The sequence below is a fragment of the Populus nigra genome, chromosome 8 (genome assembly GCF_951802175.1).
Source record: "Populus nigra chromosome 8, ddPopNigr1.1, whole genome shotgun sequence".
NCBI lineage: Eukaryota > Viridiplantae > Streptophyta > Magnoliopsida > Malpighiales > Salicaceae > Populus > Populus nigra.
The window spans coordinates 2,025,280-2,097,368 of NC_084859.1; the positions used below are offsets into that span (position 1 = coordinate 2,025,280).

The 72,089-nt window shown below is 32.3% G+C and overlaps 6 protein-coding genes across 11 annotated transcripts in view; 4 read left to right on the forward strand and 2 right to left on the reverse strand.

Moving 5' to 3' along the window:
* The window catches only part of LOC133700923 (partner of Y14 and mago-like), a 4,830-nt gene extending 4,104 nt beyond the window's left edge, over positions 1-726 (reverse strand). The window contains exons 1-2 of one of the 2 annotated variants that reach the window (XM_062124654.1): positions 349-726; positions 104-220 (exon numbers count right to left, since the gene is read on the reverse strand). In XM_062124654.1, coding sequence (XP_061980638.1) covers positions 104-220; positions 349-498 — 267 coding nt within the window. In that variant the 5' untranslated portion in view covers positions 499-726. The remainder of the gene's footprint in view (positions 1-103; positions 221-348) is intronic. The other variant, XM_062124656.1, reaches the window with a different exon arrangement.
* Positions 727-6,308: 5,582 nt separating this feature from the next.
* Positions 6,309-8,277, forward strand: LOC133701198 (pectinesterase-like). Its single transcript, XM_062125032.1, has 2 exons — positions 6,309-7,296; positions 7,583-8,277. Exons 1-2 carry the CDS (start codon positions 6,309-6,311, stop codon positions 8,275-8,277), a joined length of 1,683 nt encoding a protein of 560 aa, XP_061981016.1.
* A 2,535-nt stretch (positions 8,278-10,812) lies between these two features.
* LOC133702256 (separase) lies at positions 10,813-32,676 on the forward strand. The gene is made up of 27 exons (XM_062126560.1): positions 10,813-11,590; positions 11,766-11,943; positions 12,029-12,133; positions 14,175-14,309; positions 14,414-14,904; positions 15,896-16,001; positions 16,146-16,271; positions 17,428-17,721; positions 17,804-17,920; positions 18,059-18,277; positions 18,432-18,533; positions 18,672-18,818; positions 18,905-19,270; positions 19,368-19,457; positions 21,493-21,756; positions 21,851-21,974; positions 22,079-22,825; positions 24,144-24,375; positions 24,588-24,690; positions 26,648-26,845; positions 27,879-27,934; positions 28,012-28,241; positions 28,328-28,574; positions 29,832-30,240; positions 31,149-31,388; positions 31,545-31,632; positions 31,730-32,676. Exons 1-27 carry the CDS (start codon positions 10,914-10,916, stop codon positions 32,245-32,247), a joined length of 6,609 nt encoding a protein of 2,202 aa, XP_061982544.1. The 5' UTR covers positions 10,813-10,913; the 3' UTR covers positions 32,248-32,676.
* Positions 32,677-42,683: 10,007 nt separating this feature from the next.
* LOC133701615 (uncharacterized) lies at positions 42,684-48,436 on the reverse strand. 4 transcript variants are annotated; one of them, XM_062125589.1, is made up of 3 exons: positions 48,129-48,436; positions 47,742-47,816; positions 42,684-44,111 (listed from the first exon to the last, which is right to left on the reverse strand). In XM_062125589.1, exon 3 carries the CDS (start codon positions 44,097-44,099, stop codon positions 43,017-43,019), a length of 1,083 nt encoding a protein of 360 aa, XP_061981573.1. In that variant the 5' UTR covers positions 44,100-44,111; positions 47,742-47,816; positions 48,129-48,436; the 3' UTR covers positions 42,684-43,016. The 4 variants fall into 4 exon arrangements, with proteins under 4 accessions (XP_061981573.1, XP_061981574.1, XP_061981576.1 ...); XM_062125590.1 differs by lacking the exon at positions 47,742-47,816; XM_062125592.1 differs by lacking the exons at positions 47,742-47,816; positions 48,129-48,436 and adding an exon at positions 44,438-45,217.
* Positions 48,437-54,293: 5,857 nt separating this feature from the next.
* Positions 54,294-58,722, forward strand: LOC133701509 (uncharacterized; the record flags this gene model as incomplete). The annotated part of the gene is made up of 8 exons (XM_062125445.1): positions 54,294-54,401; positions 54,488-54,601; positions 54,773-54,838; positions 54,985-55,193; positions 55,285-55,363; positions 57,051-57,122; positions 57,649-57,732; positions 57,856-58,722. Coding segments are annotated over 8 exons (939 nt in total), but the record flags the coding sequence as incomplete, so codon positions are not given.
* A 5,595-nt stretch (positions 58,723-64,317) lies between these two features.
* Positions 64,318-69,089, forward strand: LOC133702057 (uncharacterized). Of its 2 annotated transcripts, XR_009843649.1 has the most exons (3): positions 64,318-65,222; positions 65,675-65,736; positions 68,597-69,089. XR_009843649.1 is itself a non-coding variant. In XM_062126234.1 (2 exons), exons 1-2 carry the CDS (start codon positions 64,557-64,559, stop codon positions 68,681-68,683), a joined length of 753 nt encoding a protein of 250 aa, XP_061982218.1. In that variant the 5' UTR covers positions 64,323-64,556; the 3' UTR covers positions 68,684-69,089. The 2 variants fall into 2 exon arrangements, 1 of the variants encoding a protein (XP_061982218.1); XM_062126234.1 differs by lacking the exon at positions 65,675-65,736 and having other exon boundaries at positions 64,323-65,222.
* Positions 69,090-72,089: the final 3,000 nt, after the last annotated feature.

A 72,089-nucleotide genomic window follows, 5' to 3' on the forward strand; every position in this document is an offset into this window, starting at 1 on the left:
ATTACAGATTTCTTCGACGGAAACCACATGGGAAGTTGAACGATGCGCAGATACAGAGATTCCTAACTAGTAAATCAAAAATAAACGGTAGCGAGGAACATACCTGAAGCCGCTTATCCTTCTTTCTTTCATTCCTTTTAACAGACTTAGTTTTTGGCTTTGTAGGAGCAGCAGGATCATAACCCGGGGGAACTTCCTGAGTCTGCGTTTCCTTTCTCCACTGCATCACATATTAGAACAAAAGAAACCAGACCCATATCAATCTTTCTTCATCCACATACACACATAGCAGAAAATTTAAGAGAATGGAACCAAACCCATGATTCTCCAGATCAAAGAAGAGCATACCAGGGCCCCTTTGGATTGGTAGACGGCGACTTCGTCTTGGGGGGTATAACCAGCCCGAATCCGAATGGGTTTTCTAAGGGTACCGTCAGGTCGTCTGCTGGGAGTCACAATTCTCTCCCCTTCTTCTGGGGTTTTGCTTAAGTCTGCCATTCTTTTCGATTCTTCTCCTCCTCCTCCTCGTATCTCACGACTACAGTTATTGTTACTGCTTGCCTTTGTTGATATCGCAATCCTCTTTAAAAGAACACTTTACTCTTTTCTTTGTCTTTTATTTTTAATCCTTGTACGTGTAGTAAAACTAGCTGGATTGGGCAGCTCTTTGGGATTGGAGTTGTGTTCGCATTACACTTTTGTTTATCCCTACGAAGTACGAAGTACGAACGATCCCTTGTCAGGCTATGAATCTTTTAGTTAATACTAAACTTGGAAAAGATTTTCAGTTCTTAGTAATTTTTCGAACATGATCATTAAATTTAAAAATATAATTGTTAAAAAAATATTAGAAAAATAATTTTTTTTATTTTTTTTATATTAATCACTATAACATTTTTAACTAAAATTATTATTTTTATTTAAAAATATATTTTATAATTATTAAAATAAGTTAAAAAAAATATCAAAATAATATATTTATATTTTTTGTAATTAAAAGCTAAAAAAATTATATAATTAAATCATGTTCAAAATCTATTTAAATGTTTCAATAAAAAAACTAATTTCAATCAAATTTTAACAAACAATTTATTATTGTTATTATTATTATTTTCAAATCAGATATATAATAATTACAAATTATTTCATTAAAATCCAAATAAAAATATATAATAATATTTGAGAACTATATGCTAGGCTTAGGGCCTAGCCCTCCATTAGCAAGCTAGGCGAGCACTTGGAGGTCAAGCCCGCACACCTAGTCTTATATTAGTTTTTTATCAAGTGAGTAGATGGTATATTATCTATTTTTTAGTTTTTAAAAAATAAATAGTTGTAAGATCCGGTGCTTAAATCTATAATCTCGAACTTGTCAAACTTCATAAAAAATCCAAGTTTTTTTTTAAAAAATAGAATTTAATGATAATTATATAAATACACTTTAAATAAGAGTGGCAATTTGAGCATAATTTGAATAGATATCCACTCGAAGAAACTTTGAAATGAGGTTGGCAATTTAGTCAGTTTTTAATGTTATATGAATCAAGGAATTGTAAAAAAAGGGTATCAAATTTACATCCAACTGACTCCATTCTCTTAGCTAGTTGCAAAGCCTCCTCAACATTTCAAGACTTGGCCATAAAAGCAATGATAGTGGTCGAAGTAATAATGCTTGTAGGGAAGGTACCCTTGCACTTTCATTTTAGATGTATTTAAAAACATCATGTAAATCATGTATTTTTTTAATTTTGAATTTTTTTATTTAAAATAAAATAAAATTATATTTTTAAATTATGTTGATGTACTAATATCAAAAATAATTTTTTAAAAAATAAAATATTTTATTTTAATATATTTCTAAATAAAAAAAATATTTAAAACTTAAAACACAATTTCAAACACCATTTATCAAAGAGCTCATGAACCTTACAAAAGCTCTATGGAGTAAGAGGATGGGAGAGTAGCTTATCACTCAAAAGTTCTATTTGCTAGTAAGATATTATTGTCTTTAAAGTTAAATAAATACTTCTAAACATGTATAACAAAGACAATCACTTAAATGTTATTATTACATATACTTATAATTATATGACTATCGAATATTAATCATTAAAATTCTATTAATCACACTTGAGATTCCATTTCTTTTATTTTTATTAGCTTGTTAAACGGTGATCTAACAAATACTGCTCTTTTATTATTGTGTGTATTTGATAATCAGCGTTTTTTTCTTTTTAAAAATTATTTTATTTTTTATATCAATATATAAAAAATATAAAATTTTATGGTATTAAAAAGAATAACTAATTAAATACTACTAATTACTTTATAGACTCACTTTAAATAAAATAAAAAGACAGTCATAAAGATAAAAGATAAAATAAAATAACTCATTACCTATAAAAAATAATAAAAATATCTCAACCTATTTTTTTTCATATTTATATCTATTTTTTATTTAAAATAAAATAAAAAAATAAATAATAAAATATCCCTAATTACTCTTTTAATATCTAAAACTTTCTAACTAAAACCATAAAATTAAAAACACCTAAAAAGACATTAATCCACATCGCCAAACGTGTGCAATGAGTTGTTTAAAGTTTGGTGGGGTAGTAGACAAAGAGAAGAATAACAAGAGAAAAATATGGGAATATTGTCTCCTTTCCTTCGACAAGAATGAGGAGAAAAAAACATTAAAAACGCAGCATTGGTGGGAATTAATATATGGGATAGTCAGGATTTTAATTAGGGGTTTATTGCAGGTTTAGAAATACCTTCTTTAAAAAAAGAATTCAATAGACACATTACAGCAGCATATTTGAGCTTTTATTCTCAGGATATTTTTAAATTGAAAATAAATTAAAATAATATTTTTTATATTTTTTTAAAAAATTAACATTAACATATCAAAATCATTAAAAAAAATACTTAAAAACATTAATTTTATAATTTTTCAAACAAAAACAATTTGAAAAACAGGTGGAGCCACGTTACCAAATAAACTCTTAATAAATATCCTATTTTATTTTTATTTTTACCATCCAATTTAAATGGTAATTGTAGATATCAAAGTATAATTATCACACACTTTCACTCAGTTCCTTTTATTATCCTTTATTATTCTTTAAATTTACTCAAAACAATAAACATTTATCTATATAAATGGTAAAAGTGGAAGGATGTTTTTAAAACAAACACCCTTGATTAATTTTTCATAATCCTAAAAATCTTATGCAAAAATCATTAAGACATTATTTATGGGACTGGGGATTAGTTTTGGGGCAGATTTACAAATGGAATATTTCCAATTATTTGATATACAGAAATCAATAAAAAAAACAAAAAATCCAAATTACATTCTAAGTTCTTGTTAATTAATACTTGTAATTTCAGATATTATAAGTTTAATAATTTTGTTTTAAAATTAATATTTTTCATCCATTTCATGTTCATTTTCAATTTATTTTGATTTTTTATTTTAAGAATTAAAAAGATTTAAAAAAAGAAGTAGATTGGATGGAGAAATTGATGGGATAAGAAAACATTTTTTGAAACAAAATACTATTAGATTAAAACCTGGTCATGAGACTATTTAATTATTTATAATATTATAAGAATCAATTAATTTATTCTTATAAACTACAAGGATTTAAATTATAATTAACCTCCAATTCCGATGTGGTATCAGCTTATCCCACCAACTTAACTAAAGCACTATCTATGTATGTCTATGCTAATATGATATATATATATATATATATATATATATATATATAATTGCTGATTGTTTTGAATAATTTACGGTGTATCTAGATATAGATATATTATTCACCGTAATAGTATAATTTTTTAAAAAAACAAAAAATCAATCAAGCAATATGATATTTTTCTAAGGGAAATTAGTTATTATAGAATTAATCATGGATAATTTGATCTTCTTATCCTTTAAATGCCTCGTGTAAAAACTATATTATTTTTAAAAAGTAAAGTTTATTAAAAGGTTGATCAGGACAATTTAGTATTTTTATTTTTTATATACAAAATATAAAGACTACATTTACAAGCAAAATTTATTAAAAAGCTAATAGGGAGCATTTAAGTTTTTTTAACATTTTAAAAGCATGGTGTAAAACTATACCACTCTTGAAAGTAATTTTTGTCAAGTTTGCATCCAAGAGTTTTTTTGTATTTTCAAACTAGTTTTTTAGTAATTAACAAGTTGATTAGGGTAACTTGGTTTTTTGACATAATATAAATATTATTTTTAAAAAGTTATTGATGTGTGCATTGTCGTTTTCCATCCAAGCGCTACTTGCTAGGGCGATATTGGAAGCGACTTATCACGATCTTTTTGTTGGTGATGAATGGGCGAGTAATGGTTGAGCTTTAACAGACAATTTTTTCTTCTCCTACCTCTTTTCTCTCTATTTTCTTTGCCAAAATATAAACATATCTTTTCATTTGGTCATAATTTTTTTATTGCTATTTGTTCTTTTATATACTTCTTTCATTGATTTTTTCTTCAATGTCATCCATTTTCATTTGGTTTTATTTAATTTTTATATCAAATTTGATCTCATATTCTTTAAATTGTTTTTTTTGTTTTCTAAGGAGAGGGAAAAAAACATTTTATTGTTTTTATTACTATTTTATTTAGTCCTCATTCTTTTTTATTACTATTTCTTAATATATATATATATATATATATATATATATATATATATCTTTTTTTATTGTTTTTTTTTTCAATTCCATTCCTTAACATTTTATTGATTTATAATTTTTTTGCGTTGTTTTTTAAAGTCTGCTTTCTTTGAAGTAAGTCCTGAACTTATGATCAGAGTCATGAGTTTCAAAAGTTAACATGAGTTGATTTTGGTTTTTTTTTAGGTTTTTTTTTATTTTTATTTTCAATACTTCCTTTAACATTTAATTTATTGAGAATTAGTTTTTATTTTTTTTCATTTTTTTTCTATAAAACTATCTCAATCATACGTCCAAGATTGCAGGGCTTGACTTTGATTTTTTTTTCATTGTTTTTTATAAAAAAAATTAATATCACTCTTCAACACTAAGCTATTTGATAATTGAGTTTTATAGTTTTTCTTTACATTGTTAGTATTTTTTTTTCTAGTTTATTTATTATTATTATTGTAATTTTTATTTATATTATTTAAATTAATCAAGTTTTTTTTATATTTTTTTGAAACACTTTTACCATCTTAACATCCATTTTCTATGTTGAAAATAATTTAGATCGGCCCACAGTACACCTCGGTATCCTATCTACCGAGAACTAAGACATTTTTTTTTCTTTGACTTTCTAATAGAACTAGGATATACAGGAATTTATTAGTATAATTTATTTGATATTATTCTTCCATCCATATTTTTCCCTCTTCTTTTCATCTGCATAAATTATTGCAAGCCAGGTGTTGATCCTAAAAAAAATATAGAAAAAATGTCTGGGAAAATAGTTGTTTTTATTATCTCCCTCATTCTTGTTGTTGGTGTTATCCTCGGGGGTGGTGGCTCTTGTGCAACCCAATCTCAATTAATATGTAAAAATATGTCTTTAAAATCGTTTAAGAAGAAGGAGATGTTGGAGAATGTGCTGTTACCTGTTTTATATTATACTTGAAAATATATTAAAATAATATTATTTTTATTTTTTAAAAATTATTTTTAACATATATATATCAAAATAATTTAAAAATACTAAAAAAATATTAATTTTTAAAAAATATTTTTTTTCAAAAACAATTTTAAAACACAAAAATTGACTGATATGCAAACTACTTTCCTAATATGCCCATTACCATCGGGAAAAAAATACCTTATCCACAAATAATTTGTTGCATTTTGCAAGCTAATAGTGTGTGTACAGTAAGTATGTGTCAAGGCAAGGAGCTCCTAACAATACCCCTCCATTCTATGATTTATCTTTGGAGAGAGCTAGCGAAAATGGCAGCATAATTAACAGATTCTTCTAAAAATATTTGAACTTGCAATCAAAAAGCTTATCCAGCTCATGACCCAACTGAAACTGCGCTCTGCCATTGCCGAATTATCGACATTCCCTGCATGCATGCATGCAGAAAACCTTATTTTAGAAAATGCCATGCACTATAAAATCTTCGCACCGCGCGTCCCTTCTTCACCATCAGCCTGGCCGTACAAACAGAGCAAAGTCTCTGTTTGCATCATCGCAATCCTTCTCTTCCATCCATATTTTTCTTCTTCTTTTTACCTGTAGAAATCAAGAATAGGCGCAAGCCAGGTATTGACACAAAAAATAGAAAAAAATGTTGCGAAAAGTAGTTATTTCTGCTATTTCCCTCTTTCTTATTGTCGGTGCTGTCATTGGGGTGGTGGCTCTAGTGCAACCCCATCAGAAGGGATCCGATGGAGAAAACGAAACAGGAAACATATCTGCATCAATGAAGATCGCTAATCAGCTATGTCAACCGTCAGATTACAAGGAGGCGTGCACCAAGACCCTCAGCTCTGTGAACAGCACCGATCCTAAGGAATTTGTCAAGCATGCTATATTAGCTGCCTCAGATGCTGTGAAGAAATCATTCAACTTCTCCGAGGAATTGATCGTCAAGGCCAGTCAAGATAAGCGCGAGAAAATGGCCTTGGACGATTGCCAGGAGTTGTTGGACTATGCCGTTCAAGAGCTTCAGGCATCAATGTCAATGGTGGGAGATAGTGATTTGCACACCACAAATAACCGAGTTGCAGAGTTACAAAGTTGGTTGAGCGCTGTCCTTGCATATCAAGAAACATGCGTGGACGGGTTCGATGATAAGAGCCCCATCAAGCCTATCATTCAACAAGGTTTCGTTAATGCTAGCCAGCTCACAGATAACGTTCTGGCTATCATCTCTGGCTTGTCAGACTTCCTCAAATCCATGGGCCTCCAGTTTAACATTCCTTCCAACTCTCGTCGCCTTCTTGCCGAGGATGGATTTCCCACCTGGTTCTCTGGGGCTGATCGTAAGCTTTTGGCTGCACAAGACAATGGTAAGGTTAAACCAAATGCGGTTGTGGCTCAGGATGGTAGTGGACAATTCAAGACCATCAGTGCAGCCATTGCTGCATATCCCAATAAACTCAAGGGACGATATATTATCTATGTTAAGGCTGGAACTTATCGCGAGTATGTTACTATTGACAAGAAGAAACCCAATGTGTTCATCTATGGTGATGGACCCAGGAAGACCATCGTCACCGGAAGCAAGAGCTTTGCCAAGGATGGTTTAGGCACATGGAAGACCGCTACTTTTGGTAACAATTAAACTTCTTTTTTTGCCATTAATCTCAAACATATACAAGTATACACGATGGGTTCACGATTAATAATTAGCTTAATCTTGGTTCGGGTGATCAAAGAAGTATAATCCCTTTTCTTGATTTTCTATTTTTTTTTTAATTAAAATCTTCTCAATGCACCATATCGATTTAGAGATATGCCGGCCCTTAAAATTGCGTGAAACCAAAAGAAATTACCAGCTTGGAAAATTCGAAGAAATGCATTGCGACTCATTACCTTAATTAATTTCTGCTTGTGCAGTGGCTGAAGCGGATGGGTTCATTGCCAAGTCGATCGGATTCCAAAACACTGCTGGTCCTGACGGGCACCAGGCCGTGGCACTTCGTGTAAGTTCTGATATGTCAGCATTCCTCAACTGCAGGATGGACGGGTATCAAGACACGTTGTTGTACCAAGCCAAGCGTCAATTCTACCGCAACTGTGTTATTTCTGGCACAGTTGATTTCATCTTCGGTTATGGCGCTGCTGTGATCCAAAACTCCTTGATTGTCGTCCGAAGACCTAATGCTAACCAGCAGAACTCAGTGACTGCAGACGGCAGGAAAGAGAATCATGCCACCACCGGTTTGGTCATCCACAACTGCAGGATTGTCCCTGAGCAGAAGCTAGTTGCTGATAGGTTCAAGATCCCAACATACCTCGGCAGGCCATGGAAGCCATTCTCCAGGACTGTTGTCATGGAATCAGAATTGGCAGATTTTATTCAGCCTGCGGGGTGGATGCCATGGGCCGGAAGCTTACATCTTGACACTTTGTACTATGCAGAGTATGCCAACAGAGGCGCTGGTGCAAATACCAACAAGAGGGTGAACTGGAAAACTTTCCATGTCATTAACAGGAACGAGGCTCTTCGATTCACCGCTGGCCAATTCCTTCAGGGCGCTGCTTGGATTAAAAATGCTGGAGTGCCTGTCTTGCTTGGCCTAAAACGATGAGGAGATTGTGTTTCAGCAGAAGGCTTGCGAGAGGTATAAAGGGCATGATCAAAATGCAACATATACCCAGTTAGATTTTGAGATTGTACAATGAAAAATTGATTCAGTTCGATTGATACATAATATATGTACTAATCGTGATGTGATTGCATTGCTCTCCTTCGTAGACCTCTTAATCTATTTGGGTGGTTTGTGATTGGCTTGTTTTTGTGTTTTAGAGATATTTTTATAAAGAATTGAATTTTTTTTAATTTTTTTTGTTTTAAATTAATATTTTTTTAGTATTTTTAAATTATTTTAATATACTAATATCAAAAATAATTTTTTTAAAAAAAATTATTATTTTAATATATTTTCAAGTAAAATATATTTTAAAAAACAACCACTCAAACATTCTATTTTCTAAACTAAGCTGTTAAACAGAGTTTTTATATAAAATTCTCTAGCAAATACACATATTTTGTGCATGTTATAATCACTTGATTTTTTTTAATAGAAAGTCGATCATTTCAATTTAAAATTATTAAGAGCCATACTTTACCACTTGTAAATTAATACTGGTTTATATGATTTTCAGAGTGTTTTGAGAGTGTTGTAATAGTTATTTTTTAAAGTGTTTTTTACTTAAAAATATATCAAAATAATTTTTTTTTTATTTTTTAAAATATTTTTTATTTTAACATATTAAAATGATAAAAAAACATAAAAATTAATTTTAAATAAAAATAAAATAGAATTTTGCGCAGCCCCTTTGCAATGCAATATGAAATGGTGGCTCAGTGTGAAAAAATTGTGTAGATCAGTTTTTAGAATGCCGGTAAATCATTTTCCTAATCTCTGTTACATTACTGAAAACACTAAGGAGATTGAGTTTTCACGGCGCTAAATTGCATTGTGAACAAACTAACGGAATACTGTGAATTTTAATAGTGATTTTTTTTTAATATTTTGGTTATTAAACTTTTTTTCTCTGTAATTGAATCTTTTTATAGCTAGATTGACGGTTGATTGTTTCTAATATGTTGAGAAATGAAAATATTTAAAATCAGATAACCATGGTGAAAAACACAAGAAAACTATGTGGCATTTCCAAATTTGGCATGCATAGTTAATTTTGATCCTCCTACTTTTCAACTCACACAATTATGGTCCCTTTGATTTTTAAAAATTCAAAACTTTATTTTATTTACTTTCCAATCCTTTTATTTAAGAGATAAGAAAGAGTCATCGCATTTCAGTTGAGAAAAAAAAATATTATTGACACTAATTTTTTGTCATGAGAATAGTTAATATTGATGTTAATAAATTCCATTCAAACAAGTTTCACTGAAATATTATTTGGTTTTCATCTTATTAAGATAGTAGATTTGGACCGAGAAGCCTTTGAATTTAAGTTACTTTTGAAATTTTTTTTATCAATTTTAGATTGTTTGAAGTTATAAATAAATTTATTCAGATTTTTAGTATGATTTTTAGGTACTTTTGAATAAAAATAAGTTAAAAAATAAAATTTTAATTATAAAATACCCTTTACTGATATTCAAGGGACTAAAGGATCACCATTATGTGCGCCTGGAACATGTAAAATCTAGGTAACCAACTATCTAGGTGGTGGCCAAGTGGTAAGAGCTTGGGACCAAGAAGTTTGCTCTCTCTGTGGTCTCAGGTTTGAGCCCTGTGGTTGCTCATATGATGACCACTAGAGGCTTACATGGTCGTTAACTTCAGGGCCCATGAGATTAGTCGAGGTGCGCGCAAGCTGACCCTGACACCCACGTTAAACTTAAAATAAATAAATAAATAAAAATCTAGGTAACCTAGTGGTAAGAGTTTGGAACCAAAGATTTTGCTTCCCTGTGATCTCAGGTTCGACTTCTTTGGTTGCTAATATTGATAGTCACTGAAGGTTTATCTGATCATTAATTTCATGGTACACGCAAACTGGTTCGAATACTCAACGTAAAAAAAAATCTCTTTTAATAGGTAACCTCTTTTATTCTTTTTTTTCTTAAATTGTTCATCAAGTGTTTTTTTTTAACAACCTTCATGCTTTTTTTTTTTAGATGTTTGATCATGTCCTCTTTGTTTTTATATTTCAAAAGTGTTTTTTTAAAAAATTAATTTTTTAATTTTTTAAATTTTAAATTAATATATTTTTGATTTTTTAGATTATTTTATACACATGTTTTTTTTTCAGTCTCTCGCAAATAGTTTTGTTTTCTTTGGTTTGTAGCGTAAACTTTTTAACTCACAAGGAATTTTTTTTCTTGTTGCTACATAGTACATTGACAAATAAAAAAAATCATCTAGCCCGCGAGCTTGCCCTTGATGTTAAGGATATCAAGATACATTTCTGGTAAAATATTGTTTTAAAAAATAATTATTTTGTTAAAGTAAAATGCAATAAAATAAAATAAAATAAATAAAATTTGTTCATAATATATATATATATATATATATATATATATATGATAGTCTCATGAATTTACATCCACCCTCTTATTCGGTGGAGGAGTTCACTCGAGTCCATTTCTTTCTTTATGGATTCAAAAATTTAAAACTGGCTAAACTCCCGCCCTTGAAAACGAACACATCAAAGCACTCTCTCTCGCTCACCCTCTGTCTCGCTCACAGCAATGGCGGCCTCTGTGGAGGAATCTTCTGCTCTAATCTCCAAACTCGAATCTCCATCCATTTCCACACCAATCTATTCTCCGTTCTCGAATTACCTTCTCCCATTCACCGATCTCTCCAAAAAGCCCCTAAATCAAAACCAAACCCTAACCCTAACCCGATCTCTCGCCAAGAAGTTCCTTCCATTCGTAAACCGCTGCCTTTCCATTCTACCCAAACGCCTCTCCGATCTCCTCAACTCACCCTCCTTCAAGCAAGACGATGGCGGAATCCCCGAACTCGTCATCGAAATGTTCGATGCTTACCGGCTCTGTTTGGATTGCTTGGAATCGGTGGCTTCGCAGTTGGCCGGTAAGCCCTACGCGGTGTATAGGCAGAGGTTGAGGCTGGCATGTTGTTTGGATGCTTGGGGATTGTACAGGGAGGGTGAGAATGAAGGGTTTCGGGTTCTGGAGAGGCTTAGGGGTTTGGATTCGGGACCGAAGTCGAAAAATAATAGGAAGAAGAAATTAGGGGAATATTTGCCTGTTTTGCTCGAGGATGGGGATTTGGATTTTGCGAAGATGGTTGTGGAGGTTGCGGTGGCTATTTTGAAGTGCGTGGCGTTAGGGCAGAGTAAGAATGATGGGGATTATAAAAGGGTTATTGGAATGGTACATGAGGTTAAACCCTGGTTCAGGTGTGTTTGAGTTTTTAATTTTCTTAAAGCTTAATTAATCTTGATTGAATTTAACTTATTGTCGATGCTGGTTGAATTAGTGGATGTGCAATTCACCTTTTGTTTGAAGGAAAATGTTGCTGATGTTCATTGGGTCCTTATTGCTGACTAGTATATATCTGAATGAATGTTTTAGGGTGTTAGATGCCAATTCACATGAGAAGTTACATAGGATGCTCGTGACCTACCTACGGAAGTGCACCCAGTTTCTCGCAGGGGAGCTAATGATTTTTGATGGAGGTACTGTGTGTGCTTTCTGTACAGCAACTTTAAATGAGTATGCAGAGTCGTCTATGAAGGATCAAATTTACAAGGTAATCTAGTAATCTATGGTTGATTTATGGCCACACGGATTGCTGGGAGATTTATGTGTTTCTCTAATTGGTTTCTGGTTTGCAGTTTGCTCGTCATACCTGCTCTGTTTTCTTCCTTCAAGTTGATAGATATTCAGTCAAATTTGACATACTGATTTGTGTTTTGGACTCACTTGCCCAAAAATGCAAGGTAATTTGAGCACATATATCATTTACATTACCTAATTGATCAATGGCATTTTGTTTGTTAACTGTTAAGGCGCATGCTACCTTCGAACACTTTTATAGAAGTGTTTGCTATTTAATTTTTATTGTAGCAGAAAGTCCATGAAATTGGCAAACGCCTTGATTTACTCTACTTAGAGAGTTGCATTTTATTAGAGGTGCAGATTGATTCATTATCTGGTCCTAGTTATTGTTTCTACCTTTTGCTCTTTTCATTCAGATTATGCAGTTTTTATGCCAGGATAGAAATGCTCTCTTGCAACTTGTTTAGTTCATTTCATATGAAAGATTTGTTGGGTGGCCTGTTCTGTAGGTTATCTATTTAGAACTTTGTCACAAGATAAATTTAATATTTGTTTTTGTCAAGGATAAGCAGTCATGATAGTACCAATCATTGAATATATGGAATATGAACTTTGAGCTAGGCTATTATTTGACTTTACTTGCTCTTCTCCTTGGTGAATGACGAGTATGACTTGCTATGTATTTCTAATTACTTTTCTTGAAAATAATTCCACAAGATATATTTCTTGTCTTTGTATCTTTGAGTAAATTTGAAATTACTATCCAAATCTGGAATCCTGATAGTTGTTGAAGTTAAAATGTGCATCATAATGAACAATACCTTTTCATTTTATGATAGTTGGAAGTTAGTTTGCAAGTGGATTATTTAGGATATTACTAAGGGTGAAAAGGAGATGTGCTGAGCTGAATACAACGCTGATCAACCTTGGATCGAAAATTTAACTGCTAAACATATATTGTTTTGCCTTGAGCTATTTTTTTAGGTAATCGCTCAAGCTCAGCTTGTCAAGCATTTATCGAGCTTGGCTGCTTAGTCCAGGCAGGAGCTTTAGATCGGATTCCAGTTCATTATTAGTCCTACTAAGTTTGAATTGAATAGCATATTTAAGTCTGCAAATGTAAAAGGAGACTTGTACTTTTTTGCGTGGCATGGATTGACATACACAAAAGTGAATATATTACATCAAGTATCTTAACTCATGATTTTGTGACCGTGCCTTTTAAAAAAGAACACTCAGGACCTTTACCAGAAAATTAGTTTGGGAAAAAAACAATAAGAAATAAAAAAAGGAATTATTAGTAATGAAGATTGACAAAATTAACATTTATCCATTAAAATCTAATTAATCAAGTAAACCTTGCTAAGTCTAAATTAAATGCAATATCTGTCAATGTTTCAAGATCCTAATTAAAAAACATGTATTAGTTGCACCAAGAACTTCCCTCCTCTCCTTCCATTCAATCTGTGTGGAGGAATTTCTTGCTTCATTTGTTAGCTATACCCCTCAATAAATCTGAGAGGAGAGATTTTGTCTTTAAAGAAAACATTTTCCTTTTCCTTGAAAAAACATATTCTTTTAAGAAATAACAAACCATTTTGTTAACTGCATGAAAGCAGTGGCAAGTGATAAACTTAACTTACAATCTTGGGGAGGAGGAAGTGGAAGTGTTGGATCTGCTAAAGAAGAATAAAACACAAAAGTGGAGTTTTAATGCATCAAGGAAAAGAATTGGACTACCACTAGTAATCAATGAACAACGAATCTATAGTGGTTTGAATGTGCTTGTTTATCTGCTGTAGAATATGAAGTCAATGCTGGATATACATCAGGATTAAGGGAACTTGGTTCCATTGCACTGAACACATGCTTCATCAATGGTTAAAGATAAGGGAGGGATTGGCTTTTAGCTTTATACATGCCATGATGAATATGACAAAAAATTCAATTGCTTTTATGCTCATGAACAAAGTGAGTTGATCTACAAATAGCTTGTGATCGGCTCATTTTCTGAATGAGCTTAAAAGTTGCTCAAGATTGGCTTGAAATCTACTCTGTACAAGTAGGACCAAGCCACAAACAGAGTTGAGTTTGAGTTTAACTCAAACTACTCAGTTCAAATTACACTCCTAGATTTTACTTAATTTCTGTATTTAAGCTCTGTCTGGAGTGATGATATTATTTTCAATTTTTTTGTGGCAGGTTGAAGTGGAAATTTGGGGAATAGAATTAGTTGAACTTGTCGCATATTGTGCCAGTAAATGTCATGCTGCAACCACAATTTCTTGTAGTACTTTTGCAGAATGCCTAAATGACTTAGCTGGTGTTTTCTGTCAGGTATTTGATTTAGTTATGGGCTTCCGTCTATTGTACTTTGTGCAGCAATCACATCATTATGTGGATGTACTTGTATATGCTTTGAAATTTAACATGCTTGGCAGGTTATGACACCATTGGAAATGATTATTAGACTTTATGCCATTGGATTGTCCTTCATTGATCAAAATGCTAAGTCCATGATTGGTGATGTTATGCCATCCAAAGGTGCAAAAGATGAGCATGCAGTTGGTATTCTTGATGGAGTTACACTTTGCAATTTAGCACCCGTACTTGGTTCCTTACGAAGCTACTTTTATGATAATTGTGAAGAGAACTATGTGTCATGTGGGATTGACTACGAAGATCTTGCTTCTGATATACATTTAGATTCTCACCATGGAACCTCATTAAATTGCACACAAAAAAGTAGAGAGGTTTATCTACTGGCTTACTTGAATGTACTAAAGTTCCTCTGTAAGCCGCTTTCTGAACATGTAATCTCTCAGAATAAGCAGATAATTTTCAAAAGTGATGTTGCTGCTCTTTCTATGATGCTATGTAGTATTCAAGAAGCATTTCATCAGTTCAGTGACATTGTTTTCTATTTTCACAGGTAATTATATATAATTTTCTGTATCATTTTTTCTATAAATAACAAGAGTAATATTTGCATCCTCTAGCAAGTGAGTTCATCTTTTCCATTTCATTTAGAATCTCACAAAGGGTATTGTGTTTGATTAAATATTTGTTTTTTTTTTTCTTGGAGTAACAGTACTTGTTGCTTGTGTCTGTTGATAATCGGTTTGAAACCAGGAGGACAATGCCTTGTTGGAGGACCCTATCTTGAGTGAAGTAGAAAAAACAGTTGAAGGTGTATTAGAATTGTTTTAACCTCTATAAGATGCACAACTAGCCAATTAAACTTATTTTAGGATTAATTTTTACCAAGGGATATTATGTTTTCTCATTCTATTTCCTTTTTAGTTTATACTACTTAGGTTTTCGTGCTACACGAGTGTTGATTTATTTGAGATAGCTGTGATTTTGAGTATTGAAAAAAAGACTTTTGAGAATGGAGGAATATCAAGCAATCTGTCCTTATAGCGAGTTTCAATCTGTTCCTATACTTCTAGTTGCATTTATTGTATCCATCATGTATAACAAAATGCGCATCAGGACCTTCTTTTAGTGATATCTTTTAAACTTAATAGATGAGGAGCCAGCAAGTTGCTACACATGACTGCCCATTTTCAAATTTTAACATTTCTAGTGCATACTATATGCTGTCTCCCCATGTTCGTTAAAGAAAGGCCTTATTGGAGATCCTGTTAGATGTCAAGGATATTCTAGATGCAATTAGAAGTTAAATTTTAGATTCGAGGCTAGCTTGAAAGTATAATTGGTGGATCAAAGTTAGGTCCTCTGTAATTAATTTCTTTGTTTTTCCCCTTTTCTTTTCTTCTCCTTCGCCTCCCGTTCTCCTTTCCTCTATATCATTTGGTTCCTTTATTATTTAAAACTATCCATGGATGGAACTTTGACTGACATCTTTAGCTACCAATATTATCTAGCATTCTCTGAATAATTCTAATACATGGGTGCAGAAACAAATCTAAGAGGGAGGCAGCTGGTTTTGATGAGAACAAGATGATTCTTACTGTGTCTGTTGCTACTTTCATTCTATCCAGCAGAACAAAACACAAGTTGCAGGTTCTCTCTTTCTTGTAAAATTAAAAAATCCAAAGTGATTGCCATTCACTTAATAATGAACTATTGATCCTATATAATTGAAGGACAATATGTTGCTTTTTCAAAGTTTGATTTTGCTGATGGGTTTCCCCTTTCTTATTACAGAAGAGTGTTCATCTAATTAAGCAGATCATTGCTAGCGAATGGATCCAACCTCAGGGGTTGAAATATATATCTGCTTCCCTATACAGTGTTGGCTTACTTTTGTATAGAAATAAACAAGTGAATGAGGTAATTTCTTATGGATGTGATTTCTAACTTGGAAAACATATTGGCATTAACTTGATATCATATCTGGCTAATAAACAAAAAAAAATTAAATTATAGAAAGCCAATTCCGCTTTCATTTCCTTTTGTTTGCATGATGTTATTGGTCTTTTTGCAAGAATTTTGCTTAAATAATGGTGCCAAATTTGAATTTCATTGAAAATCCAATGATTAAGAAGTGCATTGAGGATACAGTCATTTCATCATATTTGCTTTAATGCAATGCTACCACTTGTTTATAGTGCTTCTTTTAGAGTTTAAAAGACATTTGTGAAGGTAATACATAAATGTACCTTATAAAGGACTACATGCTGCTGTTTGAAAGTGTGCCCTGTGTTTTGCTGACACATTTTTGGTGTAAAGTAAGTGGTTGAAGTTACTGGTGTCACTTGACCTCTTAGGAACCTTGAAATGGGACCATGCATCTTGAATTGGTTACGCTTTGCATTCTGAGATTACAGCTATGCATGGCTGGATTGCCAAAATTGACAATCCAAAATATAATTTAGGTTTTGTGCGTGGTGAAAGGTGTGAGATAAAGAAACAAAGGGAGAAGAAACATGCTTTTGTTAAATGGCTTAGAAACACTTTTCTTAATTAATGTGAAAAACATGCCGTGCTTCTTTTGGAATTTACCTCCTAATGTTTGACCAAAATAATTTTAAGGGGCACCCTCCTAATGTTTGACCAAAATAATTTTAAGGGGCACCCCTAATCGATAAGACTGCCCCTTACATAGCACAACTAATCTAAATGGCTTTCCCTGTGGCTTACACATTCCATGAACCAGTATATACTGCAATATACTGTGTTCTAGGCAACTGTGATATGCCCAAGGTAACAATTACGGTGGGAGTGGTATAATGAGAAGAGACGTGGACTGTTATCTGATGGATTAAATCATTAAAGGAGTGTTTTGAGTTTAGACATATGATCACCTGGATACATGGAAAGCAGGTCATGGAGTTAACTTCATATATGCATAGATGTGCATGTTGATTACTATTCCTTTGGTATCACCTGGAGAATATGTTCTTGTACCCTTAATTCTCTTGCATCAAGATCCATGTTTTATTACCTTTTTTTAAAGCCTTCTTTTATTGATCATTCATCTTTGCAGGCTTTGAAGCCATTGAAATTATGTTGCAGAGCATCATGGAAATGTGTCAAACTTCTATCTGAGATGTCTATGCAAAAGTCTGAAGGGTTTGTTGGTGATCTTTCAGAAGATGCTATTCTGGATTTTGTCACTGAGGCATGTAACCAAACAGTTTTTCTTTTAGATGTTCTCCATAAATCTGGCAGTCTTAGGGTGAAAAAGATCATTGTAAACAGTCTTGAAAATTGGTCTGTTGCTGAAGATTTGTTCAGAAGGCTGTCAGGTCCTGTGCCGTTGGTGAAACAATGGGTGAAGGTAGCATCTGCAAGATTCCAATTGTCTTCAGTATGTTTTTTCTTTTCGTTTTTTGGCTGTCTAAATATAGTTTAATTTCCAGATGCAATGTGAGAATAATAAGAACATGATTGTGGATGATGATGCTCCAACCTTGTACTGTTTGCTATCATCGTCTATGAGAGTGTCAAAGAGGACAATTGGTAAAATTTTACAGCAGGTCTGAGCATTTTTCATGTTTCCCTTTGGACAGATGTTATCAGTCTATTCCTTTTGCATTTTTTGATTGTGGATTAAGTATTTTTTACTTCTCACCATTGGCTTTTTTCTCTTCCTTTTCTTTGTCCCTCATTTTCAGGAGCTTCTTGCTTACGAAGAAATGTATGCTGTGCATCCTGAATTTTGTCAAAGAATGCAAATGGAAGTTATAGATATCCTCTTGAAAGATGTATATGTCACAGATAGTCATTTGCAGAAATCACGAGTTTTGATCAGAAAAGGACGGGCACTGAGGTCCTGTGGTTCTGAAGGTTTGGAGGACTGTATACAATGCTTGTCAGAAGCAATCTCATTAATTGTGAGTTTTTTGGCCTCAGTGCATGTTTCTTGCTCTTACCTTCTCTTTGGTTTTGTTTTTTTTTGATAAACTTCTTACCTCTTCTTCATGATTAAAGGTTAAGTAGATGCTCTTTGCTCTGTACAATGATTTACTTACATACTCGCTTGAACAGAATGATGAATCATGTAGCCATGGAACTCCTGCCTGTCATCATTTAGCCGTGACATATTGCCTACGTGCGCTATGTACCCAGGAAGTGGAACCAAACTCAAAGGTGTTAATCACAAAAGGCTAGTTCCCTGATTTCACTACTTAATGCTTTAAGGACTGTCTGTGTTAGTATGCATATACACAATTGCTAATGAAGCTTTCTATTGTTACTAAATGTTTGCTTGGTTTTCCTTACAATCAGCAAGTCTTTCAAGATATCAAAGCTGCCTTGGATCTTTGGTTAAGCATTCCAATCCCAGATTATGGCATTGCGTACGATGAGGGTATCATGTCGCCTGACAGTGCACTTTTGTTTCTATATAATATAGTTGATTTGTTAGCAATGAAGGTATTTTTATGATCTTATCGTTTTCTTTTATCATTCTTTACTTTTCAGCTCATAGAATCATTGCTTTATCTGTTCTTTGTATTCAGGGTTCTATGGAATTTCACAATGACATATATAAGTTGATGATTAGATTGTTTGAATGGAAGAATGTCCAACTGGAGACGTGCTTATCCATTTTGTGGGAGAGTAGAAGGCTTACCCATGCTCTTTGTGTTTCACCTGTAAATGATGCTTTGATAATGACCTCACCAGGTTTTTCTGGAGAACAATTCAGGTCTATTGATTCCTGGATTCATTGTCTAAAGGGGTCCCCACCTTTATTAGTTGGGTTCCAACTTAACTTTTCATATCTATTTGCAAACTTTCATTGCGACCCTGACAATCACAAACCTTACAAGTCTGATATCACTGTTGATGATGTTAAAGAAGCTGCCTTTAAACTCATTTCGAGTGTAAGATTTCCCCTAGGACCTAAGTTGCCTCTTTCATTTATTTCATAATCTCTCGTGACACAAAACTGTTAATAGTTTTCTATGATTCTTCTCATAGGTTCCTGCCACAAGCTATTCTTTTTTCATTGCTGGACATCTTTACTATGATTTGTGTGAAAGACTTATTGCAAATGGGCGTTTGTTTGAGGTAAGGGAGCAGTCTCTGGAAATCTTGTTTCTTGATTTTCTGAGACCTTAATTTCACTTTTTTGATTCTATTCTGTGCAAAACAGCACGCCTAATTTGGATGACTTTGTATTGAATAACTACATACCAGAATGGCCTCTTATTTCTGATTTCACTTTGTCCTAGTATACGATCTCAATTAAATTGTTTTGTGGGAATTCATGATAACTTCGTGAAACAAGAATATATCTCTTGTTTTAGACCAGTCAACATTGTAGGTGAAAAATTAGTGTAGACTGTTGATTGGAGTGTGCAAAATAGTAAGTCATATCTGGATTAAGTATGGGAGAAGCACGCTTGGAATGCAAAATGTATATGCAACCATACCATTACCATAGTTTTATGTAGACATTAGCAACATTGACAAAGAAGGGCATCAGAGGTGTAAGTGAAGCATGTTAGATATTGCAATTGCAAAGGTGATTCAGTAAGTGCTTTGAGTGGGTCTTACAAAAGAATGATGACCATCTTTCAGAAGGGAATTGTAAACTCTTCACCAATAAATAGTTTGATTCATATGTTGCATGATGAAAGTGGATTATTGAATAATTCTTGAATCTGTCTGCCCAAAACTTTTAGTCTGGTATAAGCTAAATGGCAGATTTTGTTGTTCGTAAATTTCAAAACAACACTGAAATGGAATTGTGCCCTTAAAGCACTTGTTCAGCATATTAGACCAACTTTATGTGAATCCTGGAGCACTTCTGGATATTGCTTTTTTTGGATATAGCTGCTATCACAATGCACATTTAATTGTTTTGAATTTGAGCACTCATTAGATCTGCATGTGAGAGATGTAAAGCACCAAACTCAACCTCGTGGACACATGGGTTGTCAGGAATAGCAGTGATTGTTCTAATGTAATGTTTATAATCAAATTTTGGTCTTTTGAAGATTACGTGCCCCTATTAATTCATCTTAATTCTGTTTTTTCCATTGCAATTAAAGTACTTTTGTTCTTATACCATGTGCCTTTTCTGGTGCCCTACACTTGTCCTATTGTTTCAGTTGCATTTTCCACTTTGTTCCTTATTTAAGCTGTCAATCTGTTTTGAGTCACTTGTTACTAAAGCAAATGTCCACTGTTTTGTGGCCTAAGTAAGTTTATTCAGCTTTTATAAAACATGTCTCCAAAGTAGCTTCTCATGTTTGTCTCAGTTTGGCTATTTTGTTTTGGTAATGTAAGGCATGTTAGCTGTTATCCACATACACTTGTGTTATTTCTAGCCTGAAATTGTTTCATTGTTGTCTTTCTTTTCTTCTCTTTTCTTTCTGTACTGTGAAATTTGACTGTTTATGTTGTAAAGGATTATTAGAGAAAAATGGTCAGGCATCCAAATGGAATCATGATAGTAGTTAAGATAATTGGTAAGCATTTGCAAATAGCAACAGAGATTGACCATATTTGATTATATTTTGATTTTTTAATATGAATAAATCAATAAGCTATAGAGTTTCCTTAGCCTGTACGTATGTATTTCTAGAAAGTCCCACTTTTTTCTTCCATTTCTAGAAAATGGAAGGGAATGGTTTGGGAGAATTTTATCTATGAGGCTCTTCAAAGTTGAAAAGCCATCCTGTAATTCCAAAAACAAATCATAGTCTGCTGTCCCACCTAGTTCACAGGCTTATTCGTATAAGATGCTTAGAAATTACTTTTTTCCTCAATGATATCTTGATTTTGGTTAGTTATAATTTCCCCTCTTCTCTCTCCACCGGAACAAAACCACTCTTATACTCTATCTGCAAGCCTGTGTTTCTTTTTGTTAAAGCTTTGCAAATAACTTTGTTTCAACTTATGCTCCAGTTCACTAGTTATACTCTCGTATACTTTGTAAATATGGCATTGCTTCTTTTTGTGCTTGTTTTGAGATAGTAATTTTGTGCACTGCACCCTTATATTGGTTCCATAACGGTTAGTAGTTAATCTTGATGTTTTAATGCCTCCTGCTGCTCATATGATTTTAATTTTGACTATTTTTATCTCATGTTTGTAGGCACTTTCATATGCTAAAGAAGCTCACCGGTTGCGTACTAAACTCTTTAAAGAGAAATTTATGTATACTGTTGAGAAGCAATCAGAAAACTGCACTGGAGCGGGCAGTGATATGCAGAAGAATACATATGGTCTTTCTGATGTAAGAATGCAAAAATCAATTGCTTGTGAAGTTTGGTCATTCGATACCCTTCCACAGGACATGGATGCCTGTTATCTTAGCCCATGGAAAATACTTCAGTGTTACCTTGAAAGCACTCTCCAGGTCACCCCTTCTTTGACCAACACCTTTCTGACCTAGAAATTTAAGGCTGATTCTCTTGCATAGAGTTTATTGATTTTCTTTGGATTCCTTGCAGGTTGGAACTATCCATGAATTAATTGGAAATGGAATTGAGGCTGAAACGTTTTTACGGTGGGGTAAAGACATCTCCCGCTCCCAATGCTTGCCACTATTTATAGTTGCCTTTTCCTCTGTTTTAGGTATGAATTAATTAAGATCATGCTACCTGTTTCCCTGTATTAATTTCTGTGTTACGTAATAAATTGTTTTGTCTATCCTCTTACTATATCTGTCAAAACATCAGGTAAACTGTACTGCAACAAGGGGTCTTGGGATCTGTCAGAAAAGGAACTTCAAAATGCCAAACACGTTTTGGTACATGGCTGTGCAGATTTTTCTTGTTTGAAGTGTGGATTGATGCTTGAAGCCACAATTGATCAACGACTTGGTGATTTATCCCATAGTCTCTTTAATACAACAAGGAGTATAGAGAGACTATCTCTTGCTGAAAGTTTGTACAGATCAGCCCTAGACAGACTAGGTCATCCTGAATGGAAAAACTCTGTTAGCTATTCCAAAGATGTGGAAGAAATTGAGGGAGCTTCTGTCTGTTTCCCTACTTGTCAGGTGGGGCCTAAATTGAAGATGGAAAGTCAAAAATGTAGAAAAACTAGAAAGGCAACAAAATGTTTGTTAAAGGAGCAATCTTCTGTAACGGAGCACAGTACTAGATTAACTCGTTCCAGATATCATTCTTTTCAGAATCAGAAAGTAGACAGTTCTGCTGAGGTACAAGTCGGCCCTTTAAATCAATTGAAAGGAAACAAAACATGCGATATAGTTGATCCTAATGGTCAGAGGCAGTGGCTCTCTGGAAGAAAAAGTTGCATGGTTGATTTGGGGTGTGAAATCATTTGCATTTGCAATGGAAAGAAGTGTTGGTTTTGCCTTGCGAGGGAAGTTAAGGAATCTGGATTGTTGAGCAATTTCATATATCTGAAATGGGAGTTTGCTCGTAGGCGGCTATCAATAAGGCTACTATCTGGCATTGGTTAGTGGGAACTGAGTTTCATTTCTTAGTTTGGTCATTGTTGCACGCACAAGAAATCATAAAATTATAAGTCATGATAATTCTTGGTGTCATCTCTGAATTATCAGTTTAAGAAAATAGTCTAATTTTAGTGGATTATTTTGGTCCGCTCAATGATCACTTAAAAAGTGATGCAGAAGAGTTGAGAATTGATCCTTCAACAGAAAAACAAGGACAACTTATTTGGGATATATGAGTGGATGGGCATTTGTTGTGGTACTGAGAGTATTAAAGCCTAATGATTAAATGACATATATTGACTCTTGCATGCAGGTAATGCAGGAACGCATAAGGGATGTTCTGGTGCTGTTTTTTAGGAGCTATGAACAGTGTTTAGAATAGGGATTTTACGTGTTTTAGGTATAATAGTTATATAGGATTGATTGGGTATGAAGGTTTGGATGTTTAGTAGTTCAATGTAGATGTTTGATGGTTAGAATATATGTCTGTTTTCTGGAAATTGTAGAAAGATGTAGGGAAATACTACTTTTCCTTCATAGTCGGTTTTCTAATCCTAGAAGGACTTGGACTCTTGAATAAGAAAATACTTTTCCTATCTAAACCTACTTAATTATGGACTTCTTGCCAATGAACTGTAGCTCATCAGGCACTAGTGTCCCTCCTGTCCCCCAATAGGTCTTGAGTTCAAACCTCTCTTTAGTAACCAAACATGTTTTAGGAATTTTTAGTTAAAACTAAGAGAAAAAAAAACTTAGATCTAGATAATTTTGAGCAACTTTGAAATTAGAGAAATACCCTTGTATATGAATATTTCGCACAACACTACATGTGTTCTGATTATTTTATTGTACACAAACATATCAAATATCACACATGCTTCAATATTTGTGTGGGTGAATTCATGTATAGAGTTTTATTTTTTTGTCAAAGGGACATTTTTTATATTTATTTGTGAGTGTGCACATACATTTTTAATGTCATTAGATTATTCTATGAAGTAATTTAGTGTAGCCATAGTGATAAAGTAGATACGAGATTTCTTTAGAAGTTTTTATAGCAAGAAAAATGATGCAAAGACTTTAACGTGGCATATTTGTCTAAACAGTAGACTGGGAAAGGTTATGAAACTTTTTCCTCATAGTGTATTTTTGTTCATCCATGCCGATAGTAGCACACATTATACATGTAAATATGCACACAGTTTTCCCAGCTAATATAAGGACTAACAATGACCTTGATATATATGGAACTTCATTCATTCTTTCTTCACTCTTAATTTTTAGATCCATCCAATATTATCTATGTTGTTTAATTTCAGGAAAATGCCTGGAAATTCAAGGCAAATTTCATGAAGCACATGAAATTCTTTCACAAAGCATCTCTGTCCTAGTCAGCCAAAACCCATTCACTCATGCTCGTATTCCATTCACTTTCTTGCTTGATCTAGTTGGGAAAGAGTTGCCAGGGGATGTATTCAGTATAGAGCGTGCAGCAGTACTTTACGACATATCTTGGTTCTCTCTGAAGAGCTACTCCTCAAAGGATAATGGGTATTTGTTTTAATGGATGCTTCCATTTTGCATGTTTCTCAATGATTCAATGATTCCCAGGGGAGGAGATATTTTTTTCGTTAGCTTTTCATCTTGTTTTGTAATCTAGACTAAAATCCTAGCCTACTTAGTAATCAGTTTTATAGCTTGGTGTTATAAGTGGGCTTTTTAACTAATTGACTTACTTTTGTCTTTGATATAATATGCTCCAGGACTATCTGCTGTGATCTATACCATGTTCAAGTACCAAAAATAGTGTCTTGGTTGATGCTAGCATTTGTACTCTGCCGGCAGGTTCCTGCAGTTCTTCAGAAGGTCAATCTGTTTTTTTTTTTTTTTTCATTCACATCATTAACCATTTCTATTCACTAGTCTCATTAATTTCGATTGGTTTTGTTGCTTTTTTTTTCTTTTTTTATCCCTTGGTTTTAGTATTGTCTTTATAATATATGTGTGATGACGTGGTAGAGGTTTTTTTGGTTCTTTGCTTGGAAAAATGTTTAACTTGTTTAAGGTATAAGGCCTTCAGATATTGTGCTGTGGTCCTATATGTTGGACTTCCAGTTACTCTTCTACCTTTAATTGATTAGTTGGAGTTGGGCTAAGCCCTGTTTTTGTATTGGATGGCTCAACTCCTCACAGGAAGTTTCATGAGTTGTCTTTGTTTGTTTGGGATGATAATTTTGAACTGAACAATTCAAGATCAGTTTAAGAATTTCTGATGCTAACTGAAACAAAATTAATAGAGAGCTAAGCTAATTGAATAGAGCGAATATTGTTGGTACTGTTTAGTGAACTGTGGTTTGTGAAATCAAAAACTTCAGTCCTGGTGAGGTTAAATTTACTACTCAATTAGGGTTGTTTATGCTGGAAGGCTCCTTTAAAATTTTAAATGTTCACAAAATGTTTGCATGGTCCAATATGTAATGCCTCACCAAACCAAGCTTAAAATACATTAGCTTTGGAAACCACATGCAGACATTTTGGAACCCTTCTAGCCTATTTTTAATTTTTGTCAATTGAGTTTCTCTGTTTCATTAAGCATGAATAAAACAACAATGCCTAATGATCTCTTTTCTGTAGGTATGATATTTATGAAAAAGTCTGATCTTTTTTATTGAAAGTACGTGGACTATTATCATACTAGGGCAATCTCCAAAACAACAGGACCTGTTATAAGCATTTGTTTTCCTTGTAATTGATTATTCTATGGATGGTAGTGTGGATTTTCTAGACCAATTTTGCTGAGATAAGTTTGCAGAGGTTACAACAATATTTTACCATGAACTAAGTTTAATCAAATGCATGTTTAGTTATATGATGTGACTCCATCGAGGTTTTTTATTTTTTTTATGCGTTCTGGGTTATATATTCTTTGTTGGTGGATTGACTATCACACACTCCAGGATGCTAATTTTGTAGATGAGTTTCCTATCATCTCAATTCCGGTCATGTATTGGAATGTTGCATGAGGAATTTTTGGGAATATGTGGATGCTTTGAGCTAAAACAAATCCTTTCTCTGGGTTTGTACACCATGAATTTGGTTTAAGATGTGGGATTTCTTTTTGCAATCATGGTTTGCATTCATGCTTGCAGTTGTGGTGTCATTGGGCCATTGATTGTGTTATGAATTGTTTTCGTCGTTGCAGCTGTAACTTATAAAAAAATACAGATAACTTTTACACAAACCTAAAAATTTGAGACTGCAAAACTTTCACAGCATATACAACATTTATTACTCAAAGAAAGATAAAAATGATGTTTCTAGTGCAGTGGCTGTGATTGTCATGTAATGAAAGTTAGAGCTGCTATGCTATTGAAGCGAACATCACCAAATCCCACTGGCTATAAAATCCCATTAAATATTTCTATTCAATCACTGGGCTCTTCTAGTGGACCTAAAAGGATCTCTGCAGTTGATTTTCATTAGTAGTATATTGAGGTTTTTCTAATTTCTACAGGGCACTAAGCTTACTGTGGTTGGTTTTATGCTCTTAGATGATAATGCACTTAATCAAATCTGAACATTATCTTGGATTTGAAGGAGAGCATTCTTTTACACTAATAGATGAAAACAATGCAGAGGTTATATCAATCACTTCTGATCAGAATTCTTGTTTTTTAATGGACTTGGCATGTCTGATCATTATAATTCGAGTTTGCATTTCCTTTTATCTTAATTTCACTTGTTGCTCGCAGCTCTGGCTTTACTTGTGTTTCCTTTTGTGCCATCTTGAATTGGTTTTTGACTTGCAATCATACTTCAACAGGTTTCCAGATTACTTTCAGCTATATTTGTACTTTCTTCTTCTAGCAAGACATTTTCGTTGTCAAATTATAGCAAAGTTCTCTCAGAAAGTCATTGGGCTTCATTTTTTCATCAAGCTTCACTTGGAAATAACCTTAACTGTCAGTTCCTCTCAAATACAACTCTGAAACATAAAGCACAGAACTTTGCCGATGATCAGGTAGATCTGCATGCTTATGATTTCACTCTTCAACTGGAATTGCTTTATTTGATGAGTAGCTTCTTGAAGAAGTTTATGGTTTATGTTTTATTTTTATTTTTATTTTTTTGTTTACCTTAACTTTTTCATGGTTTATGTGCCAATCAATTTGAGATGTCATTGTTCTCTCCATACTTTGGTTTAGAGAGTTCCAATAAAAACTCTGAAACTTGTTTATATGGAAACAATTCCTGTTTTGATTTCAATCGTAATTTATTGCAATCTACATCAATGATTTGCTTTGTTCAAAGCATGAAAGAACTCAAACAATTAAGAATAGGAAGCAACACACTCTCTGTGGTATGGTGTGTTTTCTCAATGCTGGCTCCATTTGTGTTTCCATGTTTATTGGGAAGTACATGATTAATTAAACCTCTTTTGCGTAATTCATCTATCTTCACATATGCATGGAAATATCCTGTTTTAGATTTGCATATGAATACATGCAAGCTCTTTGTTTGAGTCCAAGTCTGTTCCTTTTTTTATTTAAGAGGGAAAAAATTTGGGAAGCGCTTTGTTTTGTTCTGTTTGAGTCCAAGATTGCAGGGTGATGGAGTGTTAGGTTTTAATGTTGGTGATGGTTAAAAGTAATCCTAATCATGGGCCTACTTTTCAACATAATGAATGTTGTCTGTTTCAGTAAACTTGTATTAGCATAAAAGTAATTCTAAAGATCTAAAGCTGCAACTCTAAACTGCTTAATTTTAATGGTCTGAGCTGTCTTGTTTTTTGAGAGCTTGGTTCTTTTTAGGAAATATGTGCTTTGTGATCAGCAAGCTTCTTCTGGCTCATATATATATATATATATATATATATATATATATATATATATATATACATATTCTGTAGGTTACCGGTTGATGGTGTCAAAATGCAGACCTAGAAATTAGGAACCTGTGCCCTTTCTCAAGTATCTCAACCTTCGGTTCATTTTGCACATGATTGGCATATTAATACCTCATGCTTTTTCACAATTCAATAATTCTTTCTTCAGGGCTCATGTGTGACTGCTTCAGCTTGGGAAGGAGCAGAAACATGCAACTTACCAAGGTTTCTGCTGTCTTTTGCATACTAAAGCTTTCCATGGTTCTAAGCACATTCTCAGATACCTTTTGTTCATGCTGCAGGCTTGCTCCCGAGTCTTTTCAAGATTTGGAACAGTTTGTGACAGAATTTTATTCAGGCCTTCCTTGCACAACAGTCATTTGCATAAGTTTAATTGGAGGACCTTGCGCAAATTTATTAAAAGATCTACTGCAATATCCTTCATGTATTAGTGCATGGATGTTGTTGTCACGCTTGAAGTTTAAGAGTCAACCTATCATGATGCTTCTGCCTGTGAATAAAGTTTTAGAAGGTACACTGAATAACATATGCATGGATAGCTGGAATTCATGATTTTCACACACAGATAGTACTGAATAATTTGCAACAATTTGTCAGAAACTTCAGATGATGATTGTGCTATGTCTTGCACTGGAGAGTTTATTGCGAGCAACAACTTGGATAAACACTGGCATTGTCCCTGGGGTTGGACAGTGGTTGATGATGTGGCTCCAACATTTAGATTTATATTGGAGGAGAATTACTTATCTTCGTCAAAATTTCCCCTGGAAGACACAAAAGAGAATAGAAATTTATGGTGGACGAAGAGAAAAGAGCTTGATCATCGACTTGGCAAATTACTGAGGTAGTTTCTATTGCATTTTTAATTTGTGTCAGTTTCATGACTCAAACATAGTCAGATTAGGGATAACAGCTTAACTAGTCCTAAAACTTTGTATACTTCTTGATCAAGTCTTAAAACTTTTTTGTTAGGTTTATCAAATATTCAAGCATTTTAGATTTTTATCAAATCCACATGGTCAGTTAAATATTCTAGAATTTTAAATTTTTTCTCAAGTCTGCAAGTTGTCGCTTGTTAGAAAAGATGTTGAAGGCTCACATTGTAACTCATTATTATGTTGACGTGTGTAATTTAATGAGAAATTAATTTGCCTCATTGTTGCCACAGAAAAAAAAGAAGTAAAATAAGATGCGAAACTGCAAATTCAAGGACAATAATCTCAGCCTTGGTCTCTTACCAAAAACCAATTTCACCCTTCAAAACCTAAAAATTATAAAGGCCACTGAAAAAAAAATGACATAATTCCTGCAACCAGTAAGATTTCCATATCTTGATAGAACACCGATTCATAAATAAACCATCTTGAAATTCCAGAAATCAATCCCATAAATCTTCTGAAGTATTGACAAATGGAAAGAACAAGTTTACTTCAGGCTTGTGTGTGGCCATCTTGAAGCTTCAAAGTCTAACTGTTTGATCAGGAAACAGACTTTTTTTTGGATGGGATTTTTGCTATTAGAGTGCTGCCATCTTCTACTAATAGCGCTAGTGATTTTTGGTGGGAGGTTGATTGTAAAATACTGTGCATTGACTAGTTCTCTTGTGAATTATTTTATGAAAAACAAGCACGTGAAAATCCATCATTCACTTTTCTATCAGGTGTTTTTTGGCAAAACAAATGCCCTTGGTTGAATATTCCATGTCACAATTGTATATGAAATTAATCTTCACTAATTTTCCATGTTGGGTTATGACTTGAGCATTTAAGAGCCATGTAATATTCTTTCAACAAATTCCACAGCTGACTTACTTTGACATAAGGTAAAATGTTTAGATGCTTTATTGACACCAATTTAGTTTTAGGGCTCTAGTAGGAATCTTCAAAGTTTCTTGGATTTTTTTCTGGTGCCTGTTAGAATTTCCTGTTTGGCTCAATTAAGTTAGCTTTAGCATTAAGCTCTTATTAGTGGCTGTTGATGAACTCTGTCAGATATGCCACCTATCCATATGTACATCTATATAACAGCTTTGGAATTGTTTCTTAAAATTAGTCAATATTTTATCTTGGTTTTAACTGAATATGATGCCTTTATGAACCAGGAAAATTGAAGATTCATGGCTAGGCCCTTGGAGGTGTGTTCTTTTAGGAGATTGGTTCAACTGCTCACGCCTGGATTCTATAATGAAGAAGCTGGTGCATGATTTGAAATCCAAATGCAAAATCAATACAAATGAAAGCTTTCTTAAGGTTATTCTTCAAGGTGCAAGACATTCTTTCAATGAAGAAGGTTGTATTTCGTCATTGATGTCTCTTAAAAAGGGTTGCTTCATTGCTCAAGCTGGATATTCAGAAGAGAAAAGGTGTGAGACATTTTCTGAAGTGTCTGAAGGGGCCAAGAAACTGTCTGACCTTGCTGTCCAATTGGTATATGATGCTGTGAATGAGCTTCAAGAAGAAGAGTCCACAATTAAAGAACCGGTAATTTTGGTGCTTGACTATGAGGTGCAGGTGGGTCTTTGTTGGTTTTTCCCTTTCCTTCCCTTCCCCTATCATTATGAGATTGAACTTGACTATCTTGTCAATTTTTCCATCTTTATAACTGTGATGGTAATTGGCTATATATTGTTGAGTTCTTTGTAAACTTAAATGCAAGCATGCAAACAGGAAGGGTTAGCTTTAAAAATGAATGATGGGGTGGATTGTTTCTTCTGTATATAATTGAGACTGGATACCTTGTCCATTAGGTTCACGATTAGAAATCTGAAAGGTTCCTCTATGATATGTTCTGTGAAGTTACAACTAATGTGAAGTATAATAGATGATGGAAACGACTCTATTGAAGGCCACAGTCTAGATGAAAAATACATTTCATTATATTGTTATGTCATCCTGCTGATAAATCAGTACACAATATTTTGCAAAAGAATACTGATAATTCTCATCTTTTCTAAATAAAAAATTCATTGGAAAGAAAAGGTATTGTAGGTAAACTATTTGTAGTATTGATTTGTGAACACCTCAAAGCCATTAATCTCCTATTATTCAACAATGACGACTTCAAAGCTGAACTGACAAACCTTATAGCTGGCTGACTTGTAACCCAGCCTTTAGGGCAATGGGTCTTCAGATATTTTCCTGTCATGCTTCATCAGTGGAACTGTCATCCAGGTCACTTTAAGTTTGATAGTATTTGCTAGATAGTTGATTTGAGTGATAATTTGAATGTTCTGATATTGGTTATATATATCTTTATCTGCAGTCCTTATGTGGATACGAACTAAATCCATTTATACTGACAATTGTCTCCTTTCGAACTTTGACTGCATCCCTTTGGAGTGGATTTGATTAATTTGTTTTTCTTTCTTTTGTGCTCTTTTGTTTCATTTATAACTTGTTAGACTGGTTGTTATATGCAGATGCTTCCATGGGAGAACATTCCGATACTAAGAAACCAGGAGGTTTATCGAATGCCATCTGTTGGCAGCATCTGCTTCACACTTGATAGAAGCTGCCGCCAACAGGAGCAAGTTGAGAAGATCACTACTGCCTTCCCTTTGATAGATCCCTTGGATGCATTTTATTTGCTGAATCCTGGAGGTGATCTTAGCAGCACGCAAGTGGAGTTTGAGAACTGGTTTATAGATCAAAATTTGGAGGTAATTTCTTCTTGCCATGAAAAGCAAATTGCATACTTGATAATATATGTGCAGAAGTCTGGTAATATTGGAAAACCAAAATGGTGGAAAATCTTTGCACTCCTTTTTTTTTTTCCGAATTCTTTCTCCAAATAATGTTCATTGAAATCCTTTCAGGGGAAGGCTGGATCGGCTCCCACTTCTGAAGAATTGTCCTCTGCCTTGAAAAATCATGACCTCTTTATATATTTCGGCCATGGAAGTGGTATGCATGTTAAATATGCTACATCGTGTTTTCTGTTGTGCATAAATAAAATAGTTACATTGCAATGGTGTTGATTCTGTGACTGTGTCTGGTGTAGGCGCACAATACATTTCCCAGCAAGAGATTCAGAAACTGGAAAATTGTGCGGCTACTCTTCTAATGGGATGCAGTAGTGGTTCGTTATCGTTAAATGGGTGTTATGCCCCCCAAGGTACTGCGCTATCGTATCTACTTGCTGGTTCTCCTGTCATTGTAGCTAATCTTTGGGAAGTGACAGACAAAGACATAGATAGATTTGGGAAGGCTATGCTTGATGCTTGGTTAAAGGAAAGATCTAGTGTTTCCTTGGGATGCGATCAATGCAATTTAGTAGCCAAAGAATTTGAGGCAATGAACATAAAGGCTGGTAAAGGAAAGGCAAAGAAAAAAGTTCCGAAAACAAAAGCTGCCGGAACATTTGATGGTGGTGTTGTAATAAATTCTTGCGACCACAGACCGAAGATTGGAGCATTCATGGGTCAGGCTCGTGAAGCTTGCACCCTCCCTTTCCTCATTGGAGCATCACCAGTATGTTACGGAATCCCCACGAGTATAGGGATAAAGAAAGATTTATAGCAGAGTGGGAAACTGGCTGGGGCTTTGATACGACATTCAAGTAACCAAGCATCGACTCCTTGCTTGATTTAATACTTGTGATAATAGTTTTCAATCAAAGTAAAATGCTTGTCTCCAGCCAAGATTTTAGGACATAATTTATGGAGTCCTTGCAATGTTTCCCCCATTTTTTTATTCCTCTTTGGTAAATGTAAATCTGCCTGAGTTATTGGATCAATTCCTGATCCTTGAGCAAGACAATGCCTTTGGATAGTGTGTAGATAGATTAAGGGAAATTGCTCGGTTTTTGAGTATCTCTATCCGACTTTCATGATCATACCTATGTGGTTGGTTGACCAGTCTACCTACCTTCCAGCTATCATGTCATATCTGATTCCGCTTCAGAATTTGTTTTATTTTTATAGTATTTAATATCATTTATGTTTTTTATTTTGAAGTTTAAATAATTTTATGAATACATTATATTTTGATAAATACAAGAGTATGAAATGTATTTTTGTCATTGTTTTAAGGATTTTTTAATTTTTTCTGAAATTTTGAAGACAAAACAGGTATATTTAATATCAGATCAGTATTTATGATGTGAATTTATAGCTCAAATATTAAATAAAATAGTTGGAAAACATTTGAAGGATCCACAAATAAATTTAAAATGGTCTTTGTATTTTTTTTAGAATTTTTAGAAATTATTTGAGGTCTATTGGGCAAAAACATAAAAATAAAAAAATAAGTATTGCTGGAAAATCAGTAAGGTGTGTTTACTGAATATGTCTTTAACTAAAATTCATAGTCTTGAAAAATATCTTAAGATTGTGTTTTCGGCAAACAAGTTTTAAAAATAAAATATTATGTTTTTTCTTGGATAAAAATTAAACATGTTAAACATTGTTTTATTAAAAATGAATTTAATCTAATCATTTGTCGACAAACATGACTCAAAATCAGAGAAGAAAGATCAAAGATCAAAGAGGAAAAATGATTAAATTCACTGAAGAACACTAAGAATTTATGAAGAAATCTAGAAACTAAGATTCAATATTAGATTAGATTATGTGAAATTAAAGGCATAAAACTTGTATGATCAAAATTAAAACAAGATTTTAGGGTTGGAATACCATAACAAACAACCTAAATTTATAATTATTTGATTTTTATGTAAAATATAAAAGAAAAAATTCGGATCAAATACCATGATTTAAGTATTTTTAAACCTTTGGGATCTTAAATTAATGATCAACAAGCTAAAACATGGATCTATGACGATCTTTAACGGGTAAAAATGTAACCCAGAATCCAACAAAACCTAGAAATGCCAAACATAGACTATATACCCAGAAAATACCTAAAACCTATGAACAACAACTAAGCCTTACAACCAAAGCTTAAACACGCACAACACAACTTGCTTGAACCATCAAAACAACAACAATAAATCAAGAGTAAAACAAGAAGCAAAATCCATGCCTACAACAAGCTAAAAATTGCATCTCCTTCTGTATAAACGTTGGTCCATTGATTAAACTTATTGTCCCTGAGTTCAAATATCATGCTTACAACTTCAACAAAACCAACAAATTATCTTAAAACAAATATAAACCACAACAACATCAATACTTTACACATTTTTCCATTACTTAAAAAAAGATTAACTAAACATGCAAAACAACATTATATATTATCATATACCATTCCATTATCATAGTCTAACACATCAACATAAGACAATTAACAATACTTGAGCATATAAGCATGCTTAAATATTTCGAAATAAAAATCACGGCTTTTAAACTAACAAAAGACTTTAAAGAATGCATAACAAACATTGTTAGCAAAAAGAGACACAAAACAAAGTGGGAGGAGGTTTGCTCATTGAGTTTTATCCCCTCATCAAAGTTTGAGGTTTACTTTGTAAAGAGAATGTTGATTCCTTCTTTGGATTCTTTGCTTCTTTCCTTTTGATTTTCTGCTTCTTAAATTGATCTAGATTCCCCTTCCTTTTTCTTAAAACACAATCTTTTCACCTTTGCTTCAATTTTATTCTAAGTATTTTATTAATTTTTATGTATATCTATTTTTTTTCTTTGTGATTTTTCTCTCCAGGGTCATCCTTTTCTCTATGATTTCCTTTTCTTTTATAGTCTTAAAATGACAGGTGGTTGCAAAACTATTTGTGGGACTGAAAGTGATTTTCTGAAACTAGATCATAAAGGATTATTTTCTTTGATTTGTTAAGAGACAATTCTTCTCTCATCTTTTGTTTTTTCTTTGCCTGGATGTCTAACAAACTCTAGAGCTTTTAAAAAACATTGAGAACTTCATAACTGAAACATGACAAAAAATAGTTGATTGGGGATACACCTTCCATGAATCAATTGTGGCAAATAGAGGGTCATTGAAGCCAATTAAGATATAGATATTATAGAGGAGGTTATTCTTAAACCAGATCAAGTCATGATTGATTTGATGGTCTGTAGCTTTCCTATCATCGATCTAAAGTTAGGTGTGATACTGTTAAATTTTATTGAACCAGACAAGGTTGCCTTGGAAAGAGAAGTTGAGAGATTTCATGTGCCAGATGGAGCACAAACATAGAAACAAAGGGTGGCACAAACCTGTTGAGAGAAATCTCCTTAATTGAATAGTGGTGGTTAAAGTCTCTAAGATGGTCGAAGATGCCACACTCATGCGCTTAAAGGTGGCAACTCGATTAACCTTCTCTATAAGCAATCTCAACCTCGTAGAAGCATTCGTGAACCAATTCCACATCATCAATTTGAGATTGAGGGGGAAGCGTTCATGATTGCACCACAAGATGATGAAAAGCCTGAAACATTCAGTCATACTTTATCTGGTCCTAAAGCAAGAGAATGGATTAAAGCTATGAAAAAAGAAATAGAGTTGATGAAAACTAATCAAGTCTAGGACTTGATTGATTTACTATCAAGACGAAGATCCATTGGAAATAAATGAGTTTTTAAAATTAAACGTAAGGCGGATGGGTCAATAGAACGTTATAAGATTCAACTAGTAGTGAAAGGCTACACTCAAGAAGAGGGAATTGATTATGAAGATACATTCTCACCAGTTGTGAGGATTACTTCAGTTTGTCTCATTTTAGCTATAGTCGCACATATGGACCTAGAGTTATACCAAATGGATGTTAGAACTGTGTTTCTCAATGGAGAACTAAATAAGAAGTTCTATATGGATCAACCCTTAATATTCGAGACTAAAAGACAAGAGGGCAAAGTTTGAAAGCTTAAAAGATCCATAAATGGTCTTAAGCAAGCTTCTAGATAATGAAATGTCAAATTTCATCAAGCTATTCTTAAAGATGGTTTTACAATGATGGAAGAAGACTATTGTGTGTATTTAAAATGTTATTACAATAGTTTTATAATATTTTTCTTATATGTTAACGACTTTTTAACAGCTGGAAATAGCAAAGAGATGATTGATACTACTAAAAAGTGGTTATCATCAAACTTTAAAATGAAAGACATGGGTGAGGCAACTATGTTCTTAGTGTGAAAATCATAAGAGATCGCGCTAAAAGGCTTTTGGGTTTAACGTAAGAGACTTACATCAAAAGGATATTAGAACACTATCACATGGAAGATAGCAAATCAATGGGCACCCTTGTTGATAAAAGTTTGAGCCTAAACTGTGATATGTGCCCCAAGACTCTAGAAGAAAAAGAGAAAATATCCAGAGTACCTTATGCCAATGTTATCAGTAGTTTGATATATGCAATGATGTGCACACATCACAATATATGTTATGTCGTTAGATTGGTTAGCCGATATCAATCAAATCCTGGTCAGAAACATTGGATGACGGTTAAAAGGATTCTACAATATCTGAAAGGAACTTTAAATTACATGCTATGTTACCAAGGAAAGAAAGAGTTATGATTGATTGGTTATTTTGATGCTAATTGGGGAGGAGATGTTGACGAATCCAAATCAACTTCAAGATATGCTTTCTTGTTTAATGATAGTGCAATACTATGAAAGAGCAAGCAACAATTTTGCATAACCTTATCTACCATGAAGGTTGAGTATGTAGCTTATTCTGCAACAATACAGGATATTGTTTGGTTAAAAAGTTTCATGTATCATTTGAAAATTGTCAAATTAGCATCAAATCTAGTGACAATTTATTATGATAACATTGTTGCAGTGATTGTGGCCAAAGATCCAAAATACCATGGAAAGACCAAACACATCAAGATGGGATATCACTATATTAGAGAAGCAATTATTGAATATGACGTGATCCTAAAACACATTTCTTCAAATTCTATGGTTGCAGGTCCACTCACAAAACCAATAGCAAGGGATGTTTTTGTTAGACAAGTGAGATCCCTTAACATATGTAGAATGTAATTAGTAATATAACTAGTTTTGAAAATCATACAAAGGCTTACAGTGATTGAATAATAAATAAATGTCATTAAAATATAATTTTATTTATTATTTATTTTATGGATTATATTGAGTATAGTATAGTATAATTTGTTAAAGTATGTCGATAGACTTAGATTGGCTCACTCACATGAGCAATCACCTCTAGCACTTGTAAGGTGAGTAGAGTTGAGACCAATTGAATTTTCATGCTCAATAAGCGACTTGGGCATAATGAGAGCAATTCTAACTCAAAGTAATTATTAAAATGTCATCTTAATTGGGACCAAGATGAGGTTTTTAAATAAAAAAATCAACATGAATGAATTCTCACCATTTATATGTCTATTATGATTGAAGTCGAATATTAAATTATTCATTTGCCACTAATGACAATGAGCAAATGAGAATTTATAATTTGAAGTCTATATTTTTAGCAACAAGACTAAGACTCTTATGATGTATTTTCTCTAACAAGAAAAGCAACAACATACATTCTTTATCTTTAAAAAAGAAAAGAGTACACTCCACTATAACATGTATTTCATACTACATATGCTAACGACCATTATAGGAATAAAGAATGGATGTCTGCTTCTTTATTATGTGAGTTCTGGAGATCTTATCTAAGATCTCAAAATCTTACCTTTTGTGACTTTTGACTGTATCAAGAGGTGATGTATAAATGATTGCTACTTTAGGAGTATATTCTATGGTCATGAAATGATCCAACTTAAACAAATACTCTTAGGAAAGCGAGTTAATTCAGATCTGATTGATATGATTGCGAAAGAAAACGTAATTTTAGTTCTACACCTGTTACTTGTTTTCACCAGTCGAGATCATGTCACTTGAATAAATTTGATATGATTTAGAATACTTGTAATTGTTAGGATTGATTGAATATGAGATTCTTAAGGGATTGAATTATATTCAATCATCTGTAACTAAAAATGCTTGAGGTATATTAGTACACTTTAAGGAATAATTAATTATGAGGTTGATGTCTCTTATATGGCTTGTATTAGGTTTGTATATTGAAGTTACTTTCACTATGTGCTTTAAATCGCATGGTCCGTTCGTCAAGTATGAAATTCTTGTGCAAGTTTGAAATAAAATGTATTAGAGAGATTCAGTCCTTCATGGACGAGTGGGAGTAATCGTTTTCTTTCGCGATCATATCACTTTTTTTCATTTGATTAAAAGTACAAAATTTCTCTCTTTCTCTTCTCCTATCTTGGACTTTTTATATTATTTTGACAAGATCTATAAATACATTCGCACTGTAGAATATCATTTTGGTTCTAGTAATTGAAGTGACACTAAAATAATTGATCTAAGGACAAGAAAGCGAATTCTCACAAGTAACTTTCCTTTTGATTCTACTGTTTTGTTACCAAGTAAATATCACTTTTTTTACCTCATGTTTTCACATTAACTTTAATTAGGACTGATTTTGTTTCAATGATACGCAAAGAAGATACTATCTTGATTCATTTATTGTTATGTTCCATACTATCTTGCATTTTCTTCAAAAACCTTCATCATTTTTAATGATAAATGATACTTAAATTTCGATTCTTGTTTGTCTTGGTTCCATTACTTGTATATTCAGTATAAAGAAAACGAGTACGTAGATCTCTCACTTTTTTCTGTTGTTGTTTCCATAATAAAATCATAATTTATATATATAAAAAATTCAAATACAAATCATGTGTATGCACGCCTCCTTTATCCATCTAAAGGAAAATATAATTTGAATAAGCCTATTCTTGACACCATCTTATGCATACATTAACAATTGTTACTCCATTAGTATTAAAAAAATAATAATAATTTTTCAAAACAAACAAAGTTAAAATTAAATAAGTAATAATCACAACCTTACTAAAATGTCAACAACTATCATCAGAACTTTACACAAGAGGAGTTTATGCTTTTTGCTTTGATTATTTTAAAGCTAGAAAAAGCTTATAATGACTCCTAAGCTTTCAAATTACAATTTCTCTATTTAAGTATGTCATAAAAAAAAATACACAAACAATTTATAGATGAAAATTTTATAGGTTTTTAAAGAAGAAAAAGATCGCTGTTAAAAATAACCAAAATACAAAAAATATGTAAAGAATGAAAAATATGATTTGGAATAAAATTAGAAAAAAATATTTTTTTTAAAAGCAAAAACTTCATAAAAAAATAGGTACAATTTAGGTAGGGATAATTCTGAGGAACAATTAGAGGTTTGCTCGAAAGGAAAATTAAAGAAAAAGGTTGAAATTGGCTAAATTTGCATGAATTATAAGACCAAGGACCAAAATGAAAGAGATGAAAAATTTTAAAGGCCTTATTAATCCAATTAGGGTCTTCATTGAAAAAAATAAAAATCTAAAGTCAATATGACCAGAAATAAATGAATTAAAGTTGCAAGCTCTAACAATGGTTGACACCTTTTCTTTTTCAAGCTTTCTACTTTCTTTCAAAGTTAGGAAATTTAGAGCTAGGCTCTTGAACCTTGACACTTTGAGTTTCTTTTTCAATATTATTATGTCGTCTTTCTCTCTTCTTACTTTTTTTTTCTTGCCCTGATTTTTCAGGGGGTATTTATAGGGTTTAAAGCTAGGCTTTTTATAGATTTAATCAAAGATTAATCTTTATTCATCAAAGCTTGGCCCTTTGATCACGATGAGAGAGTTTTGGGTACATTTTACATCTGTGAGCTCTGTAATATGCTGGTTTTATAAATGTGGTTTTATAGTTATCTTGGTTTTAGAGATTTTGATGGTTTTCTCAAACTTGAAAACCAATGAGCTTGTTTCTAGTCGTTTGATATTGAAAGAAATGCAGTCAACCTTTGATAATAACCCACTGAGAAAACTTCAAGTGTGAACACACAAAAAATATTAGTGATTTTATGAAATGGATATCATAGTCATTAATGATTGAGTTATCCACTTTCGAGGCTTTGTCTAATGTCATCATCGTTGAAGACCACCTGAAGTTGGTAGAGGGGGTGCACACCTTTTGTTTAGATCCAACCTTGATGAATTTGAAAGTATGTAGTTTCACATTCATTCCCTTGAAGGTAATGAGCCTAAAATCTGCCAATGCAGTGATGTCTGATCAGGAACAAGTTGTTGTTGAATTCATTGAAGAAAATTGAGTGTAAATGTTTGATATGAGTGGCTAATCTTTGTAGAGGGAGTTTTCTCAGTTGAATGGTGGTGGTTACAGTTCCTGAAGTGATTGGAGACACCACATTCATTCATCTGAAAATGCCTACCTGATCAGCCAAAACTATAAAAGAAAAGAGGTGAACAATAGTTGAACGACGCGTCATTTAATCCCTTTATTAAATTTAAGTGACACGTCGTCTAGGTTAAACCCTAAAAGTTAAGGTTTTTAATTTTTTGACAAACTTCAATTTAGTCTATGTTCTTCTAATTTTTTTTAATTGTACCCGTAATTGCCTCCCAACTTTTAATTGCTTGCAATTTCACCCCTGTCAAACTCAATTATTAGCCTCAAAGTTCAGCTCCTTTTTCATCTTGTACTTTGGTTTCTGATTTGTGCATTTTGACCTTCAATTGATCAATAAATTTTTAATTTTTTTCAATTTGACCTCTAATTTGATCAATTTCAACCTTGCATTCATGTTTCTTTTTCAGTTGGTCCTTGGTTTTAAAAATTTGCATTTAGGTCCTTGATTGGCCTTAAAAATTTAGTATTTGTGCAATTAAGCCCCTGACTTGACCAAATTAACTCTTGAAAATTGCAATTCAACTCTAGAACTTTAATTTCTTCTAATTAAATCCTAAATTCACTTTAAAAAATCAATTATTTTTGCAATTAAACCTTCAATAAATTCAATTTAAACCTTGAAAAACTCTATTGTGCCCTTATTGACAAACTAAAATAAGACTTATTGATTCATCTTCTTCGAGCAAGTTCCAAGACAAAGATGATGAGAGGAAAATACCAGTGTGTTTACTGGTGGGTGTGGGAGGGGATCTGAGGAAGAGATGGTCTTGAGCTTAGTGGGAAATGCTCTTCAGGCAACAAAAAAGTAAGGGGACCATATCCGTTTCCAGGAGAAACAATCTGAATCATGGCGAGCTGGGGATAATCTGCTTTATGGTGCTGGACAATAAGAGATCTAAATTCCTTGATCTTGTTATTGGCATTGTGTTCTTCGAGAATAATTTGAATATTACAATGGCAACAATCCAACCTCCAATTCAGCTTGGAACATTTTCATAGTGTCTGTTTTCTATGTAAATAGGCAAGAAAATAATTTCATAGCCTGAACATAAAATTATCTTCAATTGTTTTAGAACATTTGTAATTAAATTGCGAAATTGCTCTTTAATGCAGTAGAAAAAAGCATCTTTAGAACTAATGTTTTTGCTGGGATGTTTTATCTTTCAACAGATGACAGGTTCATGAAACTCTGTCTCATATGGTTCCGTGTTTTTCATAGGATTTACTTATATAGGGTAAATTATAATAATCACAGACTATTTAGGAGGTTTTTGTCACATTTTTTATGGTTTCTGTAATTTCATGATATTTGAGGGAGCTATTGTAATTGACCTTAGAGTTTAAGTTCCTTTCATTTTTTTTAATATTAAGTTGGTTAAGAATTTAGCTTTATAGTTTTTTTCCTTGAAAACATTATGGAGTGCAATAGTTTTTCTTCATATTATTTTTTATTATTTTTTTCACAAACTTACAACAACGCATAAGCATGCCACAAGCCCGCGGTATCGCGGGAATAATAGTTGAATGTCGTGTTATACTTTTATTAACTAGCAACTTTATTCCATTTAGAATTGTTTTGATGTACTAATATTAAAAATAATTTTTAAAAAATAAAAAAATATATTATTTTAATATATTTTTAAATAAAAATATTTTAAAAAACAATCCCTACATACTCTTAAAATAACAAATTTTTCATATTAGGCTACATAGATAGAGTAGCTTACAATCCAAATAAATTTAAAGCGTTCCCTGAGTTTCTCTATTTAAGTGTATAATAAGAATTTGATTTGTTGCTTTTCTTGAAGTGAAATATGAGCATGCTAAACTTCGTATGGCACAAGCTCTACTAATATTAAATTCACCTAAATTTAATATATATATATATATATATATAAAGAATATCACTATTTTTTTCTAAATATTTTTATATTTTCTCTTCACCCTTGATTTGTTTTACTTTTCACTTGCATCCTTTATTGTAGTTTAAATATTTAGATCCTTGAGGACGGACACCCGTAAGACACAATACTGAATAAATTATAACTTAGTATTTGCAGCTTATCAAAATAAATTAATTATTTTTTGTAATATAAAAAACAATTAAATAATCAATTAAGCATTGCTAACCATGCTTAGTTTTATAGTATTTTGTTTTATAAAAATAGTAAATTTTTTATCGTATCTACTTTCTATTTTTCTACCCTTTTTATTTCTTAAAATAATAAAATAAAATAAAATAATTGTATAATGACTTGATGAAATCTGTATTTTGTGCTTGTCAAATTAGATTATCTACAATACTCAGATTGGCAAAACTAAATCCATTTAAACCCACTTAATGTATCCCTCACTTGTCAACTCACTTAGATTTTGTAATTATCAAAATAAACGCTTGAGCTCCAAAGACTTAATTGTAAAGACTTTTTTGATTGAGGAGCTAATTTGAATTTATCTTAATAGTATGAGGACCAAAAACTACCAAAAAATCCTAGTTGTACGAGGAACAGCTCCGAGATGCTTGGAACATACCAGCCAGAATGAGAAACTTAACCAAGACTAAATCAAAGGTTCACAGACCATTCAGTAATCCGTTTCTGTCAATAGCAACGTTCAGGCCAACAACCATGCTTAACAGCATCAAATAACCATCATATCACAGCACTGCTCAACAGGCATCATCCCTTCCCAATTTCCTGCATCAAAAATATTCTCATCGAATCCTAAAGATGATGAGCATGAACAGCATAGAACATAATTCCATTGAGCAGATTAAAGACAATACATGCTGACATAGGTTATTATAGAACAGAAGACAGTACATGTAGTTCCACAGAAGAATATTCACAGTCTACCAGGCAGGCGGACTGAAGGTAATTAAGAAATTGCATCTAAAAGATTACACATATGGAAAGAAAAGGACATTCTTTCCACAACCAGTATTTCCCAGCCAATCTACTCAAACCGGGAATTGAAAAAGAAAAATGCATGCAATGTTTAGTCAAATTCTTTTATGTTCCTTTTATCCTCTCAAATCCCCCCCCCCCCCTTCCCCTTCCTAAAACTATGTACCTATGACGTGTTTTCCTCCAGACCCATTTTAAATCATCTCTGACCTCCAATGCCTTCTCTACGCCTACGTCTCCTACCTGAACGCCCCAAAAGCATTCTGCCATGTCGACGAAGGCGGCTAACAAGTGACATGCCACTATCATCACCATTGTCATCATTGATGTTATTGTCATCATCTTCGTCGGACAAACCCAGCCCTTCAACAGGAGAAGTGTGATGAAAACTGACAGCACTCTCATCAGTCATTTGACGGTCAGTCCTCTCAGGATGCCTAAGCCGTCTGCTGTGATCATCCCCTGTTGGCCCAAACGCATGCAACAGCAGGAAGACATTCACCAGATTCCGATCAAAGCCCACCTCAAAACCTTCATTCCTCTCTGTGGCATCTGCATCGAAACCCCCATCTTCATCTGTATCAAAACCATAATGACTTCCTTCTATTACATAATCTCCAAAAACCATTGCGCCAGGCATTGTTGACCGAATTGTGCTGATTACATCATCATGTTCACGCTCCCGCTCAAGCCTTCGCCATTTCTGTTCAAGAATGGGATCAACTGCACGTGGTCGTGCAGAGGGGTGATTTGTCCTCACGTGCTTCCTTAACTCCTTGTAAGTTCCAATGAATGAGCAGTCATCCTGCATGCAGCTTCTCTTTTTGGCATTTAGATACTCTCTTGCAGATTCTACCACAGTCCACCCTTTCACCTGGCCCCTACAGAGTGGGCAAGCAAGCTCTGTGGCTTCACATTTCTCAACAGGCTGGCTGGAATCAGAGACCATGATTGGATTCTCAGCGGTACCAGTGGATGAGATAATTTTAGTGTATGCGTTCTTGTACTGGTCAAGGCAGTTGGAATAGCGGAAGCTGGTTCCACACATGTAGGGACGGCAACCTTTATCATGGGAGGAACAGAGCAGAAGAACAGCATTGTGTGGGCACTCCATGCAAACAGAACAAGTTACGTCTACCCAGTCTTTCTTATCCAGAATTTTGGAGCATTTCTTTGGGCACGAGTCTGAGGAAATATCCTCATTATAAGCTGGTGACAAGTAAGGTGCCTGCCTATATTGTCGAGAACCAGACCTACGCTTCGCCCTGCTACCTTTCGCCATTTCCAACTAAACCTGAAAACCCATAAAGTAGAATTCATGAGTTAATTCCAGATATACAATAGTTAATCACAAATACCAACAAATTCATCATTAGTGTGACTAGGGAAAATTACTATGGACCTTCTCATTCCTCATACAATTACAAATGCACGACTCAAAGCTGAATAGCCTCCATCATTAAAATTACTTGGCATAATTATGTAACAACGACCCAAACAGCTAATATTATTTTTTAATTACAGGGCAGAAACTTAAAAAAAAAATGATACAGCAATCCTTGCAACACTTCCCACATCTTAAATATCATGTTTCTACTTTACATTGCAGTGAAAACTCACATGACCCCATTGGTCCCTGAATCTGTCAAATCATACAAGATTATCTAATAATAGGACCACACTTGTTTGTAAGTCAATCATTTTCTCAGACAAGAAACTATGCTCGACACAAATGTGTCCATCTGAGATTTATTTTGTCCTTCAGAGAATCTTCATGGAACCTTAAGGCTTTCTGTCACTAATATCCTAGCATCAAGGAAGAGTATGATGTATCGGATATAGATAAAAATCACTTCATGTTTAAACACTAAAAAGTTCTTGTGTACTTAGAAAGATAGGACAACAAAATAACAAAAATTGACAATCTATCCATCGTTTCATGGAGATCATAATGATCTCAAAGCATTGTCGCGGTAACTGAAATAATATATCAATAAACACTTAACAAAGCTACATCTGCTGCTACTCAATCTCAGCAGCATCAGCTGGAAAATACCTCGTTGCTACATTCAACAATAAAAATTCAAATTTTCCAACGAACCTTTGGGACCCACAAATAAATTAGGAGCATGTTATTATAATAAATAAGGGTTCAATTCAAAACACAAAGGTACTGGATGGAATAATATCAAAACACGAAGTTATGCCGACATGCTTGAAAAGGAGCTCCCTTCAGATTTGATTGCAGTTTTGAGTTCCATTTAATCAATTATTTTTGCCAAGAAATATCAAAGGGTTCAATCATTATGCAATAAGAATATTAAAAAAATCTTCCTATACCCAGCAATTTCCACAACTATATAACAGATTCTTGCTAATCACAAGAACTCTCAAATCCCCACAGTGCAATGGCAACCCTCCCTCCCTGTTCCCACCCCGCCCAAAACCATGCCCCACCATAGTGAGAAAACACATGAAAGAATTTTAGAGTTTCTTTCCCTCTTTCAGAATCACTTTTCATCTATACAACCATGTACAAGTAAACAAGAAAAATATAATGCTCAGAGAAAACAATAAATCGATACTGCCTATCTCAAAGTTAAAGTCCCCAAGACAGCAAGAAAACTTCCAGCTGATAAGGATACACTAATCAATAATCTAAGGACTACTGCATATGCATGTCATATAAATGTTACAAAGTTCAGGATTTGGTGGTCACAAGATTAGACAAACTGTATTCCAGATAGAAGCTGGAAATAGGTTGAGCAAGAGCTGTTTAAAAAACCTGGTCAGAATGCTGCATGACTTAAAAAGAGAACTTGAATTGTGACCTAACACAAGGCGTAAGCCAGATCTGGTTATTTACTTGTACAGAACTTCCCAGTTTTCTAGGAAACAGAAAACTATAAAAAAGTGTTTGCTAATTACTGTTTTCTTGGGATAGCATGTTTTCTATCTCCAACTGCTCAAAATTGTTTTCCAAATTCTCCATCTCTGAAAATATGGACCCTTTTTGGTTCGCCTGTTACATAATCTCTCTAAAATGCATTATCTTAAAAGGAATCCAAACAAGGCCTTTATTTTCTATATTACAAGAGTTAGCAAACACATTTCCTTAAGGAAAAAATTTCTTCAAAGAAAAAAAAAGATGAAAATTGAAAATTTGTTTTCTGAAAGTAAACATGACATCAATGTTTGGAACATGAAAGCAAATTTGAGCTCAGAAGTAAAATTATATGTTGCCTCTACTCACTGATTCTTCCTCGTTGTAATAACAAGGACAACTCTCTACTGATTTGTCAGTCTCTCTCTTATTACTCTATTTTCGAATCTTTATTTATATGATTTGCTCATATTCATCACATAAGAACAAGGAAAAACTAATTATTTCCACTCCATTTCAACAGGCAGAAACTACTCCAAGTTCTCTTTATCATTCCTTCCACAGAGAGAATGGAACAATGTTCCATTAATCATGCCACTTAATAAATCAGCCTTGAAGTGTCAAGAAAACCACTCCAATCAAAAATGTTAATTAGCCTGAAATTGCACAACATGAAATTAGCTTGAAATTGATCAACATGCTAGCTAGGGACAGACACTTGACTCCTACATCACAGACATAATTGATAGATTTGAAGCCTACCACTTGTATTAGACATTCCTTTTGGAAAGTAAGGAGAACAGATAAGAATCACGTAATAAGCTCATGCAAGAAATTTTAAGTTGCATTTTTTCCATGTGACCAGTCCCATTGCCACATAAAAAATAGCCCTGGATAACTGCCCAGCAAACATCAAATCACTATGCGGCAAAATAATATTTATGGGCTTTCCTTCTCATTACTGTAATACCAAAAAACACATATAACTGAAATATGCATTACAGCCAAAACTACTCTCATTGAAGGCCAAAGTTGGATGGTTATCTAAAGACTAACTTGTGATGCTGATGACCTCATCAATCTCAATTCCATCAATGGTTTTAAGTAGCATCCATCCCTCATAAATTAACCGAAACAACCAGCATTTATAGCATTTTTTAACATGTCTTCCCTGGACCTTGGGTTATCCAATACTATCACACGTTAGAATATGCAAATGACTTTCAGATCACCTACATGCAGATCCTATGACAAGTGAATCAGATTAAAACAAAATAAACCTAGCGCATCTACACCAATTCCAAAATCATATATTTGAAAAAAAAAGGTCCAATTGAGTAGATGCACATTATACATTGTAGGAAATACAAATTACACAATGAGACCAGCATTAAATTTTTGATAAATAGAGAGTTAAACCCCAATAAATTTTAAGGAATCGAGACAGAAGATTATTTGAGGCCTGATCATGTTAAATTTACTTAATTCAAGAGGAAGTAGAAAATCAAAGTCAAATATCAAATATCAAATCCAAATATCACCGACCAAAGACCAAATTTCACACCCTGGATTCAACAAGAAAACCAAGGAAATGGAGCTAAAACAAGATAAAATACAAAACCCATCTTCGAAACGAGAAAGTATTATGCACAAATGCACCAAAAACAAGATTAAAAACGAAACCGATCTACAAAATGAAAGAGTTACGTACAGGTGTAGCGAATACAAGATAAAAAAAACAATACCCATTTCCGAAACGATATGACGTATAATGCACAAAAAACAAGATTGAAAACAAAACCCACATACGAGATGAAAGAATTACGCACAGGTGTAGCAAAAACAAGATAAAAAAACAAAACCCATTTCCGAAACGAGAATGTATAATGCACAAATGCATCAAAAACAAGATTAAAAACGAAACCCGTCTACGAAATGAAAGTAGGCACAAATGCACCAAAAACAAGATTAAAAAATAAAAAATAAAACCATCTACAAAATGGAAGAATTAGGCAGAAATGAACAGAGAAATAAACCAACCTTAGGTTCGTAGATAGTGCAAATCTAGATCAAAAGACGAGCGAGTTAGTTGAAGGGTGCAGCAATGGGCATCATCTGATTCGTTCCAGATACAAACATTTATATATTAAAAAAAAAAGTCAGAGATTCCCTTATTTTAATTAATAAACTAAAGCAAAGCCCAAGCATACTTTTGTACGAAACTGACACCTAATTTTTCATTTTAAAAAAATTAAGCTACGATTGCAGCCACATGCTCTTCTCTCCAATTATCTATCCATCCATCCATCTAAGATCCAGATTTCATCCAAAAATAATATTAAAAAAATACAGACACTCCGATGTAAGAAAAAACCCATAAAATTTACAAAAAATAAAAAATAAAGAGAGGGAGAGAGACGTGCGTACCTTGAAATAAAAAGGAAGGAAATAAAATAAAAGGAGGGTTTGTTGTTGTTACTATACAAAATCGAATCGAAAGCTAAGGCGATGAGATCGAGACTGGTAAGAGAGAGAGGTTGCTGGTTATAGGCGGGAGAGAGAGAACATTTTTTTTCTTTTTTGAGGAAATGATAAAATTATTGGGGCAAATAAAAAGGAAGAGAGAAAATAGGGATGCCGTGGGATGGGATTCGTTGAGTCGTTTCTACGCTATTTATTTATTTTTAATTTTTCTCTCTCTCTCTCCCACTCTCTGTTGCCTGTCTTCTCTTTATTCCTTTTGGCAGGCTAGAGGAGTTTTGGGGAGAGGGGAGTGGATGGTTTGGATTTCTTAATTTAGTCCTTCTATTGTTTTGTTATTGACAAATCACCCTCTATGCAAAATTATTTCGTCAAATTTACCCTTTTATTCGTTTGAATTTTGTCAATTCAATCTAGTTGGACTGATTGTGTTTTGAGCTAAAAAAAATGGATTTTGGTTATAGTCTAAACGACCTCGTCTTCACACGGCACGTGTCAACCAGTTCATTTACAGCACAAAATTGTTAAATAATTAAAAATATTATGTGTGTGTCTGTGTGTGTTGTTTTGCATAATATATTTGTACCTGTATGCTATTTTTTTGTGCGCAAATATGATTTAAATTTTATTTTTTCTTTGTACTTTTATAAATTATATTTTACATCCTATATCAAATAAAAAATTCAGATAAAATATATTATTGAGAACTTAATTTGTTATTAAACATATAGATTACATGATGAAAAATATAATTTATAAAAATATAAAGAGAAAGTGAAATTTGTATCCAATTATAGGAAGATTTTTGTAATTATTCCTATTGTTAATTTATAAATATATTTATCATTTTCACATATAATCTTGTTTTCAGCTATAGTTATAGTTTTTGTTACGACTAGAAAGGTGATCCGTGCTACACCGCAGGCCTGTCCAGATTTTCTTCAGACAAAAAAATAATATTTAAATAATGATAATCCGAGATAATTTGGGTTAAATTAACAAAAACACAACTCATGATATAAGACCGAAACCGCACGCATAAAAAAAATAAAAAAAAATCATAAAGTTCAAGATCTAATAATCTAATGTCAAAGATGAAAAAAAAATCTAAACATACAATGCTGAAGAAGCAAGCTCGAGTCAACTCGGCCTAATTTGATAGACCCACAACCTGCAATATGAGATGGGGATAAAAAAAAATCAAAAGAAACACCTAGCAAACAGAACAAAGTTAGACAAAAAAAAAACTTCAAAAAAGACCCCGAGCTAATTTGGGTTAGCTTTACCAACCTGCCATCGTAATAGTCAAATAGAAATAAAACCGAAAAAATGACAAAGCTCAAGGGAAAATTATTCCATGCAAGACGATGAAATTGAAAAAAAAAACTCATAAAAAATTGAAGAAAAAAATCAGATCTCCAAAAGAAACACTTGGCAAAAAATACCAAAGTTAAATAAAAAAACTTACTAAGAAAATGCAAGTTAACTTTTAGGTTAACTTTACTACCCTGCATTCGAGATAACCCATCATGCATGCATTTGTTTTTAATTAATATTTAATAAAGCATGCTCAAGGGTCAATAATTCAATGACAAATGATAAAAAAAATTCTTTAAAAAAAAATAAGTCTACTCAGCTTAACTCAACTAACTTTTGATCTGAGTTATGAGATAAAGATAACTCAAAAAAAAAAAGCAAGACAATTCAAGAAGCTCAAAGCCCAATAATTCAATGTCAAATGATAAAAACAAAAAATAAAAAAAAACCCCAAAATTGAACTTAAACTGGGTTTATCGTCGAAACTAGTGGACTGGGTTATAAAATTGAGATTACCTTGTGAAAGGCAAACATGAAAAACCCATAAAGAAAAATTTCAAACCATAAAAAAAATAAAAATATAAAATAACTAAAATTAAAACAGTAAGGACTAAACAATGCACAAAAATAATTGAAAGAAACTAATTAAGAACTAAATTGAAAAACAAAATAAATAAATAAAATGATAAAAAAAGACCAATAAAAAAAATGGGATCAAAATTGAAAACCAAACAAAATTAAACCAAACTCCCAAGGACATGATAAAAAAATGATAAAAAAAATAAAAAATATAAGGATCGGATTGGATAAAAAAAGACTAATTAGATTTTATGATTAGGGACAAAATTAAAAACTTAAATAAGCATTAAATCTAAAAAAAATAGAAATAAAAAAAATAAGGACCAAACCCAAAATAAATACAAACTAGAGGACATAATTGAATTTGTCAAAGCTCTGCATGTATATTGATGCTTGGGAGAGAGAAGATAAAAGGAGGAGGAAAAAGACCAAACGCGTCGAACGCTCATATGACAATACGCCCCACCATAAATGATGTGTCGCCACCTTCCACGTCGGTTGAGTAGGTGGTTAGCCTTTTTTTATGTGCCCCCCACATGCCGCCCCAATAGAGTGGGGGGTGACAACGCGTCTACATGTGCATGGCACGCGTAGGCAACTTTATCGATTTATTAATATTATAATAATGCAAATTATTAAAAAACCCTTAAGGGCATGCAAATATTATGAAAAAATCATGATGCAAATAAAAAATACCCTCCAAAGGAGCCTTTAGTTTATTGAAGTCAAAGGGCAAAAGCAAAATTTTATTATACATAAAATATGCAAAGACATAACAAGCCCTCACTTAAAAATCAATGTTTCTCATACCTTAAGAGCATAAATGTTATTTTACTGTACAAAAAAACTTGTCAAGATGCAAATACCCTAGAACTGAAGGCCAATGTTTCTAGACCTCAAGGGCAATATAGTATTTTTACTATACATAAAATACACAGAATGACAATCTTGTCTCCCGATCAATTCTCAAATGACATTTGAATCCCATGAAAAAATCAGTTCTACCCTTAATGCCAAGGCAATTGTTAAGACAAATGGAGGGCAAATTAATAATTACAGTATTTGAATTCACAATCAATCTCCTTATATAATAAAACCCTAAGCCCTTATATATATATATATATATATATATATATATATATATATATATATATTGTTAATTACACTAATAGCTTTAACTCTAGGTCAAACACATACTAAATTGTAAGTAAATGGTGTCGCATTTATCATGAAGAGAGGCTATATTGCTCGTGGTTCAATACAATTATCTTAAATTTGACAAAGCATAATGGATATAAGGATTAATTTGATATAAAAAAATTTTATAAAGCTTATGATGTAGGTGAAAGCTAATAATAAAAGAGTTTGTTATATATTAAAATTCTTAAAGAACAAAAACAACATAAATATAGTATTTAATTTTTATTTATTTATATTTTCACCTGCTAAAAAATTATCGCAACCTTTTATATAGAAAAAACTAGAAAGCACTGATAATATTAAATATAAAAAATAAACTAGGAAAAAATATTATCTTCAAATATATATAAAAAACTAAAAAAGCATTATAATAAATAATAGTAAAAACTAAATTAAATAAAAAAATATATATTCTTTTCTAAAAAAGCTTCTACATCAATATCTCCGGGTTTAAGTGAACTGTTCCTTTTTAACTAGAAACATGCAATGGTCTTACATCTGGTTGAGAACTTTGACAATGAAGGGATCTAGTTGAAAATTTGTAAATTACTGGGACTGATTTTTTTATTATTATTTGAATGCTTGTTTCCATTTCTTTTTTTTTCTCTCTATACTCCAGATTTTTTCTACTTAGTTACGTGCTTTTTATTTTTTCTGCTTCCAATCCAGATTTTTTATTTTTTTTTCCACCCCTTATGTGAGAGTTTCGAACAAAAATATATATATATATATACACACACACACAAACAAATATATTTAATGTGTTTGTTTTTTAGGTAACTTTTGTGATTGTGATTTTAAAAAAATAAAATTTAAAAAAGTATGGGTAGGTGTGGTTAGTTGGATTTAAATACGTGTTTGATAAAAATTATGGTTAAAATTTATATACAACAAAAAACATGTATAAAATGTTTGGTTGTGGTTGCTTTTCAAAAATATTTTTTACTTGGAAATGCATCAAAATAATTTTTTTAATTTTTAAAAATTATTTTTGATATCAGAGTATTAAAATAATTTGAAAATATAAAAAAATAATTTTAAGTAAAGAAAAAAATAAAAAAAATTAAATTTTTAAAAAATACTTTTGAAATGTAAAAATAAAAAGAGTTTTACGAAATTCAATTAAAAAAATATATAAAAACTACTTCACAAAAATTATATTTCAAACTTAATTTTTTGATAAGTCCTGCAGTATAATATGCAATTTGGTGTATTATTAAACACCTAACTATGTTTTTTACACTGCAAACACAAAAACTAAAACTAAATAAACGCACCGCACCAGTTAGACAAATTTTTATAATACAGATCATTGACAAGAAAAGATAAATTGAAAAAATCAACAAGTAAATGAATCAACTTTGTAACTATATTTCAAAAACAAATATGGACTCTCGAGTATATTTTTACAATACATAAATGTGATTGATTTTCAATTGAATTCCAATCGAATAAAAAAAATCAAGAAAGACTAAAAACAAATATGGACTCTCAAGAATAAAAATTAAGTATAGACATCAACTACATCATTTAACTGTTTTCTGCTATGGGCAAGATCCATTTTCTTAAAACATTAAAAGAATTTTGAGGCATTCCTCACGTGTTTTAAAGAAGGAAAAAAAATTAATATAGGGATTGATCCGAACAACTTAAATAATTCAAAGGCAACTTAAACAATAAGAAAAAATATATTTCGACTAAAAAAAATTTTAAACGATATTTTTTATATATTAAGACGATAATATACTAGATCGACTTGAATCAACATAGATTAACATGTAAAATTCACAATTTGAGTTATGAGACCATGATAACTTCATAAAAAAAACATATTGAAACCTGATTTTCAATCAATCCAATATTGAATAATAAAATTGAAAAAAAATCAATTAGAAAATAAAAAAAATTCGAGTTAACTTATGTCAACCTGTTAAATCTAGATCATAAGATCAAAATAATATAATAGAAAGCAAATCATGAAACTCAATTTCCAATCAATCCAATATTAAAGGATGAGATTAAAAAATTAATTAAAAAGAACAAAAAAGGACCCGAGTCTACATGGGTTAACTCGCTAAATTCTTGAATCGGGTTATGAAACCGAGATAACCTCATTGAAAGCAAAAGGAAACAAATCATTAAGCTAAATTTCCAAACAAGTTAAATGTTGAATGATAAAATTAAAAAAAAAAACCACAAAAAAACGAGTCACTTGGTTTAACCCACAAAAACCGTGATCCGAGTCATAAGATTAAGATAACCTTACTGAAAGCAAACCGGAATAAATTATGAAACTTAAGAGTGTTATGTAGTGTAATAGAAGTTGCTTTTTAAAGTGCTTTTCATTTCAAAACACATTAAAATAATATTTTTTTTATTTTTTAAAAAATAATTTTTACATCAACACATCCTCGAAATGTAAAAAAATATTAATTTAAAGTAAAAAAATAAAATAAAATTCAAACTTTTTTTTAAAACGCTTTCAAAACGTAATATCAAACACTGCTTTAAACCTAAATAAATCCAATGTTAAGAAATATTTTTTTTAAAAAAAACTAAATTTAAAATAAATTAATTAAAATTCAAGAAATATTAATCCAATGGAATGAGAAATAACAATTTCCCCTCCTCGACTATTTATTTTCCTATTAATCATATTAATTTTATGATTAACTATTGCATCTTTTATAACCTCGAAAGACTCGTGAAGTTTCCTTTATAAGCTGCAATGGTACAATACAAGCATCTGTATGTATAACCATTTTGTATGGAGGTATGTTATACATAATACTGCCACGAACAATGATTGAAATCTAATCTAAATCTAGTTTAATTTAAATTAATTATAATATTAACCTAGCTAATTTTGATGAAATCTGGGAGCTGTTCGAGAATCATGAAAGAAAATTTCGATCCGCTGTAAAAGAAAAGTGAAATCCATAAGAGAAAAATAAATCGTACAAGGACAAAAATGTAAAGAAATCAATAGTATAGGGACTAAATTACTTCTAACAAAACCCTCCCCATGCTAGGCGGGGGGGAGGGGGTAGTAGCAGTGCTGTAGAGGAAACGGAGGAAGAGCTCCAGCGAGAGATCGATGAGCTATATCGCCAACAACGCCATGTCAGGCCCTCCACCCTTTTCTTGCACTTTTCTTCATATCTTCTTGAACGTGTAATCACATGCAAGTTCTTTTCTTACTGTTGTAGATTACAGAGCGCCTTCGTGATCCTCGTGGACTTCGAAGAGGAGGGTTATCCGCCGCTGCCGCTCCTCGCAATTTCGTTGCTAACGGTGGTCGTCCTCGTGGCTTTGTTCGACCGGTACTCTTTTTTTTTCTTTCTTTCTTCTGTCTATAAGTTTTTTTTACCTTCTGTTTATATATGAAAGCAACTTCTTGTTTTCTTTCTTTTGGTTAATTTTTTGAATTTATAGGGTTTACAGCTGTTCAGTCGGTTCTTTATGTTTTTTGAGTTGTTGGGGTTTTTTTAAAGGCCGATAGGAACAATGCAGAAGATCAACCTCCTGCAAAACGGCGGCTTTTGTCTGCTGTTGTTAAGGTAGAAGCAAAACCTTATACAGTGCCCCATATTTATACATATCTTCTTGGAATATATTATGTGAAATTCTTTATCTTAAAAATGGAGAATTGTTGGAATTTTCTAAAAATTGAATCTTTGTTGCTTGTCCGGGATGGAACGTGGAGGAGGATGCAGAGATCGTTGAGGATTCTGCCACGGCAGAGGATGCAAAGAACGAGCAAATGGGTGAGGATGGAAATGTAGGGCCTGCTACAGGGATTCGGGGTGATGGAAAGCCTTTCAAGTTACAGCAAAGTGGTTGGTCTAGGAGAGATTTTGATCTTAGAGCAGTGAAGAGGGTGAATTTTAACTCTTGTCTTCTTTTTGAAAGTGTGTTTTATGTGCGTTCATCTTGTAATTTTTCCCTTCTGTCATGATTATTTTGTTTGTAGGAGGTTGAAACTCCAGTAATTGAGCCTGCCAAGGGCGTTGCCTAAGAATCAGGATCCAAGATTGGTTAGCAGAAACAAAAGAATGCTGGGGCAACTTTTAGGTACTCTGGAGGTATGTGCAAGCTAATTCCTTGTTTTCGGTTACTTACTGGGGATTGAAACTGAAGTCAGTTTTTCATGCATTTCGACCAAAACAACCGGATTAAAACTTAATGGCATTGTTATTTTTTCCTATCCATTACTTGAATTTTGTTGTTGCTTTTTTTTTAATCAATCAGAACTTAAATCTTCTGAAAGATCTCTGATCTTACTAATGGTCGAAGCGAGTAATTTTTTATGTCTGAGGAAATAAGAAAACCAAATTCACCAAGGAAATTAATTAGTTCCTCCAAAACCTCCAGCAACTGCTTGTGGGTCAACATTATAGAGCCATTTTCTCACATTGATTATTTGAAATGCCACTAGGAGGGATGGAGAACTGGGTGTAGAGTAATTGCTGATTACATTGTGGAGGTTTACAGTATTTTGTGTGTTATACACAGCCAGTGATTTCTCTAATTTTGTTGCTTGTGGGGTTGGCATAGGTCAGTGAACGATGTATATTTGTTAGAATAAGCAAGCGCTCCTGAAGTTTTTCTAAACAAACTCTATCCATAGAAATTTAGAAGTCTGAGTTTTAGTTGGTGATGAAAATAATGTACCTCGATACTTGATCTCTAGAAAAGGCCAATCTACTAATCTCTCAGCCTTTAGCCTTTAATAGCATTCACAGGAGTTGAATATCTTCAATTTCAGACCAAAGGACGAAGAAAAGGAAGCCAGGGCTTTGACAAACTTAACTTTCTTATGACATATAGAGTGTGGATCTGTCATGATCTTCACCAATTAAATGATGCTCCCATGGCTAGCAATCTTTTGAAGAATTATCAGGACAAATACATCTAAATTATTAACTTCCTTAAAAATGTTGTATCTAATCTAGGAATCTCTAAAATTTATTACTTTAAGATTTATAATCAATATAAATAGCAACTTGCTTGTAATGAATAGCAAAACAAGATAAAACAATCTGAATTACCCATGTCATCAGATATGATTTATGGTTTACAACAATTTCCAACCTGCAGTGAAGTCTTTAATACAAGTATCCTGTACAATGTCATCTTATCTTCCAAATATGATGATTCAATCCCATTGAATTAATGCTCCAGTGGTAGGTTTGCAACTTGTTTGCAGAGTCAATTTTGTGCAATGATTCTGTTGAATTTTTCGACTCATGGTTATGTGACTCAATTTGTTTGGGTTTCCTTAATGTGTTTTTTGATTCTCTTGTTTGTTTTGTTAAGGGTTTGATGGTAAGAACCTTAACTAGTTCTAAATTTATGGTCCTTTCCAAACGTATCTTTTGATGCATCTCACGCTGTGATCAATTTTGCCTCATCTTAAATCGGTGTTGACATCTTGATGGGAATGGTTCTGACTAGCAAATCACTAAAACTTGAAGAATGATGTAGATTTTGTATCATCAACTTCCAGCTGCAAGCTGAAATCACCGAAGTTTCCGAGCTTCAACTCTCACTAAAAATTCTTCCGTGGAATACTTCTTAAGCAGTAAATATGCTGTGTTGAGCAACTTTTTGCTATAATAATCTTTTGATTTTTGCTGAAATATTCTAATGCTGCCTTTTTGAATTCTAAAACATGTTTCCATTAGCATATCTGTTAGTATTTACTTCTCTCTTTATGTGTGATCACTACTTATTTTCTTCTCTATTTTTGTTATTGTTTGAAATTTCCAGAAATTCAGAAAAGAAGATATGAAAATTTCAGGGATGGAAGCATTTATACGAAGGTCAAATGCTTTGCAAAGAGTGAGTACATCAGCTCCATCAATCCAGAAGTTCTGTTGCAATTTGAATTATTTGTTAAGTAAACTAAACCTTAATCATAAACTTGTTTGCCTATTGGTGGATAAATGCTTTCATCTGTTATTGACAGTCAATACTCTCGAAATCCTGAATTCATTTTTCTTACTCCCTTAAAAATCCAGGTCATTCTTTATTTACCGCAAGTCCTTTTTTTGAGGGAAGCTCAAACAAAGAAGAGCATATCTTGTATCATGGAATACAGCTCTCTGGCACTTCATAGAATGACTATTAGGTGCATGGTTTTGTTTTTGAAACTCCAGAAGTTTACAAAGGGTGCATTACATTTGATTTTTTTTCCCCTTTCTTTTGGTGTGGTAATATTTGTTCTTTTCTCGGTAGGGTTGTGTTTAATACTGTTTTTTTTATTTGTTCTTTTGAGATGCTTCTTGGCCTTGCTGGAGACAATGTTAATATGTTGACATTTACACTGGTCTAGTGTGATAATTAAATGTCTTGAAACTCTTCTTAGGCTGAGCAAAAAGCACATGAAGAACGTGAAAGGCTGAGACAACAAGAGCGCGAACAAATTGCTGAACAGAGGAGAAGAGATCTGGTTTGTTCTAATATTTGTAGATTATAACCTGTGCTGGCAAAGCCTTTAATGGTTCCTGTTTTTTCTCTGTACACAAAAACAAATGATATTTTCTTACTTTATTATTTACTTTTACTTAATCAGACTCTCAGAGCACGCATCACTGTAAAGGCTGAAGAAAAGAAGTTGGAATTGCTGTTTCTTCGGTGGAATGATCACCACAAAAAACTTGGCAATTTTATAAGGTATACCTTCCATTTGACATCATTTGTTATCTTTAGTGTATTTTCTTTTCTACAATCATCAATGCAAAGCTGCAGAGGAATAATGCAAGCACTAACCTGGATTTGAATCATGTGTCGTTATGGGGAGTAATTGACATTAGCTGCAGAGTAATTTTTCGTACCTGCTCAATGGGAGAAACTGAGCATTTTGTCCCTTATGCTTAACCATCCACCAAGTTCTTGCATACTTCACCGAACTGTCCTGATTTTGTGGTGAAATTTCGAGCCAAGAGGTACAGCATGAAGAATGAGGTAGAGATTTCAGATTTAAGAAAACCTGCATTTGGACAACGTAAACTCTTTTGAATATTATTATTGCCAGGGTTGATTCATGGCTTGAACACTGAACACTTGCATGTGGGAACACTTGCAGTTTCGCAAGTTTCCCATTCATTGAAAAAAAAAACAAAAATCTTCATCTTTTCCTCTTCGAAGAGCCAAGAAAATACCTTGAAACTTGGAAGTTGTGTCTTTTTTCCCCTCCTCTCCCAAAAGCGGCGTTAGAGACATCCATGGTCATGGAGGGGAACTTTCGTCTAATATTGTTCGATAAAGGTCTGGAATGAAATTTGATTACGAAAATTGTTTCGGAACTTCGAATTTATGATGGTGGAGTTGCAATTCAAGAACGTAAAATTAGAGGGTCTGAAATTAAGATGTGTTTGAGAATGAGTTCTAACATGTTTTTCTTTTTTTTGGTTAAAATTTGATTTTATTTTGTTTTAAATTATTTTTTTAGTATTCTTTTTATTGTTTTGATACGCTTAAGTTAAAAATAAATTTTTAAAAATAAAAAATATTATTTTAATTTTTTTAAATAAAAAACACTTTAAAAAATAACTACTAACATGTTATTAAGTACTTGATTTTAAATAATGTTAAAAATAAAATTTTAAAAATAAAAAATATTATTTTCAACAAAAAAAAATATTTTAAAAAGCAATTGCTAACACTTAATTCTAAATAATATTAGAAAAATAAAAAAAATCTTGTGTAAAAAAATCAACTCAAATATAAAAATATCAATGAAAGTTGAGTTTAGCCAAGGATCTTACCTGATTTAGGGCATGCAATACCATACTATTTATTATTTTTATTTAAAATGATATTGTTTTAGTAGTTTTAAAAAAAATTATTTGGTTTTAACTTGGATAGATATAAATAACATATCAGGTTTTTTAAATTTAACTGGGTTAAATTAAAAAAATAAGTCAAAATAAAAAATAATCCAACTTAAATTTAATGTTATCATCTAATTGAGATTTTAGTTTTTTTTATTTAAAATAATATTACTTTAGTTTTTTTTTTAAATAGTTTTGATCTTATTGGATGTAGATTAAATTGCGAGTTAACCCGTTAAGTCATCTAAATTTAATCAGATTAAATTATTAAAATAATTTAAAATAAAATTTAATCCATATCAAGTTTTATATCACTCATATACGTGTTAGGTTGGACTGAGATTAATAACTAATTTAATAATTATAAAATAAGTTGAAACTGTTGATAGAATAATTTGGTTAAAATATCTTCATTAGTCAGAAGGTATTTTCGGTTTGTGGCATTTTATAAGTTGTCAACGACTGACAGTTTGACCACGTGGATCCATGCGATGTGACCCGATTTCTTTCGGCGTTGCCCAGACCTTTTTTTGGTTCCTTTTTGCAGCTTAATGCTCCATGCGGAAAAAAAAGAAAAATGCCAATCTACTCTTTTTCCTTTTCGTTCTTTTTTTTTTTTCCTTTTTTCTTTTTATTATCAAAACCCGATTCATGCGGAAAAGGATACGGGTGATTGGAAGTCATTGACCTAAGTCACATATTATTAATTTTATTTTTCGAGTTGCGGGTTTAACAAGTTAATATGATTAATTCGAGTTATTATTTTAATTTTTTAATTAATATATTTTTAGTTTCATCCTTTAATAATAGGTTAATTTTGAAAACTAGACTTAACAATTTATTTTGATTTATTTTCTATAAGGCTATCTAGGATAATAGGTTTGGTGGGTTAACCAGAGTTGACTCGTGTTGTTTTTATATATATTTTTAATTGATTTTTTTTAATTTCATACTTTAATATTGAGTGGATTAGGAATTAAGGTTTATAATTTATTTTGATTTATTTTTTATGGATTTATCTCAATCTTATGATCTAAATCACGAGTTTTGCAGGTTAACCTAAGTTGACTCAGATTATTTTTTTTATTTTTTTATTGAAATTTTTTTAATTTCATCATTTAATATTGAGTTAGTTGATAATTTAGCTTTATAATTTAGCTTTAAAATTTATTTTTTTTGAGGTTATCATGATTTCATGACTCATGTCAAATCAACACCCACCCATTATGATTTATTCTATTAGAAAACACATTAGCAATATCTGAATATTTTTATACATTAAAAAATTTTTCAACATAATATAAACCAATGATCTAATATTCGCCTATTTGAGCTAGCAACTAAAAAATTATAACCTAATTTAAATTGAAAAACAAATTCTTTAGTTTGTCTTTTTTATTTTAATGACTTTTCTTTCAAGCTATATTTTAAAATAAAAGATGTCTTGAATTTATTTTTTTAATTAAGTTATATTTTTACCAGTTATTTAAGTTGTTTTTAAATCAACTAAATTAATCATGACACATTAAATCAACACCTACTCATTTTGATTTTTTTATTAGAAAACACATTAAAAATATCTTAATATTATATTAAAAAATAATTCAACTCACAGCATGACATATACCAATGACCCAATATTCACCTATTTAGGCTCCTGTCAATATACATGGCAAAAAGCAACTGAAACATTATAATCTAATTTAGATTGAAAAAACAAAAAAAACATGAAGCATGGATCAAGTTGTTAAAAACATATTTTTGATAAGGTAAAAAATTATAATATAAACTTGAATTATAAAATTATAAATAAATCATTTTAATACATGGTCCAAATATAAAAAAAAAATGCAACTCAAGTAAAAATTCATACATGACTTAAGTAATTTAAAAATACAATACTAGAGGTGTTTATTTTCGGTTCGGTTTTTATCAAAAAAAGTAACCAAATCGAATTTAAAAAAAACAAAACCGGTTCAAACCGACCGGTTTTGGTTCGGTTCAGTTGTTTAGAACGAAAACCGGTTCAAATCGGTTTGGCTCGGTTTTTTCTGGTTTGTCTCGGTTTTTTCGGTTGGGCTCGGTTTTTTTCTGGTTTTTTCGGTTCCAGACTTAAAAAACCGACAAAATTTTAATCAGTCTAATTAGTTTTTTTTCATGGTTCGGTTTTTTTGGTTATTTTTTTCTGGTTTTCTTGGTTTAATCGGTTTGTCGGTTTTTTTGAACACCCCTATACAATACTATGCGATCTCAAGTTTGAGTCATGTAGTTGCTAGTATGATGGCCACTGAAAGTTTATATTGTCGTTAACTTCAGGGCTTGTGGGATTAATCGAGGTGCGCACAAGCTGGCCCGGATACCCATATTAATTAAAAAAATACAATACTAAAATCCATCTGAAACATACATCTGAAAGTTTTTTTTAATGTAAACATACATTCCATCCGAAACCTCAGGAGCATTTGGAACACAAAACAAGCATTATTACAGGCATACAACCTTGAGATTCCAAAAAAAAAAAAAAAACTGCTTCAATGATAAAATTCAGATGTGTGATGATTAACAATGAAAGAGATCTTGCTTCCCCTGGCAGGATTGTCGACATGTTTTGTTTGCAAACACAAATGAATACAAGATGTTCTACTCCATATAGCCAGACTTGCCATCATCGGGGCAAAAATCAAAACCTCGTTTCACACACAATTCTAGTTTCCTCGAAAAACCAAAACCATAAAATTCTAACAAAATATTTTTTTCTATATTGATAGAATCCGACGACCTCTCTCTCTTCTCTTAATCAGGAACTAAAAATTAACAAAAATAAATTTTTATATCAAAATTGAATTTGAAAAGTATTGAGGTACCAAAATTATATAATTTACATTATTTTTGAAGTTTGAGCACAAAAATATATTTTTTTCAAAACTTATGGCACGCTATTATGATATCTTTTTTACTTTGGTGTCTTTTCTTTCGATCTTATCTTTTCATAAGAAGTTCAAATTATTTGATCTTTAACCAGGACAAAATCATAACAAAAAATTTCAGCAACTAAATTGAAAAAATAAAATAAAATTTACACATTCTATCCACAATAATATCTGGAGGAATGAACAGTGCATACCTAAAGTAAAAAAAAACCAATTCCTTTCAGATTTATGTTTAATTAGACCAATAATACTACTAAAAGAAAAAAATGCAAAATGGGTTTCATTTCTTAAGTTTTGAATGTGTGATTTTTTTTTTAATTATTATTAACATTGGTGTTTGGCCAGCTTGCATACACCTCGACTAATTTCACGGGTTCTAAGTTAACGACCATGTAAACCTCTAGTGACCATCATATTAGCAATTATAAGGAAACACAAAATCTTTTGGTCCTAAACTCTTACCAATAAACCATCTAGTTTGTGATTCTTTTCTTTGATGCGCTAAAAAAGATAGAAAGAAAGGGATGTTTTTTTTCCTGGAAGGAGACTGAAAGGCAGATATAGAGAGAGGGAATTGAATTCACAAGTCCTCTCCTTTTCTTTTATAATTTATTGTTGTTCTTTGTACAATTCTTGCTTTTTATTTATTTATTTAATGAAAGCATAAACTCCATATTAAAATTGTGATTTTTCTTGATTTTATTAACTTCTAAATTTTTTAAGCGATTTTACATTACAATTATCTTTTAACTCAAAAAATCCTATGATTTAATAGCTATTTTACATTCTATTTCTTTTTTTTCTAAAGAACTTGAATTTTGATCCATGTAACTTGTAAGCTTCAACTCTAATAATGTGTGTGATGAAAATGGTGATGAAATCCATAAGTGAAACCGATAATAATAGTTTTTCCTAAAAACCCCCTGCCAGGTCAGCTAATTAGTGTGACATTGGGTTTAATTATGCATCCTATTTGGGTAATTAGATTTGTATGGTTTGGTTTATTAGGCATTAAAAGTCTCCCGGTCTATAATCAACGCAATTTCTATTAATTTAACATGAAGTGACACGTGTCAGATTCATATTGGTTCTGATTTTAGAAAATTGAAAAATCTATTTTTTCATTTATATACATATATTTTTTTTTCAAATTAATTATAAAAAGCCTTAGAAAACCATCATTAATTATTTTTTTTGTGTTAGATTTAGAAAAAAAAGTAACTAAGTTGAATATATTTCTATTATACACTGAATTATTCAATTTAAATTCAATAATTTAGATTTAATATCATATTGGTAAAATAACATGTGAGGATCTCAATTTATATTCTTACACCTTTTTTCTATTATTATGAACACAAAAATGGGATGATAGTGGAAAAACAAGTGAAATTCGAATAGCAAATCCCAATGACCACATCTCACTTATAGTAAAGATTAATTTATAAATATATTTTTTAAAAAAATTTATTAAAAAAAATTTATTTTTATTTTTTAAAAAATTATTTTTAATACTAATATACTAAACTAATCTGAAAATATTTAAAAAATAATAATTTAAAACTAAAAAAAATTAATTTTTTTAAAAAACACATATAAAATAAAACCTAAATGATTTACCTTCTTGCTGCAAACATAACTCATGAATTATGACCGCCGCCGGCATCGTCCTCTCAAGCCATGGCCACCCAACCATAATCACCACCGTCCCAGCCTCCAATTGGGGCCAGGCTAAAAGATTCCATGTCTTTTTGTGAGATAAATTAGTGGGTGCTTGTTGGTGCTGGCCACTTCAACAAACAAATATTTAGATAGTATAATTGAAATATATTTTTAAAAAATTTGATTTGTTTTGTTTAAAATTATTTTTTTTATATTTTTAGATTGTTTTGATGTGTTGACGGCAAAAATAATTTTTAAAAATTAAAAAATATTATTTTAATATATTTTTAAATGAAAAATATTTTAAACCACAATCGTTTTTATATTCCCTAGCATTATTGAGAATGTGCTTATAGTGAATAGTAATTTATAAATCTTAGTTGCTTTTATTAGAGTTATTGATTTATAACTATTTGTTTTTTATTAAATTTCCATGCCCGCAAGGAAGAGAAGAATAGAAGGACCCAAACAATATAAAAAACAGATGGAGGACTAATAAGAATAATATAAGAAATAGAGGGACTACATTGGGTAAAACACAAAATAAGCACATCTGGACAGAACACCACCATATCATTGTCTAGAAAAAAGAGAAGAGAATACAGTCATTATGAACACGGTTAGTTCCACTTTTTCCTTTCTTTATTCTAATTATTGTCACTCACTCCCTCTCTTATCTATTAAGCAAACAGAGCCTAAAGGTCTCTCTCTCTCTCTCTCTCTCTCCCCCTCCCTGTCGCTGTCCCTCTCCCCTTGCCTTTCATCAAAAGCAGTGCAACAGGAAGGAAAGGAAGGAAGGAAGCAAGGAAGAAGCATAATTTTCAAAATATCAAGAAAACAAGAGGAAAATGCCACCACATGGTCACCCCAGCAACGGCCAGAACCCTGCAAGACAACGGCCAGAACCATCGCATTCAAACCAACAACAGCAGCAGCACCACCACCAACCGTACTACTCATCGGCATCATCTTCGTCAGCTTCCTTCAAAGGTTGCTGTTGCTGCCTCTTCCTCCTCTTCTCCTTCCTGGCCCTCCTAATCCTGGCCGTCTTTCTCGTCATAATCCTGGCCGTCAAACCCAAGAAACCCCAGTTCGATCTCCAGCAGGTTGGAGTCCAGTATATGGGCATTACCGCATCTAATCCTACAGCCTCCATGGACCCCACAACCGCAACCACAACCACACCTGCCACTGCTTCTCTCTCCTTAACCATTCACATGCTGTTCACTGCTGTTAACCCGAACAAGGTAGGGATCAAGTACGGGGAGTCCAGTTTTACTGTCATGTACCGTGGGATTCCTTTAGGGAAAGCTTCGGTTCCTGGGTTTTATCAGGAAGCTCACAGCCAGCGACAGGTGGAGGCCACCATATCCGTTGATCGGTATAGCTTGATGCAAGCTGATGCTTCTGATTTGATCAGGGATGCCTCGTTGAATGATCGTGTGGAGCTCAGGGTTCTGGGTGAGGTTGGTGCCAAGATCCGTGTTCTAGACCTTGATTCGCCTGGTGTTCAGGTCAGTCAATTTATTTATTCTTATTCTTATTTTATACTAATAATAATAATACATAACATACCCTGCTTAGTGTCTATTATAAAAAAATAAAAAATCCCCATCATTTATGCATATTCCTACGTGGGCTCGCTTTCTTCTCCGCCCTCTTTATTTTCTATATTTATGTTGGTTTTGACACTTAATTTTCTTTTTATATATAAAAGTATGTATGTATGTATCCCTGCTTAATTTCCAGTCTACATTCTCTGTTCTTGGCATAAAAAAATAATTTTGTTCCAGTCACTATCATGTTTTGTTTTTTTGTTTTTGTTTTGGTAAACCTCAATTTGCTATATAATCCATGTGTTCATTTTCAATAAGATTCTACACCTATAAATTTTGTCAACGACGTCGTTAATGTTTCTTGCATTTTTCAATAGGGTTCTTTTGTCAATTTTTGTTATTATTTTCAGCCTGGTATGTGATTTTTTAATGCTACAATACAATGCCGTCCGAAGAAATTCTGATGGACAAGGTAATGAACATTAACAGAATATCATAACTGAGAATTGTCTGAAATGTTTCCGACCTTCTTGATAAAGATTTTTTTGGATGATTTGGGTTTTAAAGTAGTGCCTCCATGTTACTCGGTTAGAAAACTATAGATGTATTTGGATGCATCTATGTACATGGTATGTGTTACCATTTGTCATGCATTCCTGTTTGCTAGTTGGTGTCTCAACATATGTTGATGTTACTTGTGTTGTTACTTGAGCCACATGATAGTCTTTTGCATCTTCTACATTTCGTAGCATGTGTATACAAATGAAAAACTTAAGATGCTCCTTGATTCTCTCATAGTTGCTTATCTTTCTTTGTATGCGGACGTTTTTTGAATTTTTGGATTTTATCAAAAATATCACCTCCTTTTTTCAAGATGAGCCAAGCAGAAGCAGCTGCACAATGGAGTTTTTTTTTTTTTTTCAAAATGGAGTTTTCTTTAAATCTGTATTTTTCCCCGTGGTTTTATGCTGTTTAAACTCCTAAATGTACATGCTAGCATACATGTTTTCTTAGATGTTTTTATGTTCTCAGAACAAAAGGGAAAAGAAAAGCACAAAAACTGATTCATACCATCTTTCTCTTTTATATTCTACTTCCAGAGTTATATGTAACCTTGATTCGAAATACACTCCCCGCCTTCTCATTCATTCTTGTCTGAATGTATTTTTGTTCACAATTGATTATTATATCACAGATTCTTACCTCATCTCTATTTGTATCCGGAGATTTTTCTTAAAGTGGTTGCATTCTTGTCTACGTTGTTAATCTATTTCACCTTGCTAAGGAATGAGATAGAAAGCAGACTAGAAAAATACACATGCAATGCTGGATTAATATTTAGGCATCATAACAAATATCAGATTTAATTTGTTGAAACCCAATTCCATGTTTGAGTAATAAAAGATTGTTGAGTTTAAATAAATAAACTGGCTTTTCTTGCTTCCAATGATTTAGTTTTGTTACAGCTTCCTTTCCCTTTTTCAAAACATAGGAAAACCTCTTATCTTTTCATGATTTTAATTGTGCGTTGAATCAACAAATTTAATACAAAAAGCAATATTTGTCAATCACTATTTGGAAAATCTCATAAGAAACATTACAAAATTTAGCGTTGTAGTTTAACAAAATCTCTTACTCTTCCAGTACTTTAGATAAAAGAGTAATGCTAACTATTGGAGTTATAGGATTCACTAGTGGGATCGTTTAGGAACGAGCCTTGCAACAAATATAACTCACACTCCAACTCAGTAATCAAGTAGTTAGGAAATGATGAACTCGAACTTCCTCCTATTCAGGAGCTGCCTGTGTTTGTAAAGATGCATGGGCCTGTGTTCGTGTTATAGGATTCACTAGTGGGATCGTTTAGGAACGAGCCTTGCAACAAATATAACTCACTCCAACTCAGTAATCAAGTAGTTAGTAAATGATGAACTCGAACTTCCTCCTATTCAGGAGCTGCCTGTGTTTGTAAAGATGCATGGGCCTGTGTTCGTGTTGGTCCTGGGCGTATGAGAACTTATACACAAGGACGCATATTGTCTATGATCAAATATGGGATATTTACCACTCACATGTGCACCCAGCTCCAAAACAAACTAAAATCTTATGACTTGTCCTTTCTCATCACACACCCTTTGCCGCCTTATCTCTGTAAACTCCACACTCTTCTGACATATGTTGCCCATACTACTCTTCTCCAAAAATCCCACATTTTATTTTGGCGTTGCTTCACATTTGGATTAAAAAGGAAAGAAGAAAGTGAATGATTGGTTAGAGTTGATGCAACTTTTAGAGTTGGGGTTATGGAATGAAGGAAGTGGCATATTTTTGGTATTTGTGGCTTGTTTTTAGCTCAGGTTAATGTAATGATTTGTGGGACTGAGTCAAAGAGCGAGTTGGGTTTTTTGAACGGCAATTCTTTTGGTATTTGTGATTGGGTTTGAGTTGGAGTTAATGTGGCGATCTCAGCGATGCGTTAGGGCTTTTGATTTGTAATTTAGAGCTTCTTTTTGTTTCATTGTCACGTTCATTTCACATGTGAAATGAAATTCCTTTTAGGTTAGCTTTTGTTTGAGACATTTTAAGGGCTCATTGATCAGCTTGAAAAACAAATGGAATGATGAAGTGTGGTTAACTAAGGATATCACCTCCCAGTAGCAGTTAGCATGTGAGTTGGTGAGCTAGCTTCTTAAGATGGCATCCAATGTATATGGTTGGCTGGAATGTATCAGGGTACCTTTTTCTTGTCATTTTGGAGGGATCCTATGATAATAATTTGCCATTTGGAATCCACTTCTAGGATTCATATCTCATGGGGGATTGAATGGGTCCATACACTTGGTTTCTCATAAATAGAAGGTCAAGATCCAGAGGTGTGTGGTAATTCGGTTCAAACTGCTTTTCAAGGTATTTTTCATCTGAAAAGGCATCAAATTGATACATTTTTATGTGCTTTTTGATGGTTTTGATGCGTGAATATTTCGGTTGAAAAGCACCTTGCACCGTATTACGAAAAGTTATAAGCTATACATCGTCAAAATAAAGTGCCTAGATTACAGGGGCATGTCAGATAGGAATCCACATTTTCAACATTTTCCTGCTGGAAATGTATCTATCTTGAATTTTTTTCGGTCACAGTGTGCTTTTGCTATACATGTCTCGTTGGAATTCCAAACTTGACTTTTTGACAAAGTGAGCAAAAGCAACAGTCCGAGATGCATTGCTAACCTAAATCAATGAACTAAACTTAGGTATATTTTTATATTTACTTTTATTTGGTGGCATGTTCTGTTTGCCTGTTATCAGTGTCTAATCTGAGTTGGAACTTGCAGGTATCAGTGGATTGTGCAATAGTGATAAGTCCCAGAAAACAGTCTCTTACTTACAAGCAATGTGGATTTGATGGATTGAGTGTTTGAGGCGCCACCCCACCTTCAGTGAGGGAAAAAACGTCTTTTTTTTTTCCTTTTTTCTCTCTACAAGCAAGGAGAGAGATAGGAGATGAGGAGGGTGTCACCGAGAAAACAAAAACAGAAGGGTTAGAAGGGTAGAAGGCAGGGCAAGCCCATATCTTTCACATGATTGGAGCTAGTTCAAACTTCGAAGGCACGAGGCAAAGAGCTAGAGCTAAGAAGAGGAAGGGGGAGGAGGGGTAAATATTTTACACTTCTAAATGGGAGGCCAAAAGGTTTTCCAGCCCATGATTTTACTGATTTTTGTATTCTTTTATGGAATGAGAAATTAAACTGCTGACTGCATGTGAAATTCCAAAACAAATGTAGTGCTCTACCTCTACCACTAATTGCAGCTGCCTCATTTTCGCAATCTGTTCCTTTTTCGGTATGTTGAAAGCTCATGCACTGGATATTCTCTCGGTTGTGTCAGGACTCTCTAGGCGTAGATGTGGCACAGCGCACTCCCAATACCATCAATACCTGTGAAAGTTAACACAGGATATCCTCTGAATTTTGCCAGACTGTTCATAAATGTGGCACAGCACTGATCCTGGACCATTAATTGTTCGTGTTGTGTGTGCTACGGTGATCACCAACTTGAAAAATTGTTTTGTTCTTATTGCTTTTAAGCTTGTTTTTCATTTTAAATTGTTATAAAAACTTTAAAAAAACCTATAATTTTTTGGTTTTTTTAAACCTTTTTTTTAATAATCATAACAGTAAAAATAACCTTAATATCAAACACACACTTAGGGAACGTTTGGGAACGTGGCTGCGGCTGTTTTTTAAAAAATTTGAAAATTTTTTTTTTGTTAAAATTTAATATGGTTTGTATGTTTTGGAACATTTTGATGTGCTGATAGCAAAAATAATTTTAAAAAAAAATTATTGGCATGTATTTTGGCACGAAAAGTTATTTGAAAAGTATCCGCAACCACACTGTCAGTCACGCTCTTAACCTATTAATTATATTAAAATAATGCTGTACTCAAATAAGTGATGTTTTTAAAACCATTCGAGAAAAAGTATTGAATTTAAGAGTATTTTTTACCATCAAACTAAAAAAATAAAAATGGTAATTAGCTATTTTCTTCGACTAATTTAATGATGAGAATCAATAATCTAAATGATTTATTTCATGTGCCAATTGTATCCATCAAATAGAAATTGAATTGGATTGGTTTAGGATATTTAAGTTGAATAATTTTTGAGAATTTCTTTTAAAATTATATCAAGCATGAAGTTGAATTCAAAAAATAAATCAAAGCCTTAATTAATAATCCAAACAAGAGATAAGGTTATTTAGTATGTATCATGTATGCATATTGGTCCTCGTTACATATAAGTATAGAGTTTAATTTATTTTTGTTCAGTTTTGGATTTAAGTTAATTAATTATGTAGATTTAATTTAAATTTATAGCTAGTTAGGGTTTATTTTATAAATCATATTATACATATAGCTAAAATAACATTGAAGAGACAAATTTTTGTCATCATTAAAAAATTGAACAACATGAATGTATTTTTTTTTTCATTGAACTTTTAGAACTTATCAAAAGTATTACCTTTAGTTCTTGGTTCAATAAATGCTCAAGATTTTCTAATATAATTTTAGTTTGTTGGATGAATATTACGATTTTTAATTGTGAGTTCTAAAAGTATATTTGGAAACACGGTGCAAACCACGTTCTCTTAAATTTTAAAACTTGTTTGTGTTAATTTTTTTTTATTCATATTATTTTGATATGCAAATATTAAAAATATTTTAAAAAATATATTTTGATATATTTTTAAATAAAAAAATATTTTAAATTATAATTATTGGCACAATCTCAAATACATCTTAAAAATTAACTTTTCATGTTTGCATCAATGCATACACCCATGGTTCTGAATGTTAAAGACTTTTAATGAAACAATATATAATATATTAAAATGTGACTTTTTAAAAATGAAGGTATAAATTATGAAATGCGCTCAATAATAAGTAAGGTAATTATCCATAAGAATCTATCCATTCGGATCGGTATCTACAAGATTTAAATTAAATTATTATTTTCATTTTAAAATATTTAGTTAGCCAACCCATATCATAATTTTATATGAATTACAATGAAAAACTCTCTTGAAATCTTAATTACAAAAAAAGTTAGAATTTATAATTTTTATTAAATTTAATTTTTTTAAATTGCAACCTTATAAACCACTGCAATATCACAAACACCCTTAGAAATATATGTTTTTACGTTCCAACATGTTTTTTAAAGTGTTTTTTTAATTGTTTTTCATATGAAAATATTAAATAATATTTTTTAAGTTATTTTTAGATGTTAAAAATTAAAATATATATTTTAATTAAAAATTATTTTAAAAAAACACGCTGGTACACATTACCAAGAAAAAAATCACATTACCACAAAAATCACTTAAAACACTACTCTTGTTCATGTTCTTGAAGGTTAAATAATTAACGGCATCATGACAATGTGAAAGCCTTCAATCAACAATTTATTAATGCTTGTTGATTATGTGCAATTTTATATTAAAAGTATATAAGTAATGCTAATTTCAAAAAATATTTTATCTTGAACTCACCTTTTAAAAAAATATTCGTGCATTAAACAAGTGAATCTCACATATCCAAATTAATTTTTCTTTTTTTTAATTTAAAAAAACCCCTTTTCTCCATTCCGAGACAATGTAAATGTTTAGACTTTAATTAATCAAGAAATTAATAATGGCTCTCTCACAAAATATCAATAGCCAAAGTTTTTGTTTTTTTTTAAAAAAAATACAATAAAATCTCAGGAAGAAATAATGATCCCTGAGTGTTAATTGATCTAGAAACACATTAATATAAATAACAATATCAAAACGAAAGGGAAATTTAATGACAAAAAAAAAGTTTAAAATATTGGGTTAATGACTCGTTTTACTTATATACTAGCTGGAGGTAGCAAGTCAACAATCTGAGAAAAAAAATCCATCAACATCAAAAGATATAATTTTTAAACCCGATCTGGTTTAAGGTCAGGTTTTGAGTTTTGACCGAATTAATTTTTTTTAAAATCAAAATGATATTATTTTAGTAAAAAAACAAAAATTAATGAATTGTAATTGAATTTTTAACCGGATCAACTGTATTTTTTTTTCTATTTTTTATTTAATCCAATCCAGTTCCAGTCTTGATTTCAGGAAGAAATAGTAGCAGAGCAGTTAAAAAGAGGCCATTGATGACAGATTCCAGACAAATTGAGCTTTTGTACTGACGATCAAATTATTATTATTTTTTAACTTAAAAACACAGTAAATTACAATCAAGAGAGAGTTTCTTAGAAGTATAGATGGATCTTTCTTGTACTCTTCTAC

Excerpts from the sequence above, each read along its gene's own strand:
- LOC133702256 (XM_062126560.1), top strand. The coding sequence starts at position 10,914 with ATGGCGGCCTCTGTGGAGGAATCTTCTGCTCTAATCTCCAAACTCGAA. Across the intron at positions 11,591-11,765 it reads GAGGTTAAACCCTGGTTCAG|GGTGTTAGATGCCAATTCAC; the intron begins GTGTGTTTGAGT and ends TGAATGTTTTAG. Across the intron at positions 27,935-28,011 it reads GAAACATGCAACTTACCAAG|GCTTGCTCCCGAGTCTTTTC; the intron begins GTTTCTGCTGTC and ends TTCATGCTGCAG.
- LOC133701198 (XM_062125032.1), top strand. The coding sequence starts at position 6,309 with ATGTTGCGAAAAGTAGTTATTTCTGCTATTTCCCTCTTTCTTATTGTC. Across the intron at positions 7,297-7,582 it reads ATGGAAGACCGCTACTTTTG|TGGCTGAAGCGGATGGGTTC; the intron begins GTAACAATTAAA and ends CTGCTTGTGCAG.
- LOC133701615 (XM_062125590.1), bottom strand. The coding sequence starts at position 44,099 with ATGGCGAAAGGTAGCAGGGCGAAGCGTAGGTCTGGTTCTCGACAATAT.
- LOC133702057 (XM_062126234.1), top strand. The coding sequence starts at position 64,557 with ATGCCACCACATGGTCACCCCAGCAACGGCCAGAACCCTGCAAGACAA. Across the intron at positions 65,223-68,596 it reads TTGATTCGCCTGGTGTTCAG|GTATCAGTGGATTGTGCAAT; the intron begins GTCAGTCAATTT and ends TGGAACTTGCAG.